This window comes from Sorex araneus, chromosome 7 (assembly GCF_027595985.1).
Source record: "Sorex araneus isolate mSorAra2 chromosome 7, mSorAra2.pri, whole genome shotgun sequence".
Taxonomy (NCBI): domain Eukaryota; kingdom Metazoa; phylum Chordata; class Mammalia; order Eulipotyphla; family Soricidae; genus Sorex; species Sorex araneus.
In genome coordinates this window covers 54671077-54743165 of record NC_073308.1, presented here as the reverse complement: position 1 = coordinate 54743165, position 72089 = coordinate 54671077, and the positions used below count along the sequence as shown (strand labels likewise).

General features: G+C 39.0%; 1 protein-coding gene across 2 annotated transcripts; it reads left to right on the top strand.

Moving 5' to 3' along the window:
- The first annotated feature begins 16011 nt into the window (after positions 1 to 16011).
- Positions 16012 to 63988, top strand: TMEM144 (transmembrane protein 144). Of its 2 annotated transcripts, XM_055144942.1 has the most exons (13): positions 16329 to 16402; positions 16487 to 16634; positions 20783 to 20953; positions 24895 to 25017; positions 27609 to 27708; positions 31244 to 31324; positions 39854 to 39935; positions 42047 to 42129; positions 43783 to 43901; positions 45636 to 45755; positions 46999 to 47096; positions 52009 to 52062; positions 58881 to 63988. In XM_055144942.1, exons 3-13 carry the CDS (start codon positions 20845 to 20847, stop codon positions 58962 to 58964), a joined length of 1053 nt encoding a protein of 350 aa, XP_055000917.1. In that variant the 5' UTR covers positions 16329 to 16402; positions 16487 to 16634; positions 20783 to 20844; the 3' UTR covers positions 58965 to 63988. The 2 variants fall into 2 exon arrangements, with proteins under 2 accessions (XP_055000916.1, XP_055000917.1); XM_055144941.1 differs by lacking the exons at positions 16329 to 16402; positions 16487 to 16634 and adding an exon at positions 16012 to 16148.
- The last annotated feature ends 8101 nt before the right edge of the window (positions 63989 to 72089 follow it).

Genomic DNA, 72089 nt, shown 5'->3' with positions numbered 1-72089 from the left:
AGGCCGAGTCCTCACCACGAAGGGGACACATAAGTCAAGTTTCACAAAAAGTATCCTTCACATATATCTTCATACCATACCATTTCTGATAGAGTTTTTACTTCTTGGCAGTGGATTCCCAAAGAATATTTTACTCAGCTCTGGGTTGGGAATAGACTGCAAATAAACAAGGTTGGAAGCAAATAAAAAGAAAAGTCAAACAAAGTACAGTGAGCTGATGATTTGAGAACAATGATGACTACAACTGTAGGATGAAATTCCAATGCTGCTTTTAGATACATTTTAGTATTGATGCAGACATTTCATGCCTGATAAGATGATATCCTGATAAGAGGATAAATAAGAGGAAATAATGGGTAGATAGGACAATTCCCACATTTCTGAATATGGATAAGAAGAAACAGAAAAATTAGCATATTCCCTCATGTCTTACTAGGATGATTCTTTAAGCAATGTCATTCAGAAAGATATTCAACTTAGGGAAAAAGAGAAGTGATAAAGTATACATTCATCAGGATTCTTGAATACAAAGAAGAGAAAATAACTCAGGTGTCTTAGGCCAAGCAATGATTTATTTTGTTGCTTAGAATTTAAGAAAATCAACTAACAACCGTGCTATGGATTGTGAGCTATGATGTTGATTTTTCAGAATATATTTTATTATCCTTGATAATAAGTTTTTTTTTATTGAGTACAGCTATATTTGACCTGCCAACAGACACAGAAGTGTATGAGTTGAATCCAGCCAGTACCCTACGCTCTTGACCAGAGTAATGAGCTCAGGGCAGATGATGAACCTTATTTATGCCAATCAGGAGACTTCATGAGACTTTTTTCATTAAATTTAGGAAATAATTTCCCCTACATATTTTTCTCTTTGGAATTAATATATAAGAAAGATGAAAGGCAGAAGCAGTTTGCAACTCTTCCCTCAGTTCCCTAGATAAAGTCTAACTGCATGAAATTCAGCTGAGACCAACAAATGCTGAGACAAGCAAAGATAGGAGATGGATTAACTGTGACAGCAGTTTTGAAGTGTCAGCTCCAGACATAAAACAATCTGATTAATGCTGTTATTTCTTTGATCATGTTACCACCTCTAGTATCCTTTCCCAACTGTATAAGAAAATTAATTTTTTTTAACCTTAGGCTAGAGTAAGCACTAAGTCTAGGGACTAAAATATCATTAGAATCTAGGTCTGCACCTTCCAGCTGTGTTGGTCTCTCTTACTATTGGTTTCAGTCTCTCTCAATGGGCCACTTTCTTTAACAGAGTTGGAAATGTAGATGCCAGCAGCTCCCTTAGTTCAGTTCTCACAGGTTCCGTCTCTAATTTGAAACTAGTTGTTATCTCTATTTTTGATCCTGGAAACACAACAAGCACACGGTAGTTTTACTCTCGAGGCTTATCATTGGAAAAGTAGTAAGGAATGATTCTGATCCACCTTGTGTCACAGAATCGATGAATTCACTGCAAGTTTCATTTTGAACTATGCTAGACTGAATTAACTTAAAGTAAGTCAATGTCCTTCAACTTTCGTACAAGAATATGGTAAAGCTTACAAAGTCATGTGGTTAGAGGGAGGTAAGTACTATTTCTAGAAAAATGTGGAGTGGACATCTGTGGAATATAGAATAATAGACTATAAGACGAACACCCAAGAATAGTAGAAATAAGTACCAGGAGGTTGTCACCATGGCTTGGAGGCTGTTCTCTCATTCTGGGCAACTCAGAGAAGGGAACAGCAAGTAAAATGTGGTTGTTGGTCATGTGGGGGAAAGATGATGCGGGCCAAATATAGACTAGAGACTGAACGCAATGGCCACTCAACACCTTTATTGCAAACCACAACACCTAACTAGAGAGAGAGAACAAAAGGGAATTCCCTGCCATAGTGGCAGGGTGGGGTGGGGGGAGACGGGACTGGGAAGGGGGGGGTGGGATGTTGGGTTTACTGGTGGTGGAGAATGGGCACTGGTGAAGGGATGGGTTATCAAACTCTGTAAGGGAGAAACATGAGCACAAAAATGTATAAATCTGTAACTGTACCCTCACGTTGACTCACTAAAAATAAACTATAAAAAAAAAAATAAAAAAAAAATGTGGAGTGGAGAGAGAACTCACTGGACCTAATAAAGCATCTGCTTCGCATCCAGGAAGCCCTGTTTCAAGCCCAATACTGTGTGATCCCTTGAGCACCTCCAGAAGTGACTCCCAAGCACAAAACTGGGTTGTAGCCCCCAAGCACAAGAACTCAGCCCCTTCCCACCCAAATGAAAAAAAGAATGGCAAACAAAGCTAGAGGATTCTGATGCAGAAGGATAGTGCTTACTTACTTTCTAATTTTTGTTATAGTTTAGGACTGGAGTTATAGCACAGCGGGTAGGGCGTCTGCCTTGAATGTGGCCACCCAGGTTCGATTCCTCTGCCCCTCTCGGAGAGCCCGGCAAGCTACCGAGAGTATCCCATTTGCACGGCAGAACCTGGCAAGCTACCCATGGTGAATTCAATATGCCAAAAACAGTAACAACAAGTTTCACAATGGAGACGTTACTGGTGCCCACTCAAGCAAATGGGTGAACAATGGGACAACAATGCTACAGTGCTATTATAGTTTTACTGCACACTCTCAGCTTATAGAGTATAAAACAGTGCTGCACTCCACCACCAAAGTGCTCCTAGCTTGCCACCTCTGTCCTTATTTCAGCCCCAGTACATTTTCAACAGGCAGAATATGACTCTCCATAGCGGCGAACAGGAGATCACTAAAATGAGGTCAATTGAAATTATTTCATGGAGAGTTTTATAGAGCATTTAATTGATTCTGATAAAATGGGTCACCTCAGAATATGAACTGCAAAATTCATATTTAGGTCAACTCCAAGATTACCCAGACCTAGAGTTTTCGAAAATAAGTTTGCAGATTTTTATTTGGATTCTGTTGTGGTATATAGCATACACAATAAAATAAGAGATGTGGTTATTAGACATGATGATAGATTCATCTCGGTTTCATTTTGCTTTGTTTTATTTTTTGGGTAGGGGCTGGGCTACACCTGGCGATTCTCAGGGGTTGTTCCTGGATTGGCACTCAGAAATTACTCCTGGCAGTGCATGAGGGAACCGTATGAGATGCGGAGGATCAAACTGGGTCGTTGCATGCAAAGCAAGCAACCTGCCCACTGTACTATGGCTCCAGCCCCGACAGTGGCAGGTTCTTAAAAGAAAAATATTTCAGTCTGTTTCCTTCCTATCAGGTAAAAGATAAGACAATACCAATAGAGTCTCAGGAGTCTAGGATTTTTGGTCTAAGTAATTGGAATAACAGAATAACAAGTTTGTCATTTTGACTTAACGTGGTTGATTGAAAAGAAAATGATTATGGGTGAGAAAGGATGGAGTTAAGACTCGAGGCATTTTTTTAAATTTTATTTTAATTAATTTATTTATTTTTAATTCGTGAATCACCCTGAGGGCACATTTACAGATTTATACACTTTTGTGCTTATGCTTCCCTCATACAAAGTTCGGGAACCCATCCCTTCACCAGTGCCCATTCTCCACCACCAGTAAACCCAGCATCCCTCCCACCCTCCCCGATCCCATCTCCCCCCACCCTACCCTGCCACTGTGGCAGGGCATTCCCTTCTGTTCTCTCTCTCTAATTAGCTGTTGTGGTTTGCAATAAAGGTGTTGAGTGGCCACTGTGCTCAGTCTCTAGCCCTCATTCAGCCCGCAACTCCCTTCCCCCATATGGCCTTCGAGTACATTATAGTTGGTGATCCCTTCTCTGAGTTGCCCTTTCCCCAGAATGTGAGGCCAGCCTCCAAGCCATGGAGTCAACCTCCTAGTACTTATTTCTACAATTCTTGGGTGTTAGTCTCCCACTCTGTTATTCTATATACCCTAGATGAGTGCAATCTTTCTATGTCTGTCTCTCTCTTTCTGACTCATTTCACTCAGCATGAAACTTTTCATGCCCATCCACTTAAATACAAAATTCGTGACCTCCTTTTTTCTGACAGCTGCATAGTATTCCATTGTATAGATGTACCAAAGTTTCTCGAGGCATTTTTTTTAAGACATTCAAGTGGAGATTCAGGGTAAGCTATTGAAAACATGAGGCTGTGTTTCAGAAAAGCAATCTGAATAGTCCAGCATTAAGAGGCCAGACTTAAGAGGAGGATGCTCCCAAGTTGCATGTTAGCCCAGATATTTCCAAAAGTATTCATCAAGCCTAGACCCAAGTAGATTGATGACGAAGATATAAGAGTCTAAAAGGAAAAGCAGGAGAATGCAGTGCTTGAGAAGCCATTTCAACAAAAGATGGAAAATCAAATGTGACATATGTTTTGAAGAGTCACATAAATAATGGCAGAGAATTAGCCATTAGATTTAGCGATGCTCCTGCCATCGATGATATTGGCAGTGTCCATGGGCTGATGTGAACCAAAGACAAAAGCTTCACTTTAATAATGAATGCTTGCTGTAAAGACGGCTATAAACAAAATGCTCTTCTGGAAACCATAACAGTGTTTTAGGACTCTGAAATGCCTTCAAGAGCATTGAAGAAGTGGTTAAGAGGACGAAAAACCTCCAACTCCAAGCACATCTTTTTGACTCCACCAATCTTCCTGCACTAACATATGCCTCAGAGACCTGGGCCCTACGCAAACAGGATGAGAACACTATTTGGGTATCCCAAAGAGGAATCGAAAGAGCCATGCTAGGAGTATCACGTTTCACTCATGAGAGAAGGAATCCCAAGTTCCGACCTACATCGACGATCGAGAAGGCATCAAAAATCAGATGGGCCAGACATTTAATTCGATTTAGAGATGACCGCTGGTCGAGAGATGTTACCAAGTGGATTCCACGGGACATCAAAAAACCATGTGGCCGCCCACCTACAAGATGGTCAGATTTCTTCTTCAAGGCTCTGAATGAAAGGTTTGAGGCTCTTCGTGTTCCTGGAGCAAGCAGACGCCATTGGGCTACACTAGCACACAACACGGACAAATAGAGACGTTACTGGTGCCCGCTTGAACAAATCCACGACGAACAACAGAATGACAAGTGATACAAGTGATCTTAGAACTCTGACTCACCCATGTTATCATGTCCTAAAAGTCACACTTTTTACCCCACGTACCTGGGAACCACTAAGGGAAAGAACTGAGGAATGGGACATCTATTTAACAGGCTCATCACTGAGTTGTTTTTATTTTCCAAGAGACTGATTATTAGACAAAGCTTCTGTTGAAATTATCGAATCATATTAAGCTTTAAATCAAAGTGAGTGATAGTTAATTTCCCTTTCTTACCAGTAGGTGGAGAGAAAGACCAAATAAGCTATAAACAAAACTGAAGAAGCAAAATGTTATCCTCATTTTATCCTCATTTTAGACTTGTGGCCTGTGTTAATTTTTTTTACCCCTATTGGATCAAATTTTCCTTATACATTCTTCTAGCTTTTTCTGATATGATGAATATTATTTGGCAACTTGAAAATGGTCTGGTTTTGGTATACAAAATTGAATAATATCCTGGTTGGATTCTGAAAAAACAAATGAGTGAAAGTAATTCTGAAAATAAACAGCTACTTGAAAAGTTTAAGAGTTCTGGAAACAGTCAAAATTGGAGGACTCAAAAGTGCAACACAAACTAAGTCAAGATATAGTTGATTGGCAGTGGTTAGGACAGGCTTAGAGCATATTTGAACATGCATGTCTAGACAGAGACACATCATAGTGTTTTGCCTGCTTCAGACACTTTCATATATACTTCAGTTCAATTTAAAGAGGTCAAGATGAAGCACATATCTCAAGATATTTTTGCAAAATATATTAAGAATTCATATACCAAGAACTGAAATCAGCACTATTTTGTCTTCAAAGCTAGCTCTAACTTCTGTGAAATTGAGCAAGCTACTCTTTGAACCTCTGTATACTCACCTCTAGAATGGAGATAAGAATAGCATGTAACTCACAAGCTGTTCTAAGAAATGAACACAATAATGCAGATAAGCCACCTTGTCTAGAGAAAAAGCTAACCGTCATGATTTTCATTCTTACAATACACCATGAAGTGCTTTCTTTTAAGGCTCCATTGGTACCTTTCTTTCCTCTTTTATGTCTCCACCTCCAAACACTCTTCTCATCTGTCCTTCTGTGACAAGCTGCTTTATGTGCCGGCCCATTCAATGCAGTGGCTGGACTAGCACTTGTGTTTTTTATGATGATAGCAAGCTGCCTTTAGCGGTAAGCATCAAGACACTAGCAAAAAAATTAAACGTGATTTCTTACAAGACCTAGAAATTGCACAGGACAGTTAGGGTCCATGTAGAAAAGTCAGGGCATGGGGACAAGAGAGGAGAGCAAGCCTCAGGTCCTTTTACTGGGGTCAAACATGGGGCTCAGATCTTTTTCTATGGGTTCACTCTTTATTGGGAAATTCAAAACATTATTAATGAATTGACATTGATTGTTGAAAAGTTGTGAAAAGTTTGACAAGATAAAAAAAATGGTCTATATTGTCAATCACAGAAATCAGCCAAGATCTCTGAATTGAAGGCACCAGAGTCCAGGGACTGCCTATAATTTTATCTGGTCCCCTTTGAAGGGGATCCTCAGTAACTAATGTGTAAATCAGTCATACTACAAAACACTGGGAAGACAGTAAAACTGTGCGGGCTTACCTCATACATGTATTATGTGAATCCATTGAAATGGGAGGTCAGGACACCCCTGCCCCCTCTGTGACAACAAAGTCCACTGCTTTGCTTATCACCTCAAATGAAAAGGCTTACTCCGTGTCCTTGAGCAACACACACAGGAATGCGGAGGGAGGATGTTTAACTGGAACAAAGAGAACCAAACTAAGCCTACTAGTTCTATCTAACATGGATCCCAGAGGTGACCCATCGCAGGCGTGCCCCTTCGTTTTATTTATTTTTCTTTTTTCTAGATATTATTTATTCAAATGTAATCACCTGGAAATTACAAAGTTATCCGTGATTGGGTTTTAGGCCTACTGCACGTCAACACCAATCCCTTCACCAGTGTCCACTTCCACACTCAGGAATGGAAACTGAACCTGCAGACGAGACATGTGGTGTGTGTGTGGAAGTGTGCTCTGTCCCTTGTGGCTGTGTGATCCACTTCCTTTCGCTCCCCTTGGACATCACTTCTCTCCCGCTGCTGCTTCTTGAAAATATTCCCAGCCTTTGTCCAGGGAGCCAGCCAAGACACCTGGCTTGTGCTAACTCCCGGCGCACACACTTACAAACAATAAACAGCTTGAAATTCTCCTTGGCTTCATGTCTATTCCTATGTCAGCCAACAGTCAAAGAATCTTGGAGACTATCATATATCAACTGAAAAACCTGATGAGGAAAATTCGCACAGCCATGCCAACTAAGTAGAAGGGGATCTCTCTGTTCATTGGGCTCACTCTTTATTTCAATGCCTTTTATGTAATAGTGTATCTGATCAAGATTGGAATCAATATATCTAAACTATTTTTATTTTGCTTTTGTTCGGAGGCAATACCCTACTGTGCTCAGGTCCTACTCCCGGCTCTACATTCAGGAATCACTTTCAGAGGGGTTCAGGGAAGCATTTGGGGTTCCAGAGATCAAAACTGCATTGGCTACATCCAAGGCAAGCACCCTACTTTGAAAGCCCTAAGATATCTACATTTTTTATAGAAAAAATCAAGTAAAACATTTTCATTAAATATGGCACTGACTAAACATGAAAGCTTTAGATGACCTGAACAGACTATTTTCTTGCTAGAAAATTAGCAGATAAGCTCCTTAACTATATTAATTGAATGCAAATCATTGACTTAGGGGAAAAATTGTGAGCCCTGTAAGCTGAAGCGTCATGGTTTTATCAGCCATCACACTAGGTAAAATCAGAAAAATCAGAACTAAATCTCTACTAACATTGACTGCTTTCATTTTTATTATTATACTGTTATTGTTATATTGTAACAATGCTGGGTCTCATTCCCCTGACCCTGAAAGAGCCTCCAATGCGGCATCGCTGGGAAGGATGAGTAAAGAGAGACTTCTAAAATCCCAGGGTAGGACAAATGGAGACGTTACTGAGACCGCTAGAGAAATTTGACGATCAACGTGATGATGATGATCATTATATTTTTATTATGGTTAATCTTATGACTGTGTTCTCATTTATTAGAATTTTGAAGATTGTTTGCAGAAGATGATGTAGTGTAGACAGAGGAGCTTTACTGAAAGACTGAGCATAAAAATGATTTCAAGGACCAAAAGATATCTTAATAAAAGACTGTCTTCCAGGTCAGGACCAAAGTAAGGAAACTAGGGCATTTGCCTTGCATGACTCAGGTTTGATCCTCAGAGGCCCATATGGCCCCAAACCCTGTCAAGAATGACCCCTATCTCAGAATCAACACTGAGTCCTGAGAACTCCCATGTGTAGCCCCAAATAAAAAAAACAAATGAAACAAAGAAAATAACTGACTGCCTCTGTTTTTTTTCAGTTTATCTTCTTCAACTGTCTCTACTTGTGAGCCCATTTACCCCAGATGGGTAAATGGCAACACAAATGAGCATTTCCTGAACCACCTTGAATTCATTAAACATTTGATCAGAACCCACAGCTTTGGAATGGTAGATTCTAGAACACAACAAAATTATGCTCCTTCAGCACAGCAGCCATGGGGCAATGAGTGCCACTACTCGTCAGTCAGAGAAACAGTTCTTCAAGCAATTTTGATGAGTATCAGACAAGGGAAGCTGGAAAAAGAAACAATTTGAGAGTTCCTTTGGACACTGCAAGGACTCCAACAATATTTTGGCAGACTCCAGACTGTGGGATATTTGATTGCTGAGATCTTGTCAACATGGTGCAGGAGGAACTGTAATTCAGGCATGAAGAATGAAGGAAGCTTGGGTCAGGGAGATGGTTCGAAGGACTGGAGCATGCAGAGAGATCCCATTCATTCCCCAGCATGAAATGCCCATCTCAGAACCACCACTAGAGGGCCAACTGCTGACCCAATATATATATTGACTTTTTGGTCACACCGGGTGATGCACAGGGTAAGTTACTCCTAGCTTTGCACTCAGAAATGTCTCCTGGTGATGCTCGGGGGACCATATGGAATGCTGGGAATTGAACCTGGATTGGCTGCATGCAAGGTAAACACCCTACCTGCTGTACTATCGCCCCAGCTTCCCAACAAAAATTTTCTTAAAATTTTTAAAGTATAAATGCTATTTCATTGAATACATTTAAACTTGTGAGGATTCTTTGTCTGATTACAATTTACAAGGTACAAGTGCTTTGTACAAACTCAGTGTGTTTTCACTAAGATGACCAGGGACAGTAACTTATGCATGAATATTTTGAACGATAGTAAATTATAATTTAAAAAAAAGACTACAAGAAGCTGGAGCAATAGCACAGTGGGTAGGGTGTTTGTCTTGCACGCGGCCGACCCGGGTTCGATTCCCAGCATCCCATATGGTCCCCTGAGCACCGCCAGGGTTGAGTCCTGAGTGCAGAGACAGGAGTAATCCCTGTGTATTGTCAGGTGTGACCCAAAAAGAAAAAAGACTACAAACAATTGCTATAACTAAGCAGAAATTTTGACAGCCATTCATCATTCTAGGATCAGAACTCATACCAAGCCAGGTGAAAGTTTATTTTTGATGAAAAAAAATCCAGAATTTCTCCTGAATACTTACAACAACCTAGAAACATATTTAAAATGTGTACTTGGGTCAGGGGGGAACTTGGTGGTAGTAGTGGTCTTTTTTCTGATTTATGGACCATGGCTGCTGTCCTCAGAGCTTACTCATGGAAGTCTTATGGGAATTTAAAAAGCATCAGCAATGCACATAGTCAGTACTTTACTACCTTTCTGGCCCATGTCTAACAGTGTTTTTCTTAACCAATAAATGCTTAAAGAAGTCTACTTTAAAGACAAATGGAAGTGATCACTCTGGATGAGAACTGAGTGCTAGAAGGAGGTAAAGGGATAAACATGATAACCTTTCACTACCTGTGTTGCAAACTGTAATGGCCAAAAGAGGAGGGAGGATGAGAGAGAGGGGGAGAGAGAGAGAAGGAGAGAGAGGGAGAGAGAGAGGGGGAGAGAGAGAAAGGGTGCGAGAGGGAGAGAGGGTGCCTGCCACAGAGGTAGGCTGGAGGGTAGAGGGGTGGTGGGAGAGAAACTGGGGACATTGGTGATGGGAAATGTACACTGGTGAAGGGAAGGCAACTGAAACCCAATCATGAAACCCAATCATGAATAACTTTGTGACTGTGTATCTCACAGCAACTCAATAAAAATAAAAAAATTTTAAAGAGAAATCTTCTTTAAAATGATAGATTGTCAGACACATTTGTTTTGGAATTGTTTCAATAAGAATCAAAACACCCACCCCTGTGCGGAGGAGTTAGGCCATGTGACATAGACAAACAGCCTTGATTTACTGACCCTTAGCTGACTTTCAGCCAGAATTTCAGACAGTGAGTCTCTGAGCAAACCACTGGAACTCTCTCAACTTGGCCTCCGGGAGAATAGAGGCACAGTTTCATTTCACGTCCAGAACTGCCATTGACTCCTTCACACAGTCCTGATTAAGTCTGAGCCCATTGAAATGCTGCTTCATTTACATTGCTCCTGAACTGCTCTCTTCTGCAACATCCTGAGACAGCTCCCATTTCTTTCCCTTGAGCAGCATTGCAGTGCACATTCCCCCACATGTCAGGGTTGCTAAACCTTAGCTGGTTAACACAGTTGTCCTATGGTTGTACGCAAATTGAACTAGTGTTTGGTCTTGAACCTCCAGAATACTTAGTTATCTGTATTTTCATTTATCCCATGAGCCAAATAACAAGGTAATCTAATTATAACTTATATGATGCTTAGGTATAAAAATTCCACACTACAAGCATATATTCTTGAGACCAAAGAGAGAGAAAATGTCATTCTCTTACAATAAAATCATAACACATGAAATTAGTATTTTTTCACTTTAATAAATCACCATCCTTCTTTTTCAAGTGCAGTAACCAAAAAAGTACTTTTTCCCTAATAGCAGAAAATAACAGGACTATGAGCACTGTACACCTGAGAAGACGCTGAAAACCTTAAAAATACTTTTGCCCATTTCAACCCCCCTTATCAGATCTTGACCATTGAACTTGTCTTTTTTTATTTCATTGAGAAACAGAGGAAAAATCAGGAGACAGAGGGCAAAGTTCCATCACCACTTTCCCCATACGGCCATGGCACCTGCTCGTTTCTCTCAATGACCCCACAGTGCTCCTGATGCACCTTCTGGTTTAGAGTTCGACTGTATCTGCTCGCACCCGTGGGAGGCAGCCTTCCAGTAATTCACTCCATTCTTTTCTCTGTCACCCACCTCCAAGACAGCCCCCGATTATCTCCAAATCCAGGGATCCCATTCTGATGCAGTCTCTTCTCACAGAGAGTCAGGGCTGAACTGTGTGACCAACAGAACAAGATGGAAGGGGGGGTCTGTGTGACTTCAGGAACTAGGTCATAATAGCCAATGACACTTACCTGCTTGGCTTTCTTAGAGGTTAAGTTGTGCCATATCATGAGAACGCTCAAGCAGTTGTATGGTGGGACTCTGGGGAGGAGGAATTGACGTTTTTCACCACTCCTGGTGCCTATTTGTCAGTCACGTGAGTAAACTCCTTAGATTTGGAGCCATAGGCCCAAATTCAATTGTTGCTTTTTTGCTTGTTTGTTTGTTTGTTTGTTTTAACTTACAGTGTTTCAGAAATTATCTTAAGATGCTTAAGAGATAATTGAGAATTTGTGGTCAGGGCTTACTGCTCATTCTGTCCTCAGGGGTCATTCCTGGAAGTGCTCAGAGTACCATATGTGGGTTAAATCTTGGTCAGCTGCATACAAAGTTCTACCACTATCTCTCTGGCCCCAAGTGCATTCTTGTAAATGAACAATGTTATGAACTTACAACTATTTTTGTTTTAATATTTTATATTTTAAGAATTACAAATTTCTGTGGAACAAAATTTAAAATTTCTACAAAGTCCCTTATCTCAGATACAACAATATTCCTCATATTTAATTTTGCAAGTCAAGATTATTTGTCTTGCTAGAGAGATTTGTCTTGCTAGAGAGATAGAGATAAAGGAACTTGCTTTGCATGCACCTGACCTGGGTTCAATCCCCGGCATCTCACGTGGGCTCCAAGCACTGCCAGGAGTAATTCCTGTGTGCAAAGCCAGGATTACCCCTGAGCATCACCAGGTGTGGCCCCCTCCCAAATAAACAAAGTCTATTTATCTAATGTTTTATTTAATCTAAAATAGTGGTCTTTGACCACTGGTCTGCAGATAACTGCCAGTCCATAGATATAAAAAGACTGGAAACCAATGAACTACCTCAGTGATTACAATTTTTGGTCCATAAACCAGTACACACAATAGCAATACATAAGTGTTAAAGTTAGAAACATTGAAGGGGCAGGAGAGATAGTAGAGTAGGGAAGATGTTTATCTTGCATATGGCTAAACTGAGTTTGATCCCTGGTATCATATATGGTCCCCCGAGCCCTTGCCAAGTCTAATCCCTGAGCACAGGGCCAAAAGCAAGCCCTGAGCACTTCCAGATGTTGCACAACAAAACAAAAACAAAAATGGTTGAAGAATGCTGGTCTAGAATAACTTCTGGATTTTGGAGGATGCTCCTAAAGTGCTCAGGGGTATGGAAGAGGTTGTTCAGTTCTATAGTCAAAGCTCAAGGGTTTCTATTTGCAATGATCCAGCACCGTTTTTGAAGTAACTTTCTTTCCCTAGTGTAAAACACCTTGCTCCTTTGTCATAAATTAACTTTCCATAAATTTAAGAGTTTACTTCTGGACTCACAAATCAATTATATTAGTCTTTGAGTCTTCCTCTACCACACAGATTTGTCACATTGCGATTGTTTTATTGTATAATTTATGTAAGGAATAAACCTTATTTTTAACATATTGTTCCTCTCTATATATGTATATACATATGTATATGCATACATATGTATGTATATGTATGTATATCATGCTTTGAGTAAGATGGTCATTTCAATCCATGAACATGAAATGTTTTCCATTTCCTAGCGCAGTCTATTTCTTTTTAATAAAGTGACTTGCAATGTTTGATGTATAAATCCTTCATATCCTTTATTAAGTTGATTCCTAGATACTTGATTTTTTGGACATAATTGCAATTAGGGTTGACTTTTTAATCTTTCTTTTCTAGTTCATTGCATAGGATAATGAAATAGGTTTGTGCATGTTGATTTTGTTTTTAGCTGGCTACTTCGGTTTATTTCTAAAACTTTTCTTGGTGGAATCTCTAGGGTTTTCTAAGTATATTATCATTTGATCTACAAGTAGTGATACTTTACTTTGTTCCCAATTCAAATGCCCTTACTAATTTTTTTTTCTTTGTCTTGGCTAATTGCTGTGACTAGTACTTTCAATAGTATTCTGGTTAATACTGGCGTAAGGGAACATATTTGTCTTGGTGAGACTAATATTTATGTGTGTTAGAGGCTAAGAGTAGTGCTCTGTGGGTCACAATCAAGCACACAATTGACCAATTGAGCCAGTAATTCAGTCCAAGGGCCTGAGGATGCAGTGGTGGTGCTCATGCACTTCAGCTCCTCAGTGGTGATGAGACCTCCAAGGGCTTTACTTGGTGATGCTCAAAGGACCATGCAGTACTAAGAATCTGGTCCTACTATCTCCTGGCCTCTGATACTAACCCTGTACTGTCTCTCTGTCTTTCTGCCTAATCATAAAGGGAAGTATTTTGCTTTATCACCACTGACTATGAGGCTAGTTGTGAATTGTTTATACACATATCTGATTGTTATTCTGTTGATATAAACTCTTTTTATTCCTATTTCGTGAGAGCTGAATCTTGCCAAAAATTTTCTCTGCATCTATTGATGCAATCACATGATTTTTATGTTTCTGTTAACATTTATTGACCCAACCATGCACCCCTAAAATGAATGAACTTGAGTATAGTATATTATCATTTTAATATAATGTTGAATTTGGTTTAAGATATTGCTAAGATTATTTGCATCTTTATTATAAAGAATATTAGTCAATGATGTTTTATATTTTAATTATTATCTATCCCTACTTTGGATTTGTTGGCCTAGATAGAAATTTAAATTGTTGAAAAGAATTTCAGTTTCTTTGATTCTCTGGATATAGGTAATAGGTACTTGTTAAGGGTTTCTTAGAATTCAGCAGTAAACCCGTCAAGATTTGGGTTTTTTATTGTCGAGAGACTTTATTACTGTTTCAAGTTCTTAACTAGTAATTAGTCTATTCAGGTGTTCTCATTTCTCCTGATTCAGTCTTGGATTTATGATTCTGAAAAGTTCATCCATCTCTTCTAGGTTCTCCAATTTCATGGCATGGAGTTATTCATCATAACTTCTTAGAAGTTTTTTCTATTCCTTACGTATCTCTTAAAATTCTCCACTTTCATTTCTGATAGTTTATTTTTTTAATGGTTAGCTAAGAGTTCATCAATATTATTTAATCTTTAGAAAACTAGCTTTGGATAGGTATTTGACATTATTGTCTTATTTCTATATATTAATTTCTACTCTTGAATTTTTACTATTTCTGTCCTTCTGCTGATTGAGGGGTTTAATTTGTGGTTATTTTCCTGTTTCTCAAAGATTATGAACTTACATTTTTCACTTCTCCTTATTTATTGAGAGGAAAAGCACTGATAACTTCTATTTGATTGCAAAACAAATATTACATGCTTACTACCTTAAAATTTTGCTACAAAAAAACTTAAGTACACACAAAAATAAAATATAATAAAATATAATAATGAATCCTCATCACCACATCAAAATTCAGCAATCAACTCGTGACTATTCCTACTTCATACCTACCCTTATCTACTTCATGAACTCATGAATTTGAAACAAATTTGAAGATATCGTCTTTCATGTCTAAACATTTGTGTTTATGACCCATTTATACCCAGGGAGATTTTTTTTTAAATCACTATTCCAATAGCTTTAGTGATAATTGGTTTACTCAAATTTCCTACTTTTTCTTGATCAGTCTTGGGGCATTGCATCATTCTAGGCCTGAGTTCACATTAAAAGCACCTGGAAAAAGTTTTAAAATAGCAACATCTCCAAGAACTTTATTTCAAGTGCTCTGGGGTTAAGGTCCAACAGTTCCATTTTTCCAGGTTTCATTTTACCAGGGTCAATCTTCTACGTCACTTATAGTCTGAAACGATTATACAATGATATTTAGAGAGCCCAAATTCATAGTACTTTTATTACAGTATGTTGTTCAAATTTAATTTTATTATTATAGTTAATCTCTTGCGGTGTCTGACTCATAAGCTTTTAATGATTCAAGGCAGAAAAACCAGTATAGCCTGGTACCTTCAATCCAGAGTGTCAGGTATCTTCAAGATTTCTTTCGATTTGCTTCTATTTCTTGGTCCACCCAGGACTGGGGGCCATTCCTGACTCCTTGCTAGGGGCTGTTCATAATGCTCAGCCCTGCCGCTCCCTCTCCAGCCACCTACATTCTTGCGAAGCATACCCTCCACGGATAAACCACAGCTATGGGTGTTTAAAAATAAATAAAATTAAAAAACACCTCCTAGAGCAATTCTGGTGTGTAGTCTGGCCTCAACGATTTAAAATGCACATGACGCTCGGCACATAATAGATAAATAGAATAAATAAATAAACGGAGCGCGTTTCCAAAGTCAGAAGTGCCGTCATGTGGTCTTGAACCTCAGTGACTCCGTTTTGAGTTTTTCATAAACAACATTTCACTTCACCTGGTGGAGCACAGGGCGACTGCTAGGACTTCGTCTTTAGCCAGAAACGGCAAATAATACCTAGGCTTGTGACGTTTGGGGAGGGGTGGCCTTGCTCTGAGTCGTCTGAACCAGCGACTCTGCACACAGCCCAGCCTTGCAAGGCGCCCAAGGGCCGGGTGATGATGACGACGCCTCCTAGGAGCCCCGGGAGTCACGTGACCCCGAACGCGGGCACTGCATCTGGGCGACGGTGCTTCCTGGTCGCAGCTGGAGCGATCATGCGGGTAATTATCACCCCCCGGAGGAAATAAAGGCGGACCCGGGCATTGCAGGGGGCCCCGGGAAAGAGGATTCCGTCACAAGGAAACCAGTCCCTGCGGCCGGCGGGGTGCAGAGGCGTCTGCCCCGGCTGGACGGGAGCAAGCCTGGCCCGGGGCACTGGGCAGCGCTGGGCGTCTGGCCGCCGGCGGGCGCTCGCTGCGGAGGCGAGTGGGGGTGCGCCGAGCCCAGGGGTGTCCAGCCCCCCCAGCCGAGCGCAGTGAGTACAGCCGCTGCCAGGAAACCCGACGGGCCGGAGGAGGAGGCCGTTTCACCTGTTTCCAAAACGTTTCCAATCCCGCAGGACCCGCCCGGGAACTCGAGGAAACGGACGCGAACTAAAACTGAAATCTTAGCTGACAGAGAAGGAACCACGTGGCCGGGATCTATCCATTGCTGACCCCCGAGTGGCACAGAAGTCAGAATTCCTCGGAGAAATTGGGAGGGGGCAGGTGTGCAAAATATTAGTAACGTAGAAGGGCTAGAACAAAAATGAAGGAATATCTTTTTTTAAATAAAGGTTGGGCAGTTAAAGGTAAACGTGTAAAAATAACTTATTTAAAAGTAGTTTGACAAGAGGTTTGTTCTAAAAATGTTGGAAATAGGGTGCAAGATAGCATGATAATGATGCCTTACACACCCCCAACAAAAATGCCATTGATTTAGAGATAGGCTCTTATGGATAATATTTGTATTGCCATTCCACATTAAAATTTGATGTATTTTCTGATATGTATCCGCGCCATGTGCAAAAAATAAATATTGGCCACGGGTAATAACTTTTAAGTAAATTACCAGTATGTTCAGAGTCAAAATATGTTTCATGGGCTTTAAAATAGAACCTCAAATTATTTTTCCGACAGAGTAGAATCTGAGAGATTTGAAGCTATTAATATTCTTTAATAGAGCCATCTCTGGCATTTTTAGAGGCTAAGTGTTCCTTATTAATGTGCTTATAGAAGTTTTGCTTCACTTTGCTTAAACAGAGAAGTATTGATTTCTAGCAAGCAACTAATCATATATCATTGCAGTACCCTGACTGCCTTGGCAGATAGTTCCAGCACCTGATCACTGCAGAGCTGTCTTAGCTGCTTTTCACTTGCTTGACCCTGGAGTTTAGCCCATGAGAGCCAGTGCAGGACTTGTTTGAAATAGGATTACTGTAGCAGTGTTGTTATGCCTCCTCCAGGGTCAAGTGTTATATAGTCTCATCCCCAACTACATCCCCATGAAGGATGTTTTGCTAAAAGCAATCTTTGGTTTGTTTTGTCTTGACTTTGGGGCCATCCCCCTCAATGTTCAGAGACTACTCCTGGGGTGGGGGTCACTGAAGGTGAGGTGCAGGTCCTAACCGTGCTGTGTCAATATCTAACCTAGACCACCTACATTCAGAGCATGTGCCCAGTCCTTGAATAATCTCTCTGGTCCTCTCTTATTAGCAATATTTTTGGTTGTTGTTTTCTTGTCCTGCTCTTTGTTTCATTTTCAAGAAAGCAAGACAGCACACATAATTCCAATTTTTTTTATTGACATCTTTTTTTCTTTTTTTGCTTTTTTGGTCACACCCAGCAATCCTGGCTCTGCACTCAGAAATTACTCCTGGTGGTGTTTGGGGGACCATATGGGATGCTGGGAATCAAATCCCGGTCAGCCGCGTGCAAGGCAAACGCCCTCCCCGCTGTACTATCGCTCCACCCCCCCCTTTTTTTCACTGAAATCTATTGACCAGTTTGAAGTCTTCCTCATTTTCTAGTTATCCACAACAAGCCCAACAAACATCTATTGTAGGAAGCATGGATTTATTCAGTGAGTCTGGTTTATGAGCCATAAACAGCAGCATTGCTACTCCTGGCTCTGTTCTCAAGAGTCCCTTCTGGGGGCTGGAGCCATAGCACAGCGGGTAGGGCGTTTGCCTTGCATGCGGCCGACCTGGGTTCAAATCCCAGCATCCCATATGGTCCCCTGAGCACCACCAGGGGTGATTCCTGAGTGCATGAGCCAGGAGTGACCCCTGTGCATTGCTGGGTGTGACTCAAAAAGCAAAAAAATAAAAAAAAAAGATTTAAAAAGAGTCCCTTCTGGCAGTGGGCCGGGGATTGTGTGTGCCAGGACTGAACCCAGACCTTCTGCATGCAGAGCAGGACCTCCATTCTGCCCTCTACAAAAACACCTAAGAACCTGGGAGAGCCAGGGGCACTTTTAAAGTGTATGTTATCTTTGTAGAGTAAAATAACAGCGAAAGGTGCTTTCAGATTAACTTTGCTCAATACATGTCCCAAGAATCGCTATAACATCAAGTATAAGGGGAAGGGTAATGTTTGGTTTACTCATTTCCATTTCAGTTGGCTTTGATGAAGTTATCCAAAAGGTCAGTGTGCAAACTCTAAATTCAAGTTTAGTTATGGTAGGACGACTCCGGTTGCCTCCTGTGATGAAATAACTCATATTAATTTTTCTCATCTAGTTTGTTGATCTCGAATGGTGATTTTGTTTGATTAATTCTTTCTTTCCTTTTTTTTGGGGGGAAGCGGCAGTCAAACCCGATGATGTACAGGGGTTCCTTCTCTCTCTGCACTCACTGATTACTCCTGGAAGTGCTCCAGAGACTGTAAAATGCCAGGGATTGAACACCTTGCCGGCTTAGCATCTTACCTGCTGTAGATATGTGCCCCAGCCCCTCCAGTATTCTTTCTCAGTGTTTCTTTTGAAAGAGTTCTGCCTCTTGACTACCATGGTTTTGGTCCTTGTCTTCTATAGGGAACTGGAACTTTAAACTTTGCAGCATTGTTCAATAGAACTTTCTGCAATGATGAGAATACTGTATAATTTGCACTGGGATGGCATCACCTAACTTTCTGTAGCACTTAAGCACTCATAATATAGTTGACAGTACTGAGGCAAGAGCAAGACCTTGGGGCAGAAATACAAAAACAAATTACAAATGCTTTATTTGTCAGTGTACTCAGTGAGTTCATTGAAAGGAAAGAAGAAATGATAGAATGAGTGGACAGCTGGAAGGGACTGGCTAACCCAGTAGACAGAGAGTGCTAGTTCTATTCCATTCCTTTAAGAAGGGGCAAAATATTTTATTTAAGGGGTGGACATAAGATAGTCTTTCTGTGGAAAGCTCAATCCTTTTTTTTCACCCCTTTATGGTCAACTTAGAACTATCATAGAGTATTTTGGGGTGGTTAAGAGAGTCTGAAGCTCAGGGGAGCTGGAACTATCAATTTCATTACAGGTTACCAATTTTATTATAGATAAGAGAATTGGGCCTATCAGCTCCACAGAAGTCATGGGAATGTGGAGACGTTCCGTCAGCAGTCCTGTGACTTGGCGTTTTTGCTGAAGATAAGAGAGAGGTTGGGACCTCTCCATACCAAATGCTTCCTATGTGTTTTTGTTGTTGTTGTTTTTTAAAAAAGCATTTTCAAAAAAGGTTCGAAAAAGAACTAACTTTGCTGGAGGACACATTCTCTTCCTGTCAGCCAGGCTGAGGGAATGATTTTTACTTTTAATGTAAACAAATATTTCATCAAGCTGGGGAGGCCCTGCTGAGGGCTGAGCCCAATTCCACATGCAAGAGGCCGAAGTTCAATCCTCAGCAGCACATGGTCCCCCAGGAGCCTCCGAAAGCAACGCCCACGTGGTGTGGCCCTCACCAAGGAATTAGTTATCAACCAGTTAGTTAATCATTCATAGGTGTTGGATACCAAATGGCAAAGCAACTGACGCTTCAGAGCTTCGCTCCGGAGGATGGCATTGCCACATTTTGTTGCTGACAAAGGTGTTATGTCTATTTAGTACTTTTTGAGGGTTTTTTTTTTAAGTCATAAAGATGTATGATTTTATGAAATGTTAAAATTCCTATAGATCTGGGAATACTGCTGTTGAAGAAAAGTACCTTTACCGCTAGGGGCTCCTAAATATGAGGTAGCTAATAGACGCTAATGTGTATCCTTACTTCTTGTCTGAAATACAGTAAAAAATCTTGTTTGTAATACTTCTAAGTCTTTGCACATACTTTCTCATTTGATTGTCACAGCAACCAATGGAGAGTAAGAGTCCTAGTCTAGAAATCTCTTCATTTTACCTCAACAGCTACATAGGAAAATATTTTATAATAAAAATCATATATTGGGGCTAGAGAGAAGAGAGTCTGTTGGGTAGCCTTGCACATGACTCACCTGGGTTTGGTCCCCAATTCTCCATATTGTCCCCCAGCCATACTAGCTAGGACTGATTCCTTATCACTGCCAGGTGTGGCCTCCCAAACAACACACAAAACAACAGAAAGTCTGCAGCTAGTGTGGCCAAAAAAACAAAACAAAATTACGTCTGAATTTTTGGGAAGTTAAGTTCTCAAATCCTGAAAAGAAACTGGGTGTTTTTCGAATGATAGGCTGGCATCAAAAATAATATTAAAATATTATTAGGAAAAATAAAAGGAAAAATTAATAAATATGGAGTATAAACATGATACATAGTGTTATACTGGTTCTATTAAAAAAGCCATTCTCAATAACTACATATTAGGTAGTAATTTCAATGTTAACATAGCTTCACAACATTTTTATTCTTTTCTCTCTTTTTTCCCCAGAAACTCTGAAAAGTACACCAAGTCTAAAGTGATCACGGTCCCCTCCTGGTAGAACTGGAATCATGAACAACAGTGGGATGGGTCTCGCCACTGGTTTCATCTCCTCTTCTATAGCTGTGATTTTGTTTGGTTCAAATTTTGTACCACTAAAAAAATATGATACTGGTGATGGTAATTATTTTTCCTTCACTCCTATCTTCATTTGTCTTTTAAACATGATGTTGGCTTTTTGGTATTTTAAGATAACGGCTACGAAAATAAGTTTTGTTGAACTAACACCAAACGAATAGAGCATAAAATAAATGACTTGCTATTGCCTATGCCAATTGACTTGGGAGTTGATTAGTTTTAGTTAACCTTAAAATTGCATGCTGTTATTGTTTTGGATGGTTTTGAACCACACCCGCCAGTGCTCAGGGTCTATTCCTGACTCTGTGCTCAGATATGACTCCTGGTGGCTCTGAGGGACCATGTGCAGTACTGGGGACTGAACTGGGGTTGACCACATGACCTTAACCCCTGTACAGTTTCTCCAGCACCTAAAGGTTGTATTTTACGGCAAAACTACTAAAACAATCAGAAACTCTTTCCAGATATACCTTTTTCCTCCTACGAATAGTGTTCTTTGAGAGGATAAATTTCCATTATGATTGATAAAATAAAGAAAAATTGAAGCATGACAGCAATTTTTTGTTTGCTTAGTGGATAGTGTTGACTCCAACAAAGCTAGGCAAGCACAGAAACCATCAGAGGCATGAAGAAGCATAACAAAACAAAATGCTGCCCATGTACCCCAGCATCTCCCGGCCCTCTGAGTTCCCTCAGAGAGCTCAGCACCCATTGGCATCAGTGTTAGGACCTTCCATCCACTAACTTCAAAAAGCTCACAAACTGCAACATTTCTATAAGGAAAACTTCTGTTCTTTGTCTAGCTAAGTATCATATTTAATACAGAATTTGTAAATGCTATAACTTAACTTTAACCAGCATAAAACTTTATAACCGAGGAAATGAAGAGACAGTACAGCAGATAGGGTGCTTATCTTGCACACAACTGATCGGAGTTAGCACCTGATCAGGTCCCATCCCCTGAACCCTCCAAGGGTGATCCCTGAGAACAGAACCAGGAATAAGACCTGAACATCACTACCAGGTGTGGTGTAAAAAAAATTTTTTTAAAGAAAAAGGAGGGGCTGGAGCGATAGGATAGCGGATAGGGCGTTTGCCTTGCACGCGGCCAACCCAGGTTTGAACCCCAGCATCACATATGGTCCCCTGAGCACTGCCAGGAGTAATTCCTGAGTGCAAAGCCAGGAGTAACCCCTGTGCATCGCCAGGTGTGACCCCAAAAGCAAAAATAAGTAAAGTAAATAAAGAAAAAGAAGAAAAAGGAAAAGAAAAAAAAAGCCCACTTAAAAAAATAAATATAATAAAAATGTTGAGGTATTTAAGTGTTGTAATTTTAGCCCATTTCCCCAAAATTCTATTATTTTAATAGCACTAATTCAATAAGATATTAATTTTAAGATTTACTATCATCATATTAGAACTCTCGATGATGTGAATTTTAGAAGAGATGAAACAGTTGTTTCTTTTACCCCTGCTTTTATATTAAAGCCAGGATTGGGAGATAGTATCTATTGGGAGCAATTGCAAAACTTCCCCAGTTCTATCTTCTTGATATTACTTAGATATTAGAATTGTAAATATTTATTTTATGGAACCTTTCTATATCCTTTTGGTATGAAGATAAAAATGGGAAACACTAGAGGGTAGAGATAGAGATAGAAGTTAGAGAAAGGAGAAAGAACCTGGCATTTAGGTATTATACCATAATTGTGATCCTGGGTAAATCTTACAAGGACCACATTTATAAAATTAAGTTCCCTTTTCATCTCTCTGATCTTTTTTTTTCTTAGAGTTAATAATTACTTCTTTTTCCCCCGTTATAAAATTGAATAGAAACAGATAAAAGTCTTCCAAAGTTAAATGTCAGAATTGCAGCACTGAGTTATAACTTGCCTTACAATTTCTTCCAATGATGGCCTTTTAAAAATTATCCTCTTAAACTCTAAATTCTGGATAAGATGTAAGAAATGTACATATATACCATATAGCACTATGTGATCTTCAGATAATTTGCAAATGACAACTGAGTATACTTAAAGGTGAGTATCCCTGACTTATGTTAATTTAACTAGTGACATCGTAGCTGTCCTAATCTAGTGTACTAGCACAAATGGATTGAAAATTTGCTACCTTGCCACACAGTAAGTGTTCAGATCTTGGTCGGAAGGCAGATAATAAACAGTGCTTCGCCTCTGCACAGTTGACACATTCAGTCTCTGATTAAGCAAGTTTGATCTCAGCAATCTTTGAGCTACAGGTGTGGTGCCTGGAAAATGATATTTTCCTCACTTACTGCCATTAGGCACTTGATAGCTGATGTCTTGACTTTTTTTTTTTGCATCCAGTATTTTGTTTTCTCCATTTGTAAGGGTAGCAAAATACATGCAACTTAAAATAAGGGTATATATATATATATTCTTCAGTCCATCTAGTTTAGTGACCTCTGGAGTTTGTAATGTATTTAATATATTTATATATTTTCTGTCACTGTATCACTGTCATCCTGTTGCTCATCAATTTGCTCAAGCAGGCACCATTTTATTTCTATATATTTTAATATAGTCATATTTTTATTCTGTCACTGTCACTGTCATCATTGTCAATCCCGTTGTTCATTGATTTGCTCGAGCAGGCGCCAGTAACATCTCCATTTATCCTAGCTCTGAAATTTTAGCTGCCTCTCTTAACTCGTCCTTCCCAGCAGTGCCACATTGGAGTTTCTGTCAGGGTCAGGGGAATGAGACCCATCATTGTTACTGTTTTTGGCATATTGAATATGCCATTGGGAGGTTGCCAGGCTCTGCTGTGCAGGCAGGATACTCTCGGTAGCTTACCAGTTTCTCCAAGAGGGAGAACTAGACAATAAGAGGTCACGCAGTCACGAATGCGGCTGAGCACTTCTGGGAACTTTGTTTCATAGTCTCTGGATCTTGGAAGTTGGTGGGATTACACGGCATTGGGGGTAGTTTATGGGTGTGACTGCCTAGCTACTGGAAAATGGGGGATCTGGGTGGAAGAGGTCCAGTCCTAATCCAAGCAGCCTCAGAGATCTCGGCCCCGGGTCCTGCACATCTGGGTTCCTCTGCCGGTTCTAAGTGCATCTAGTTTAGTGAGCTCTGGGAATTGAAAGTATCCAGCTTGCACAGCAGAGCCTGGCAAGCTCCCTGTGGCATATGTGATATGCCAAAAACAGTAACAATAACATCTCATTCCCCAGACCCTGAAAGAGCCTCCAATCATTGGGAAAGATGAGTAAAGAGAGACTGCTAAAATCCCAGGGCTGGGACAAATGGAAATGTTACTGGTGCCCGCTCAAGTAAATTGATGAACAACGGGGTGACAGTGGTAACAGTGATAACATCACAAGCATTCAGCTTTAACTATATCAGTTGACATGCAGCCATAAAGGCAGCTAATATAGCATAAACTATCCCTAAATGTTTTAAATCACTCTTGTTCTATTAGCCTGATCCTGATGACGTATTTTTGTTAAGTAATGACACTAAATATGGAATCTGAATAAACAATAATGAATTTTTGTCATGTGAACATTTTTGGGTAGAAAATTCTTGATTTGTATAATAGGTAAACAATCATTAAAGCAGAATGTGCCAGGCATAAAGTTCAGTAGAACAGCACTTTCCTTGTATGTATAAAACCCTGCGTTCATTCTTCAGCACTCAAATGCATGCACACACACACACAAACATTAAGCAGAAATGCACAGTGAATATATGATTTTGAAATGAAGCATCCCAGATTTGAAATAAGTTATACAAATGATTAGCTGACAAGTTACTTCATCCTAGACTCAGTTTATCATTGAGCTAGGCTTAATTATGATATAGAATAATTGTAAGAATTATATGTCAAGCAGACATTCAATATTCTGACCTTTTCTGTAATAATCTCATTGATATTTCTAGCATTGATTTACTTAGAAATCTATTGAAGCCACTGACACCAATTTCCTCTATTTCCAGGAATGTTTCTCCAGTGGGTGCTGTGTGCTGCCATATGGCTCGTTGCCTGTGTGGTCAATCTGATACTACATTGTCCTAAGTTTTGGCCTTTTGCAATGGTTGGGGGCTGTATTTGGGCAACAGGTGATGTATGATACAGTTTATTTCTTACACAGTTGAAGGGTTAAAATTTCATTTCAGAAGTGGAAGAAACTACAAATAGTAATTTTGAATCAATTTGAATAATTAAATTAGATGATAGAAGTGAATTATTTCCTACTTTGCATTCAGATGCTCCATAAGTATTGTTGGCGTATTTTCTTTCTCTTTCCTCTTGTTTTTTTTCTAAGTTCCTCCAAGAAAATTAGTATGGAAAATTGCTCTCTGCTTGGACAAGCATAACTCATTGTTTATTTTAAGTACTTTGTCATGTCTCTGGCACGCTTATCAGCAAATAATTACCAAGGAGTAGTCTGTAATAATAACATCTCCAGAGCTAGTTCTTAAAAGTAAGTGATCAGAGGGACTGGGAAAGAGCTCCGTGGATTGGAGCACATGCTTTGCATGCCGAAGACTGTGCTCCATTCCTAATACCCTGAGCATCAAGCTGTGTCCTTCCTCCCTGTAACTAAGCAAACAGACTCATTATCATTTACAAACCACTGGCAGAAAAAGGAAAGAAAACAAAAGTCTTTCTTCCATTGCTTTGTCACTTCCTAAAATTAAATAACTCGAATTTATATGTGCTCGACCAATCAGAAAAGTTTTCTTTATAAAATATTATATCCCAGGGGAGATATATGTAATAATATCTCAGGAGAGCTTTCTTCTCTTTAAAAAGGATAATTCCAAATATAAAGCATCTTTTTAACAAAGAGAAATCCATTGCTCTCTGGAGGAAATTTGATTAGATGCAAATAAATTTTAAAATATGAAGTGTTTATTGAATATCACTTAATTTGAATCTCTGTAGAATTAAATGATTTTTGTAAAGTTATGAGTTGAAAGATAAAAGTTAACTTTTAAATTCCCTCTAGAATTTGTTATCATATCTACTTATACTTTTGTTTAATTATAGCTCCATGTGTAAGAGATTAAAGGAAACAGATGATGCATTCATACATTCTGCTGATTTTTTATATCCACCATAGTATTTAAATTCACCTTGCAAATTCCACTGGAATTCAGTGAGGAAAGGGTCTGATTTTGGAAGTGTTGCAAATATAGTTGATGTAGGTCTTAGTAACTGATTAGATGTTGTGGAATGGATAAATGGAAGACATCAGAGGCCAGAGAGATAATCTAGCAGATTAATTGATCCCCAGCACCACATAGAGTCCTCTGAGCATCACCAGGAGTGATTCCTGAGCACAGAGCTGTAGTGAGCCCTGAGCACAGTTGGGTGTAGCCCAATCACCACCCTCCACTCAAAAATTAAGTCATTCATGATATAGAGTTGGGTTTTATTGTAGGGTTTTGCTGTAGGGCTTGATTTTTATGAAAATAATGGTGTCATTAGTATGTATGGGCAAAACAGTAAAAAGATGAATTTGAAAGAAAAAATAATGAGTGCAACTTGGGAGTTTCTGAGTTTTACTTTCGATATGGTAAAACCAGTAACAACAAGCCTCATAAAGGAGATGTTACCAGTGCCCGCTCGAGCAAATTGATAAGCAATGGGATGACAGTGACAGTGACTGAATATTTACACAGTGAAGGAGATCAGGTCAGAGATCTCTTTGATAGTTTAAATCAGCGTTTCTCAACTGGAGGTGTGTGGTTCCCTCTGTTATATATATTAGGACATTTTCTATATATTTCTATATATAATTTTCTCTATATATAATTTTCTAGATATATTTCTATATATTAGGAAATGTTCCTGTATATTATGAAATTCCTAATATATAGCAGAGCCAAGGATAATAATAATCATATAAATAGGGATAGCTTCACACAAGAGTGCCAGTCAATCAAATGGTGGGACTGGTAGGAGTCACAAAGAGGAAGAAAGGTTGGAAAAGTTCATGGTAGGGAAAAGATTGAAAGGTGCTGGTTTGAAGTATGTATGTAGCACTATAGCTGAAATAAAAAAAACTAAGTCAAGTACCCGAGCAGCAGTATATTAAAGAAAGGAATATGTTCAAGGGAAAATATTGAGGGAACAATCTAACTCTATAAAGTTTGGTGAGAAAGATCAGAGATCAGAGCTCAAAGAACAATGAAGAAACAAATGGAGATAAGGGAAGCCAGGAGAGGAAACCTTTCAAGAGGAATTTGCAAGGTACAGATGAAGATTGCTCAGGAGCTGAGAGCCCCTTCAGAGCACAAAGCAATGAAGGCTTGATTCCAAATGGCAAGCCAGTAAGCATGGGAAAGCAGTCTAGACTTGGATCAAGCCTAAGAGTATTTTATCATTGACAGTTACTGGCTAAAATTATAGAACAGAGACATTAAGGATGAGGGACATTGGTGCAGTTAGGCTAGGTGCTAATTCAATATACTTTGTAGGATTTCCCTCCTAAACTCAGTTTATTTAGCAACCATAATCATGATTTTTAAGTGTCCAAAGTGTGATGATTTCTTTTTTTCTTTAAAAAAATGGCAGGACTGTGTTTTACTTGATTTTCAAAACCTTTTAATTTTAGCTGAAATTATAATAGAAATTCCATTTTCTAAATGTATCTTCTGTTTTGAAAATAACACATTATTTTCCCTGTATGTTAAATCTATAGGAAACATTGCTGTTGTCCCAATCATTAAAACCATTGGTTTAGGCCTTGGAATCTTAATCTGGGGATCATTCAACACCTTAACTGGCTGGGCAAGTTCAAGGTAACCCAAAAAAAAAAACTATTTTAACCTAGATATTATGCACTTATATTCTGTGTAAGACCTATACTAGGAATTGGGCTAGCTCAGAGGATAAACATAACCTCCCTGGTGGTCTAGTAGTTAGGATTCAGCACTCTCAGAGGATAAACATATAGCTCTTGCCTCACAGAGGTTCCAACTGATAAAATATACACTAACTGTGCCTTTAATTGCATTTGTCTTACATTTCAAAGCTGTGATCTAAATCGGTGTTTTTTAACCACTGGCCCATGAATTATTGTTGGTCCACAGATATAAAAAGGATGAAAACCAATGATCTAGGGGCCAGAGAGCTAGTATGGGAGTTAAGGTATTTGTTGTATGCTACCAACCCTTTTTCCATCATTAGCACCTCATATTTTCCCCCAAGTACTGCTTCAGAACTGAGGAGTCAGTTCTGAGCACAAAACCAGGATTTAGCCCCTGAGCACGCCATGTGTGACCCAAATCAACCTCCTCAAAGAAAACACCACTGGTCTAGATATTTGATCAAGATATAGAGGAGAGGTAGTGTAGGGTTTAGAGAAATGCCTTGTGTGCACCAAATATGTTTGATCCTGGGCACCACATGATATGGCTTCTTAAACATCATAGGGTGTAGCCCTGGGAACCCTCAAGTATTACAAAATGTGGTCCCAGAGGCCTGTGAGCACTTTTGGGTGGCCTTGTTGGTCCCTAGCACTCAGGGCCGGAGGAGCATTGCATCTTCAGACCCTAGAGCTGTTTGGCTGTGTATTGCCTAGAGCAACTCTGACTCCCCTCATCACTATTTGGGAACTCTCCCTACCCCCCCCCCCAAATTAAGGATACAGCAAAGAATTCTGTAAGAAATAGAAGTTGGAAGGAGAAAGGACTGAACTTTATCTCCACTTTCTTTTTGAGACAATTTGCTGTATGTGTAATTAGGCATAATTCTCACTTTTACAAACATGAAGTTAGCACAGTTTATGAGTGCGGGTTCACACAGAGATTGAACAACTTGCTCAAGTTTATTGAGTAAATTAGCTCAATTACGGTTGATTAATCAAAATTCAAACCCAAGTTGTCAACTTTTTAAAAATCACTGTGAATTACAACGTTGAAATGTTATTCAACATTGAGTTCCCGGCATGCAATGTTCCAACCCCAATCTCTTCTCTCATGTCCACTTCTCTCCACCAATGTGCCGGTATTACTGAGACAGTGGCATGATGGATTAGAAAATTAAATCCAATCTTTTGCTACCTACAAATTGTCTACTTCTGAAGCACAGATTCTTTCCTATCAAGGCTAGTTTCAGAGCCAGACAACTATGACCCAATCTCCCAGACATCTTTAGTCAAGATAGTGTTATTCGAACACAACCAGACTCATCCATTCAAATATTGCATATGGCTGCTTTTACATGGCAATAGCTGTCTTGAGTAGTTGCAAAAGATCTTGGGATTCATGAAACTTCAAATAATTACTGCCTAGTCCTTTAAGGGAAAGTTTGCCAAGCCAAAACTAGAGTTGGACTGGCAGTGGGAAGATCGTAGTCAGAAGATAACGAAAGTGCAACCCTGAAGGGGCAGGGTGCTTGCCTTGCACATGGCCTGCCCATCTGGCTCTGATTCCCAGCATCCCATATGGTCACTGGAGCACCACCGGTGTCATTCCTGAGTGCAGATGCAGAAGTAACCCCGATTACCAGGCGGTGTGGCCCTAAACCAACAATAAAGAGAAGTGCATGAAAGTGAATATACTGGATCTCAGTGACATTAGCTACTCTGCAAGATTTAATGCTCATAATATGATCAGAAGTTTGTGGACTATGCATTGTAGATATAGAATATTCTGACATGACTTTTTACTGGAATGCTCCTGGTCAGCATTCAGATTAGCATTCAAGTTGAACCTGGGAGAGTGAATAGAAGGGAGAATGTTACCTTCTTTGGGGGCTTCTCTTTCTGTTTAGAGTATTATAACAGTTCCAGTAAAACCAAATTCCCTGCCAAAACATTCATTACCTGTTTCCTCCCCCTTCTCCATCCTGCAGCTTAGAACTGCTCTTTTCATCTGCCTGTTGCCTTTCTCTTGCCCCTATAGTTTACAATGACTTGAAAAGAACAGTCAAGATGTGAAAAAAGAATCAAAGGGGATACAAAAAAGTAGACATTTCTAACCAAGCTGTCCTTTTAAAAAAATTAATCTTGTTAAGGAACCATGATTTACAAAGTCATTAACCATTGAGTTTCAGACACAGGATGCTCTAGCAGACTCTCTACCAGGGTCAACTTCCCTCCACCAGTTCCCTTCCACCGTCCCTACCTACCACATTGATAAGCACATTTTAAATTTGTGTTTTTGTTTGTGTCTCATGTTTAAAATGTGGTTGGCTCTGTGGTTTAGAATATATCTAACCTGGGACTGGAGAGATAGCACAGGGGGTAGGGTGTATGTATGCCTTGCACGCGGCCAACCTGAGTTCAAATCCCAGCATCCCATATGGTCCCCTGAGCACCGCCAGGAGTAATTCCTGAGTGCAGAGCCAGGAGTAACCCCTGTGCATCGCCCGGTGTGACCCAAAAAGCAAAAAAAAAAAAAAAGAAAAGAAAAAAGAAAAAGCAAAAAAGAGAAAAGAATGTATCTATCCCACTCCCCCATACTACTGATGAGGCCCTTGACCACTGCTCCACCACACTGCCCTTCGTTTTTTTACTTCCCCCTTGATTTCTTTCCTTCTTTGTCCTCCTCCCTATACTATGGGATCAGGAGTGACCTATGCATCCCTTCATCACTACATGGTATTCCCTCAAGCTTCCTTTTAAAAATTTATTTTCATACAATACAGAACTATGGCCAGCTTATTGTCCTGTATATAGTCACTTCATTCAGAAGTACTTATATATCAATTGGGGCTGGAGTGATAGCACAGCGGGTAGGGCGTTTGCCTTGCACTCGGCCGACCCGGGTTCTAATCCCAGCATCCCATATGGTCCCCTGAGCACCGCCAGGGGTAATTCCTGAGTGAAGAGCCAGGACTAACCCCTGTGCATTGCCGAGTGTGACCCAAAAAACAAAACAAAAAAAAAGAAGTACTTATATCAATTAATTTCAGCTTCAAAAGGAACTTATAAGGCAGTTCAATTATTTTCATCTTTTTTGACATAGGACAATAAGGCCAGTGAAGATAAGTAGCCTATTCAAGTACCAGTTATGAGCTAAGAAATTTTGAATTGGAACCTAGGAATCGGAACACACATCCCATCCTGTCCTTAATCACCATGCTGAATGAATACGTTTCTAACAAATCTACTTTACTGTTTTTCTTGTTAACTTTTGAGGGCTTGGGGGGTGGGGGAACTGGAACATTTGGTAGTGCTCATGGGTTATTCCTGGCTCTGTGCTCAGGAGTCACCCAAGTTCTGCTTGGTGGGACCACAGTATTGGGGATACAGAGCGAGCCCCTCAGACCCCTGTGTACTATCTCTCTAGACTACAACATATACCTCAATGGGGTTTTCTTATTTTCTAGGTTTGGCTGGTTTGGAATGGATGCAGAAGAAGTAGCAAACCCCGTGCTTAATTACATTGGAGCTGCACTATCAGTCGTAAGGTACCTAAGCTCTATCTCAAGATTTACCAATGCTTCTGAATATTTAGAATCCTTATAAGGGATCTTCATGTGCTTGCCTTTTTTTGAATGAATTTTCATAATTTCATTTCATAAAATTCAGACGACTTTTCCTTCTATTTGCTAATGTTTCACCATCCCTAGGGTGAGGAGTCCCATCTCTAGCTCTCAAAATTTCTGAGCCCTTGGGGAAATTGATGGACTGTCTCAGTGCTCACTTTGACTCTCTCCATTAGGTAGAAAATCATAATGCATAGCTCATAAATCAGATGAATTGGAACGGTAAGGTATTTTTCAAACTAAGACATGTTTTGTTAGTAAATGCTAAGTAAAATAAATATCGCAGCTGCCTGGTGGAAAGTATCAAAGCAAAACCTTGATTTCTGTGGAGTTGAAGTTGAGGGAAGGGCAAAAGCAAACAGAGGTCTGACTGGCTGGTTCCCCACCCGAATTTTAGGGCAGGTTCCACCTATATGCAGTTGGGAAAGGGGAGCTTTCCTTAATTTTAAAAAGTGTACATGGGGGCTGGATCGATAGCACAGCGGGTAGGGCGTTTGCCTTGCACTCGGCCGACCCGGGTTCTAATCCCAGCATCCCATATGGTCCCCTGAGCACCGCCAGGGGTAATTCCTGAGAGAAGAGCCAGGAGTAACCCCTGTGCATCGCCGGGTGTGACCCAAAAACCAAAAAAAAAAAAAAAAATTAAAAAAAAGTGTACATGAAAATCATCTTAAGGAAACAAAGCATGTGTTTTTGACGGACATGTGGTCATTCCTAACATTCTGAATGAACAAGAAAATGCGTAATTTCCGCTCATGATCCTTATCTCATTATCTTGCAAATTAAGAGACAGAATTTCCTAAGATTTTCCGTAATGGACCTTGAACTCTGGCCTTTACAGCTATTGGGATCGATCTGTATTCATAAGGTCACAGTTGGAGGTGGAAGGCCAGTGGAAGGATTTAATTATGGCCCCAATACAGAGCTCTTTCTCCAGGCACAGTTACAAATACCTCATCCTGGCTTGGCTTTATTTCCCCATGTTATGCTGTCTTCCTAATGTGACTAGGAATGTCCTTGATTCTCTCTTGCTCACTCAGCTTTGCCATTCAAGGTTCACTTGCCTGGCAACTCACTCACTCTTTTTGGTGCTCACCAGGGGTCATGCTCCTGTGTTGTTCTCACACACACCTGGCTGTGGAGCACCCACAAATCTGTTGCATGACTGGGGATCACACTGTGCAGAGTTGCCAAGTGCAAAAGGCAGAGAGGGGAAGCTTCATATTCAGCACATGTAGTGGCACTGGAACTTGTACCCAAGTATTTGTGCTTGCAAGGCAGCATTCCCAGCCAGTGAACTATCCCGAAAACCCTGCTTTTTTTTTCTATTGAATCACCACGTGAAGTTACAAAGCTTTCAGGCCTAAGTCTCAGTCATACAATGATCAAACACTCATCCCTTCACCAGTGCACATGTTCCACCACCAAGAACCCCAGTATACCTCCCACCCCGCCCACTCCCACCCCCTGCCTGTGTGGCTGATAATTTTTGCTTTACTTTATCTTTACTTGATTACATTCAATATTTCAACAGAAGACTCACTTATTATTTGGAATTTTCACCCAACAATTAGACCTGCCAAAAAGGCATCATTTGATAATCAGCAGTCAGCTACTCTCCCATTGTCTTTTGCATGTATCTCACTAATTTTATGAGCTATATGAATGAGGCTAAGCATGACTCAATCTGTATAACAGTATTCGATGACCAGTAAAATTTGTACAAGAGGATCGGAGCATTGTAAAGTGGGCAGGGCGCTTGGTTTGCATGTAACTGAGCTGGGTTCTATCCCCAGTAATTTTTGTGGTCTCGAGCCCCCAGAATTAAGCCCTGAACACAGCTGGATGTGTCCCCCAACCATAAAGGAAATAAATAAAACTTGAACATGAGTTAGTTCTCCTAAAACTTAAACTCCCTTTCCTCTCTATTCTATATACATCCCCTGTCAGTGCCACGCTTAATGGAAAGATCTGAGTACTCTTGTTCTTCAGGGAAAGAATACAGTAGACTTTTCTTATGGCTTTCCCCTCAACCATATTCAGGAACCATCTCATTGTCATTGGAATATTGTCTTTAGAAAGTTGTTCCAGGTCCATTGGGAAAAAAAAAACCAACTGAGATTCCTGTAAAATAGCATATTCTTGACCTTTCTGTTAGAGGCAATTTTATGTATTTGTACAGTTCATACAGCAGCCTAGCTTTGAAGAATTCTTTCAAAACTTTCTTTACAACCCCCTGAGTGATAATGTGACATGATTTAATTTTTTTCTTAATGCTAATTGAAGGCAAATTTGCACAATTTTCAGACAGTTTTTTTTTCTGTAGAAAGAGTATGTTCTCTTAGAATTACAATCATTCACACTCTGTTCCTTCTACCTATATGGCCTGAGCAAATCACTGCATTTCCCGAAGCATTCTGTGTCTTCATCTGCAAAGTGAGGATAATAGCATCAACCTCTTAAGACATTTTGAGACTCAAATGAAATAAAATTTGTTTTATTTTGGATATTATATGGATCATATAAAATAAGTATGTGATCCAGTTATGCTCTTTATGTTGAATATTTTCACTAATCATTTTTATTAATAGCTACTTTATGGTCAATCGCTGCTTCCCCTTTATGCATTTCTAGGCCAATCTATGTGAAGCTTAGCTGCAGCACTCAGCGAATCCCGTGGCAAGGAAACGTAATGCTCTCTTCTGGCGCAGAGAGGGTATTTCAGAACCTTTCGTTTCATCACTTTCAGTCAGTGAGAGCAGTGTTTTCTGAAGGGGATTCACCAAATAAGTACAGCTTCCCAATCAGGATGAAGACATAGTTAGATTATAATCCCATTCATTTAAGATGTTGCTTTTGGGCCAGAGAGATAGTGTATGGGTTAGGTGGTCCCCAGGCACTGCAAATGGCACCCTGAGCACCTCCAGGAGTGATCCCTGAGCACAGAGCCGGGAATAAGCCCCGAGCACCACTTGGTGTGCCCCCTCCCAAACAGAAGATGATGTTTGTTTTTCTTTAAATTGACATGTTTGTATCCATTTTGTGTATAGTCCTATTTTAGTGGCTTACCTAAATAAAGTCTAGTCTAGTTTCCTTAGATGAAGTCAAAGATACAAGTCAGGGTCTAAAACCAAAACCAACCTAGGTATTTTTAAAAAGCAGGGGATTTCTCACAGGGAATTATTTGCAAACGTTCTAAGAACCCAATGGAGCAAAAGGGTGAAGGTTTCTTCACCCAGAGACCCAAGTTTACACTGCTGTTGGCACTGCCTGGCTTCTGGCCTCACTTATCATTGCTGGAGCCACCTCCCCGCCCCCACCCCCCCCAAAAAAAAAACAGCTGCCTGCTTCTTTTTCTCTAATGCATATGCCTCCAGTGGCAGAATCTATAAGGTTTGTTAAATATAACTTTCAGTCTTCAAGGCAAGATGGTTTAGAAGTATATGTATGAAGGTGTATGTGCGAGTATGTGTGTGTGTGTGTGTGTGTGTGTGTGTGTTTACTGTTCTTTTTTTCCTTTTACTTTATATAATGCAACATTGGTGTACAAGAATGTAAATGTTGATAGATTGGTTTTTGAGATAAAGTATTTATCATACCACACCTACCATCACAGCACAATAGCATCCAGTCATGTTCACACCCTCTTAATTACCTTAGTTCTATAGCCAGAGATTAGGGATCCTTTGCTTTTTGGTTTTGTTTCTTTTGGAACATTATATGCTCCTTTTCTGCCCCCTAGTTTTGGGGTCATGCCCTGCAATGCTCCTATTTTCCTGGCTTTTCACATAGTAATTACTCCGGTGGTTCTTGGGGGGGATTATATGGGATATCAGGGACCAGCTGGGTCCAGCATATGAGAGTGCCTTACCCACTGTTGTATCTCTCCAGCCTGTATACCTGTTATTTAAAAAAATATATCACCTATGAACGAGATTGTCCTGTATTTGTCTATTTCCTTCTGTTTTATTTCATTTAGCATGACTCCCTCCAGTTCTATCCATATTGTAGCAAAAAGACATATTTTGTTTCAGTAGTTAAGAGTATTCTTTTATGTATATATGTTCCAATATCTGCATCTGTTCATCTGTCCTTGGGAACTTGGGGAGCTTCCAAACCTTAGCTATAGATAGTGTTGAAAGGAACACATCGTTTTGAATTAGTGTTTCTGTGTCCTTTGGTTAGATATCTGGGAGTGAATTGCTATATCATATGGTAGTCCTATTTAAATATATATGTATATATATAGATATATATATGGATATGGGAAAACTCTCCATACTGATTCCCAGAGAGGTTAGACCAACTTACATTCTCACCACAAATCTCACAATTGTCCTGGCCTGTTGATAAAGAACATTTTTTTTAAAAAAGTCATCTCATACCTCACTGTGGCTTTATATTGTGCCTTTCTCCCTGTATTATTAACTCACTATAAATTGTCAATCACACTGTACCCCAGACTCTTCCCTCAGACCAAAAGATCCTTTATCAGGCTTCTTTAAAATATCAGTTGAAAATTTTCATCCTATGAATTTTATGTTGATTTTCTTCTTCTTAATTAGAATTAATCACTCCTAAATGTCTGTTGCATTTGTACTCCCTCTATTATCCAAAGTCCAGGGTCTCTCTGATTGTATTGCAGTCCCTTTGGTCTGATTCGTTTTTCAACATTTTTAATTTAAGCACAGTGATTTTTAAAGTACTGTTCTAATGATGTTTCGGGCTTATAAATACACCTCCACACCCACCACCCAAGCCAGCATCCCTGTCTCTTGGTCCTGACTCACTCCACCACTGCACTGCCCTCCCCACAATGCAACAATCTCAGTTCTATAGGCCAACTCTCAGTCTGTGATCATAGAACCACTAATTACTCACTATGTTTCTTTATACCCCATACACACGAGAGCCCATTGGCAATAGGTCCTTCTCCCTTTGACTAACTTCTCTCAGCATGATAAGATCTGTTTTGTATTATTTATACAGTGTTTATTACCCTCAAACTAACCTGATGAATAGCACTGTAGCACTGTCTTCCCATTCATCAATTTGCTTGAGTGGGCGCCAGTAGCTTCTCTATTGTGAGACTTGTTACTGTTTTTGGCATATCCAATACGCCACGCGTAGCTTGCCAGGCTCTGCCATGCAGGCAGGATACTCTCGGTAGCTTGCAGGCTTTCTGAGGGGGACAGAGGAATCAAACCCAGGTCAGTTGCATGCAAGGCAAATGCCCTACCCACTGTGCTATCGCTCCGCCCAACCTGATGAATATAATTATTTTCTTTGCATGTCCTTCCTCCTACTATTCCATCATGTAAATACAAAGTATTTGACACATTACAAAATGCAGTTGGAACTTGGTTTGCCAACTTTAACTCCTTAGCCCCAAAGATCTTATTATCTATTTGATTTCATTTTCAGGTACATAAGATAAGTCTCATTTCCTTGTTCTAACTTGTCCTATGTCACCCATCTTGACATAATTGATATGGAACTCCTCTGACCTATCTATTTTGTGACTAGAATTAGTCTATATTAGCCACAGACTAGAATTAGTCACAGATTAAAAGACTATCCCTAAAACCTTAAGATATCTCGATTTTTTTTCTCTTGCTCAGTGACCCTTCCTTTCCTATTGAATTTATAAAGGCTTTATGTCAACCTACATCTTATGTGATTTTATGATGACAAAAGTACATAATGAAGTTTGTGCACATGCAGAGGTATCCAGGGCTTATTCCTGGCTCTGTGCTTGGGCATCCCTGACAGTAGACAGGGATCAAACCAGGTTGGCTATGGCGAGGCAAGTACCTCAACCTCTGCTCATTCTCTAGCCCAGCTCATTTTTTTAATGGAAAAGCTTAAACCCAAAGAGGTTAACTGATTTGTTTGAGGGTCATAGACTTGTTAGAAAAAAACTGGATGACCTTCCCTTGTCTCTAGTCTTCAAGTATATATAACAAAACACTCTGAATCGAGTTTTATTAGAAAAACACGCGTCTACATAAAATGGGAGTTATCACTGTATAATTTTGAAAGTAAAATTCTATTTAGATGTCTGATGTTATCTTTGAAATTATATATGCACGTATATGCATGATATATTAGCAACATACATATTTAATGAAAGGTTCTATAGAATTAGGTTTTACGCATTCAAGTACTGAGTGATAAACATTTTGTTCACCTTAATGGGATTAAAAGATGCATTCCTAAATTTATAGAATTAGAAAAATTTAGAGATCAATGATTATGTGGAATTCCATAGTAACTGTCCTCATTATGGAAATTCAGATAAAATTCAGTGAGAACTAGACTGGGGGATATTCTCTTCTCATTTTGACTCTTCTTAAGTTCAGATTGAAAGAGAGCATGAGGGGGATGGAGCTATAGTATAGTGGGGAAGGTGTTTGCCTTACATGAGGCTGACTCAGGTTTGATCCCTGGCATCCCATATGGTCCCCCGAACTCCACCAGGAATAACCCCTGAGCCTTGCAAGGTGTGACCCAAAATGCCAAACAAAACAAAACAAGACAAACATCATGAATATATACAATTAGTAATAAAAAAAGAAAGAAAGAAACACAAGAGCAAGTAGTTTTGAGATATTAGAAATGTGGAGAGTTTGATGCAGAGAATTGTTTTTTTAAAAAGTCCATATAAGAAATTGTATTGAGAAAGATGGATGAAGCATAATGGAGAGAGAAATAAAAACTGAAAAGATACATTGTTTCATGTTGAAAGAATATGGAACCACTTAATTTCCTGAAGCAAGTAAGAGGTTGAAGTAAGGAAGTGAACTAGAAATGTCAAAATTATTATATAAATGATAGCATAGAAAGTATATTACTCTACATTTAGTCATCTATATTTCAGTCCCATATGGACTTTCAAATTCTCCCATATTTATTTAACCTTTAAACTATGCAAACTTTTTTCAAAAGGCATGTTTAAAATGTATCAGACAATAATTTCCATAAATTAATTTGTCATTTAAATTTATTTGCATGGCAAAAAAAAGTCAGATGTGAGGCCTTTGTTACAAAGATAATTGACAAAAAATACATGAACAGACAATGCAATAAGAGATTTTGAAAGGGGAAAATGTCATTAAGCCTATTTCTGTGTTCTTTGTCTCTTTGCAGTGGAACTCTGTCTATATCAGCTAATAGAGTGGCCTCAGTCTGTGTTATGGCTGCAATAGCATTCTGTTGCGTAACCATGCTTTCCAGTTCTCCAGAGTATGGAGTATATGTGTTATAGAACTTAGAGCGGGATTGGTAGGGCCTGGAGTTCTGGAGTTGACACAATTGTAGAGAACCTAGAGTCGGCTGAAGGGCTGGGGTTGACAGGTATGATAAATGCCTGGAGATATAGTACATAGGGTAAGACACTTGCCTTGCACAATGGCCCTGATCACTGCTGGATATACCCTCCCCCTTCAAAAATAAAGTACCTGCACTTTTACTAAGGATGTTATTAAACTTTTGTCAGTATAATCAGTGAGAAATACTACTTAAATGTAGTATATATGTGTGTAATATATATACATGTGTGTATTATAAACACATATACAGAGAGATATATTATCAGGTGATTTATTTAGCATAAAATTTTAAGGGTATGCAGCAGTAAGAAGAAAAGAAGAGATATTGATTAAAATTGGATGGCAAAATAAGAATATGACTTTGGAGGGATGGTGATTTAACTTTTAACTTGTTGCAATTAAACAAAAAAGAAGAACGGAGAGATTTTACAGGGATTAAGGTCTTTGCCTTGCATGCAGCTGATTCTGACTCAATCCCTGGCATAGCTTAGTGTCCCCTGAGGCCCACCAGAAATGATCCCTGTTGGGCCTCTGGATCCCATCAGAACCAGGAGTAAGCTCTGAGAACTGCTAGGAATGGCCCAAAAAACTAATTGACTAACTAGTCAACTTAGGTTATTTATTATACTATTCAACTTAGATATTTATGTATCTTAGTTACATAAATCATGTACTTGTATAAATAGATATATATTTATTTATCTAAATAAATACATATTTGTATAAGATACAATGTATCCTCCATCCCTCTCGGAGAGCCCGGCAAGCTACCGAGAGTGTCCAGCCCACACGGCAGAGCCTGGCAAGCTACCTGTGGCATATTCGATATGCCAAAAGCAGTAACAACAAGTCTCACAATGGAGACATTACTGGTGCCCGCTTGAGCAAATCAATGAACAATGGGAGGACAGTGCTTTTTTAAGATATAATGTATATATATTTATATATGTATATATATATATATATATATATGAGATGTCAAAAAGAATGGTGGTTCTGACCGGCAGGCAGTTTTGAAGTAAACCATTGTATCATTTGGACTTTATTTAAACTGTTTTAAAATGTAGGCAGCTTGGTATGAACCAGAATTATGTACATATCAACATTTTTTTCTTTACAGTGCCTTTGTATTTTTGTTCATCAAAAGTGAAATATCAGATAACACATCTTCCACAGATACCACGCCATTAATAACAGAGCCTGTGAGTATTGTATGATAAATGATTTAAGCCATAACATTAAGGTAAAGGAAAAATGCATAGGTTCTTAGATTTGAAGCAGCCGAAAACGTATTTTTTAAATTAGGACTATATAACAGATCTTAACCTACTTAATACGTCTAAATCTACATAGAAATCATTATTTCCACAGGCACACTTTTTAGCAGGCATAAACATCTATTTTTATTAATGATAGATTCCTACTAATAGATATATATACAGTTTTACATTTTGAAATGACATAGATTTCTACAATAAAGGAATCCTAAATACTGTAGAAGAGCTATAGAAAGGAGAAGGAAGGAAGTTGTGAAATAGACCAAGGAGGCCAGAATAAACTAGACCAGAGTAAGCCCAGGACAAGTCATCAAAAATAGAAACTCGACTTGATATCCCTTTTTCACTCTTTTTTGCTATATCCTGTTCCATTTAATGCTAAAGATGACATATGGGAGAAGCTGCCATTTTGATTTTGTATCATATCAGCATGGGATAACATCTCTGTAGTAAATAGGGACAAATATTAAAAGATCCCACATAGCACAGGTTCATGTAGCTACATCACTGTCACTGTCACTGTCATCCAGGTGCTCATAGATTTGTTCAAGCGGGCACCAGAACATCTCTCATTGAGAGATTCATTGTTACAGTTTTTGGCATATCCAATACGCACGGGTAGCTTGCCAGGCTCTGCCATGCGGGCTCGATACTCTTGGTAGCTTGCAGGGCTCTCCGAGAGGGGCCAAGGAATCGAACTTGGGTCTACATATACAAAAGTAACTTGAAGGCAATGACCATTGCTATAAGTTCAGTCTCAAATCTTTCCACTTTCAAGTGTCCCTTCTAGCTGCCCTGGTCACTCTACTGTCAAGTTTCTGCCTGAACCCAGCATTCCAAATCCCCACTGCAACTCCCCTGAAAGGTGCCTTTTTTGCTCCTTCAAAATTAATCATTTTTCTCTTGTTTTTCTTCCTCCATAATTATTTTGGTGAGTGAAATTTAAACTGAATCCAAAGCTAAATAAAGAAAATAAAAAAGAACAAAGAGGATTATAAGCATAAACATAAGCACCTCTAATCTGGGAAAATGAAAAAATTGGGACTGAGTCAAGGTTCTAGAAATCCTTTCCTCCTTTATAGATGTAGAGACATCCTAGACAGCCAGTATTCATTATTACAAGGGGCAAAAAATAGAATAAAATGCAACTTATTAAAGTATACAGCAGGCTGGATTTTTTTAGGCAATATGGAAGAATAGAAACAAAGTAAGCAGCATTTATAAGCATGAATATATTATTTCTAGTGTAAACAATGATTGCACAGAAAAAATAGTGGCTGGGAAAAAATCCACAAACAGTACGGTCAGTAGCCTACAATCAAATAGCATGTGTTCCTCATTGTGAAAGAAGAGTGATTAACAAAGAAGTTAGACATAGCACAGGACAAATAATTCAGATCTAGTGCCTTATCTGTTACAAAAACATGAAGAAATTTCAGTCAAAAAGCAAAGATTTGGCAAAAGCTATTCAGTTAAAAATCCAGTAGTTAGAAATATTATGTGACTTGCTCTTCAAGCCCATGTTCTTCCTTGAAAACATGCTTCCTTTTTTCTTTCCCCTCACATCTTTCTAAAGAGGGTTCCATAAAAGTGATCTTGCTTCACCAGTAAACACACATTATGAAAATTTCTTATTTATTTCCAACTTAAATGCTATCTTAATTCTGAAAAAATATCCGGATAAGGAAGAATGATGATAGGCATTTCAAAGCAGAAGAGTCTTAAATCACCCATGGTTCTAATTTTTTAACATCTTGTTAAAATATGTAAGCATAGCACAGAAGTTAAAATTTAGTGATTTTTATAGATATATAGGCTAGTGATATATTAAGCTATTATAAAAAATTAAACAGAACTTTCTCGGCCAACCCATTCTGATCAAAAGGGAGTAAGCTATCTTTGGACCTAGAAATATATACAGAAAAATCAGCATATCTAAAATATTCATATTTTAATTATATTTTGGAGACAAAAAAGTGGGGGTGAAATTGGCACCAGTGTGATTTTCTTTTGCTTTGGAAAAATATTTTCAATAGGCTATTAATGCAAATCAAGATGCATGTACATGCCCTCCGTACTCCTGGGTGGATAAACTTTCTCAGACACAACACCGCATTGTGTAAGTAAATATTTCTTTTGTCAGTTCCATATTTGGTTCCATCAGGGATTAAGAGTGGAATAATATTCTGCATTAAAAGAAAAAACAAGCAAGAGACATTTTAACTTCCTTAGCTTTATGGTAAGACATTTATTATCTTCTACTGAATTTTCTTTCACCAAACATCTTCACTAAGGAAATATTTGTGAAAAAAAATTTTACAAAATCACTTGTCTCGAGGACTGGAGTGATGGCACAGTGGGTAGGGTGTTTGCCTTGCATGCAACAGACCCGTATTCAATTCCCAGCATCCTATATTGTCCCCCGAGCACCACCAGGAGTAATTCCTGAGTGCATGAGCCAGGAGTAACCCCTGTGCTGGATGTGAAAGCAAAAAAAAAAAAAAAAAAACCCAAAAAGCCAGTTGTCTGGATTCACTGAATCTGGTATGCATTTGGGATCTACTCTAGAACAGCGTTCTTCTACCTTTTTACACCTGTCAACCCATACCTTTTCTGAATACAATTCCATGGGCTAGTAGTTATAACCAATAGGGTAGACCAGAATTTTTCTACCTTTCTGAACCTGTAAATTAATACTGATTAATCAACCAGACTGGCGGTTGATGAAGGATGCTCTAGTACTTTACCATGATACAGGAATTTCCAGTTCCTGCTCCAGCTTATTGCAAGGTCAACTCAGAGATATCATAGTCCCATATTTCTTAGGGTACTATTAAAATGGGCTTTAAAATTTTTAGGCTCCAAAAGTAATTATTTTCACACAAATTTTTTATATCATAATATTCTTTGTTTTAAGCCAAGAAACTTTCAAAATATTAGCTGCCTCCACCTGAAATTATTGGAAATGCTTGCTTCCTGTAGAGATGGTACAATTCTGAAGCATCAATTTGACTAGTTCTCAAAATGATAGATTTCTTAACAAGAAAATATAGCATCCTGCTTGAAATAGCCAGATTGTTTATTTCAGTGCCTCCTCCACGCTGCAATAGTCAATTAAGTTAGAGGAAAGTCCATGGATCCCAATTATTGCTTTGAACAAACATGAGTTTAATAATATTTAGCCTATCCTAGCCCTGTGGCAGATATTTAGTACTTAAAAATAAAAGTTTAGAGGAGTCAGAGAAATAGTAGTGCAGAAGTTGAGGTGCTCGTCTTGCCTATGTCAGAGTCTGGTTCTGTCCCATATACGGTCCCCAAGCACCACTAGGTGTGATATTTAATTTCTGAGCCAGGTGTAAATCTTCAGGACTGCTGGGTGTGACCCCTAAACCAAAAGAAAAATAATAAGCATAGAGTGTCCTGTGCACAAAACTTCAGTATCTTGAGTCAATTTTATCTACGTGTACTATATTATGATAGAAATATTTTCATTTGTGTAATGGCTTTTTATAAAGACAATCCACCTGTAAATCTTATATTTCCAAAATTAGACAATGAGAGGACAAAAGCTACACTCAGTGCTGACACCACTTGGGTGGAGCAGGAGTTTTCTTTGAATTCTCACAGTCCGTGCTTTGAGATACATGGTGATTCCTGAAAAAGTGGCTTGTGATTTGTGTTTTAAAGCAAGTTTTATTATGATCCCATTGGTATGCTTGTCATAAATACTCCGTTGGTCCAAGATTAATAGTGATTTATATGTTTTTTTAAGGGGCTGCAGTCTTGCAGTGATATCTGGAATTCTCTATGGATGTACGTTTGTGCCAGTCATTTATATCAAGGATCACAGCAAAAGAAACGATAGTATATATGCAGGGGCAAGCCAGAACGGTGAGAACCAATGGTTTTACATAAAATTAAAGCCATGGCCATTTTTCTACTTAGCAACATAAAGAGAATGTGTTCACAGTAAATATTAACAGAGTTTTACTTTGGTATTTTCATTGTAACTGGTGAATTGGAAAGGTAATTACTGAAGACTAAAAGTAGTAAAAGACTGGTTATTCCTGTGTGATTTTTAATGTAACAAAGGCATATACCATTAGTTTTAATTCATTTTAACTCCTTTTATCTTGGCACATGGCTTCTGGATTTACAATAAGATTTAGTGACCATTTTCTACAGAGGTGGTTGTTTCAGAGATATATATTACTTTCCTCTTTATAAACAAAACTAGCAGCCATGAGTGTTTCAGCGGGTTAATGAGCTTTGTGTGTCAGTTCCTGGTGACATAGTCCTCTAAGAATCAGTGGGTAAGGCCCCCAACCAAAATAAAAATGAAAATAAAGCAAAGCTAAAATATAGTCCATAATATTTCAAAATCAAATAAAGGTCAAAGTATACCCTTTTAAAGGATTAAAGTAAATCCTGTTTAATTGGAAGGTGCTATTTTTTCAAGCACATGGAAAGACCCAACATACTATCCTTTAATTGTCAGTCTGTAATGGTAGAATTAATATCTTAGGTATAGACTCACTACTATTTTTAGTAGCCTTGTACAGACTCAACAGACAAAAGAGTATCTTGAAAAAGATCTTATAATGATGCTGAAATGAAATTTAGACTCATGGAATTATGAGAATGAGATGATGGATAATATAGTCCTAAATCTGATCTTATGAGAAGTAAACATGCCATATGTTCAGAGAAGGATGAAGTTGGCAGTGTTGGTTGGGTCCTGTAGTGTGGGGGCCACCAGGTCTACACCTGTTTGGGGGAGCATCCTCCAGTACTATGCCTTACAGTGTTTGGGGCTACACAATGCCATGAACTACATGGGGGTCCCTGTGCATGCATGGTTGACCCTGGGCTTTCTTCTTTATGATTTCTTCTAACTGCATGGGAAATAATATCTGCCCTACCATTTTGTGAGCATAAGACAAAAATTGCTGATCGTTAATGAAGACAGTTGTTCTTGGTCAGAGTAAACAATCTCAATAGAACAACCAGTTCTAAGTACACATTCTGTTTTATCTGCTTATCTGTTTAGCAGTATTATCTGCTGAAACCATTAGAGGCTCTGGGATTTTTCAGTTATTGGGTCATCATCATGTGTTATTTACTCCCCAGGCACTTAAGTTTATGGCAAAAAGCAAATAAAACTCTCTTCAGAGTAAGTTCCCGAATATCCTTCAGGGCAGTAGTTCTCTGCCAGAGTAACCTCTCTCGAGAGTGGTCAGGAGACCATATATAGTTGGTACCCCCAAAATATTCTCGGATCTTCCCTAATTACAGTTCTACTTAGAGGCCTGTTACCAATGTTATAGCCATTAAAAGGGAGATATTTACATATTCATTAAATGTTTATTGTGCTTATTTAGCTTCCCAGAATAATTATAAAAATTGGTCTTTTAGATGTGGGACTCGTAATCATTTGCTACTTAGTTACTTCTAGATTTTTAATATATTAAAATTTTATATAAGCAGGATGTGGAAAAGTAAGATGATTGGAATATAAATAATACTTTTCTTATTTTTAAGATTGATTTAGCTATTTGTTTTAACTTTAGGAAAATAGTATATTTGGAACAATATACTTGATATTTTTACAATCTATCTTTTCAGATGTAGATTATGTTTTTGCACACTTCAGTGGCATCTTTCTTACAAGTACAATCTACTTTCTGGTCTACTGTATAGCCATGAAAAATCAGCCTAGACTATATCCTGAAGCAGTTTTGCCAGGTAAGGATATTTCTTCAGAAAATTATCTTTATATATAAAATTATTGGGACTGGAGCAATAGCACAGCAGGTAAAGCATTTGCCTCTCATGTGGCCGACCCGGGTTCAATTCCTCCATCCTTCTTGGAGAGCCTGGCAAGCTACAGAGAGTATCTCACCCACACAACAGAGCCTGGCAAGCTACCCATGGCGTATTCGATATGCCAAAAACAGTAACAAGTCTCACAATGGAGATGTTACTGGTGCCCGCTCGAGCAAAGTTGATGAACGGGATGACAGTGCTATGAAAGTGCAGTGCTAGAATTCCTCAAATCATATTTATGATATCTCTTATATACTTGGTAACATTGAGTCATAAGTATAAATTGATAAATAATTATGTGCAAAGATAAATTTTCCTTCATTCAATAATTCTTTATAATTGAATTTGTAATATGTACACAAGTAAAATGAGTATAAAAACAAAATAAAGCATGAGACAGACATTCATTTTGAATGCCCTGGATCATGTAAATCACCTTGTTGAACAGTTAGTTATTTACTCATAGCAAATACTCATAGCAAATGCTCCAAGCATCCTAAAACTTAAATATGCTATTTTCATTCAGGTTCTAGGTGAATAATTTTATTTGTCCTGTTGTAGTGGTTGTTTTGGTTTTGTTTCATTTTGGTTTGGGTTTTTTGTTTTTGTTTGGGGAGGCCTCTTTTTTACTATAGCATCCTTCCAAATTTCTCCTATTTTGAATTAATGACTTGGAGTGGGCAGCACGGCAGGCAGGGCGTTTGCCTTGCATATGGCAGACCTGGGTTTGATTCCTCTGTCCCTCTCAAAGAGCTTGGCAAGCTACCGAGAGTATTCCGCCCACATGGCAGAGCCTGGCAAGCTCCCCGTGGCATATTCAATATGCCAAACACAGTAACAAGTCTCACAATGGAGACATTACTGGTGCCTGCAAGTCGACGAGCAATGGGATGACAGTGACAGTGACAGTGACTTAGAGTACGTGGCGTTTGCTGAGCACAGTCAGACTGTCTTTTCTTAGCCACTCTGTATTCCGCAGTCTTTACCTTTGAACAGTCCAGAACAAAGAAGTCTTTTTTTTTCCCCTTAATCGCAGTTAGGACCACTGCGGCCCACAGCCAGTAGGGATGTGTTCAGTTGGTGCTTTGCTCTTCCTGCAGCGGCATGAGTGGGACATTTCCACAGGGGCGGCTGGCTTGTCACTGCTGTGTCTGTGTTTCAGGGTTCCTCTCTGGGCTCCTTTGGGGGATCGCGACCTGCTGTTGCTTCATAGCCAACCACTCTCTCAGCGCTGTGGTCAGTTTCCCCATCATCACTGCTGTAAGTAGCTCCTGGCTTTTCCGAAGGGTTTTGAATTTCAAAGGGAAATTTAATTTTTCTGCAGCAATCTTAGTGAATCGCTGCAGGCCATCATCGAGGTGCCTTTTTAGGAGTATGGAGAGTGTCATAGATTTCTAGATCTCCGACACCCTCTGGTCTTCATCGCCTTCACAAGGCGCTTTCGGACCCCATTTTTGGCAGTTTTATTCGTCTTTTAATCTAGTTGCAATTTTTGTTTGATCATTTTATCTGATGTAATTTTGATTTATAATAATCGTCATGGTGTTTCTATAGCTATTTGCATATATCAGAGTCTATAAGTGCAGGTAATGTCTTTGTTCATGTCATCAAGAATCTTGTGACAGCCCAAAAGGATAACTTTCAGGTAAGACTGAAAGTGTAATTTAAGACTCTTCTTTAAATGCTATTTCAATATTATTTAATAAGCATATTCAGAATGTGCTAAAGCACAGTCCTTTCTTGGAATACTGTCAATTCTCATGCCATAAAATGGTGCAATTTGCTTGGGGCCCCAGATGTGCCTCTGATAGAGAGCACATGACTTGCATGTATGACTGATCCTGGGTTGGATTCCTGGTACTAAAGAAAAAGGGAAAAAAATGAAAAGGTACAGTTTTAAAGGTGTATCAATCACATGACACAAAGGTAACAGAAATGCAAAGGAAGTGTGTTGAATGAGGCCAATATTGGTCAGATTTGCCCCATTTTGAAGATGATAAAATTGAGGCAATTGTTGTACACATTGTCTGATGGTGCAGTTTCCAGTGCCTGATGCAATTTTCTGTCATTAATGGTGAATCCAATTAGTTTGCTGTCCTAATACACAAGAATTAGCTGTTTTAATTTGAAATTTTATGTATGTTTCAGATATCTTAGATTTCTTACCAATTGTTCATTTTAAATCCCCTGCTTCTCAAAATGTCAGCATTGAAATAAAAAGATGGGGTCAGAGAGAAAGTACAGCTGGTAAAGCTCTTGCCTTGTATGCCGCTGACCCTGGCTCGATCCCCGCACCCCATCTGATCCTCCAAGCTGGGCCAGGAGTTTTCTCTCAATACCGAGCAAGAAGTAACCTCCTGAGTACTGCCAGGTGTGGCCCAAGCAATAAAAAGTTAGCAGTATACTTATGTAAACTAAGAATACTGATTTTTAAAGACATTATTTAGTCTAAACATACTTCATAAAAGTTTAAAACACTCTTAAATTTTAATACAAATTCTGTATCTCAAATAATTATTTCTTTCAGTTCATGGTGTGATACAAGTAATTTCAAATAGTGAAGGATTTAAAAAATATACATATAAAGAACCTGTATTTTTACTTTGATACTTGAATAACTTCTAAGGAATTTTTTTATGCCTAAGTCCTCATAATTAGAACAAAAGCTGAATCAAATTTCTTTGAAAGGGGTTTTCTTCTCACATTTCAGGGATATTTAATGATAAGAATAAACATATAAGACAGGAAAATACAGTGGATAGCATTTATAAAGTTTACCAGGTAAAAGTACATTTGTGAAAAATATATGAAGTATGATCAGCTCTTCAGTCAGGGATGCAAATATTACTTGACAATAATATATCATTCCATAAGGAGAAATAATATTATACCCAAGATATAGTACATCAGGGAAGGTACTTGCCTTGCCTGTGGCTGACCTTAGTTTGGTCCCTGATACTAATCCCTGAGCACGCAGGAGCAAATCAGGAGCACTGAGCTAGGAGTAAACCCTGAGCACAGCAGGTGTGGTCCCAAACCCAAAAAGGAAACAAAATGGACTGGTATTAGTTATATGAAATATAAATTTTATTATATGTAGCAATTTTTCTTTTAATCAAATAATGATATTGAGCAAGAGTACATTCTCCAACAGTTTTAATGCTCTTGTGAAATGCACAGCCACAGTTTAATCACACAAGACAAACAGGAATCAAAATGAATGACAGAACAAGCAAGTAGCACCAAAAGTAAATGCTTGCTTTGATTAAAGGTTATGTTTTATTTCCTTAGAAAGGGCAATTATTTTAGTTCAATTTTCCCTTAGGATTATTTATAAGAAACATTGCATATTCATTGATAACTAATATTTACAAAATATTATTTTATTTGGTTTTGGGGCCACTCCTGGTGGTTCCCAGGGCTTACTTCTGACTCTGTGCTCAGGGACCACTCATGGTGCGGCTCAGGGGACCAGTGAGGGGCTGGAAATCGAACTCGAATGGGCCCCTTTGCAAGGCATGTACCCTAGCCACCATATTATCACTTCAGCCCCACAAAATCTTATAATAGACAAAAAAATATTAGACACTTTTCCTGGACTGGAGCGATAGCACAGTAGGTAGGGCATTAGCCTTGCACACAGCCGACCTGGGTTTGATTCCTCCGTCCCTCTAGGAGAGCCCGGCAAGCTACTGAGAGTATCCCGCCCGCACGGCAGAGCCTGACAACCTACCCAAGGCGTATTCAATATGCCAAAAACAGTAACAAGTCTCACAATGGAGACGTTACTGGTGCCCGCTCAAGCAAATCGATGAACAGTGGGATGACAGTGCTACAGTGCTACAGACACTTTTCCACATCTCCATTTTGTGTTGGATTAAGATAAAAACTGAGAACAAAGGCCAGAGAGATAGTATATGGGGCACTTGACTCAAATGTAGCCAACCCAGATTTGATCCCTCGAACCCTGTATGGTCCCTGGCCTGCCAGGAGGGATTCCTTAGAGCAAAGACAAAAGTTAGCTCTGAGCAGTGCTAGGTGTGCTCTGAAAAATAAAGCAAAATAAACAAACAAACAAACAAACAAAACCCCTACAGGACTAAGCACTAAAGCTTAATTAAGAAAATAGTTTCTAGTCAGGTTGTGGACAAAAGGTTGGTAGAGGAGTCAATGTGGGTTTTAGAGTCTTGCCCATTAGAATGTTGATGCAGGAACACTATTATGTTAGTTGTCATGCCCGCCTCTGGAGCTTTCTCCAGTTCCAGGGGCTACTTGCTAACTGGGATAATAAAGGAACAGTCTTACTGCTGTGAGACAATTGCTAACTTCATTCCTCTTTCTCTGTGAATAGGTCTATGAATAAGTCAAACTTATTCATATTCAAACACGATTCAGTCCCTACTCTTGAGGATTTTACATTTTTAATATCTTGGTAAATCTGCATTTTGTTTTTAAGTGAACAAATTTAAACATTGCTATCACCAGCTTCAATAACGACAAATGTAGGCAATGTTATTTGATCAAAAAGAGACTATATTTTTTTACTCCCAGTATTGTTGTTTTTCCAAAATGCATCTTTTTCTGTTCTCTTATTCATTGGGAAATATTATTCAATCAAAAACTTAAAGAGGATAAAGAAAGAAAATACCCACTGAGTAGGAAAAAGGGCTCATGATCTCTGCTCCAAATCTTTCCTCCCTATTAAGACTCAAAGCCAGCTGAACTTTACCCAGAGGTTCAGCTTGCCAAAATAGGCTGGAGAAATAGCACAGGGGCCAAGACCCTTGTCTTACATGTGATCAATCTCAGTTCAACCCCCAGTACCGAATATGGTCCCTGAGCACTATTAGGGGTGATCTCTGAGCACAGAGCCAGGAATCCTGAGTGTAGCTGACATGCCCCATGCCCCCCCCACCCCCAAAAACTGGTTCAAATATACCTTATTTTCAAAGCCTGGCTTAAGGTGAATTTTTCTTAATTTACAAAGGGAAAATGTACAACCCCATTTGCTAAACCAGCTCTATCTCTTATCCAAACGATCCTTCCTGTTTGGCGTTTGTCTGTTTCAGTCAAATTCTTGACACACTTTGACCTATGCTCGCTTTCTTTTTAACAAAGCCCCACTTCCTGTAATCACATTATCCTCACAAGAACCCTTTGGCCCCGTCCAAACTAATATTTATAAAACCATCAGCCAGAAAGCCTTAAAAGGTCAATGATATCTTTGGGTATTGTCTTCTATCATGTACTCTGAAGGGAAATGAATTTTTCAAATCAAAGAAGATAAAACTTCTTGAGGACTTGGTATAAAATTAGTAGTAAATCCTATATTATATCATTTCTCCCCATCCTGTCCGGCATCAGCACAAAGTTGCTGCAAGAACCCAGCTGCTTCCTGTTTGATTTTGATTTTGAGGATTAGGATCCTTTATTATTGATAAAAGCTGATTCCCTTGACCTACTTCTCTGACTGTTCCGGTGCTAAGTTTTTCTACATGCTGATAGTCAAATTTTTATTCCTTTGCTGACAATCTGGGAATGGAGCCAAACTTTGATGCCCCAGTCGTTTAGAGAGCTGGAGAGGCCAGGGGAAAACCATTCAGGGGTTGTTTATTTGAGACTCTTACAGGATGCAAGAGTCCAGGAGGAACCATAAAAACGTTGACGCAATACACCTTCTCCACAAAGACCACAGTTAAACCAGATCCCAAATATTTTCTATTAGCTTAAGCATTAAGACTATAACATTAAATTTTTCAAATTGTAAGGCAAGTGCCCTGCCTGCTGTTCTTTCATTTCTGCCCCAGGCACTTACTAATCTCATGCCTAATATCCTAAAAAACTAGCTGACTAAAACTTTAAATCATTTTCTAATTAGCATATTTCATTATGAATGTATTAAAGAAAATTATTCTATGGCATAAAATATTATATCTTCAAAACTAAAGATTAAAAAGCAAGGAAAAAACAAAAGGGCGCATTTTTTTACTTAATGATATGTCATGTTACTTTAGAGTTGATTTATAGATAATATTCCCTGATAATATTATACTTTTTTTTCACAATAAGAAATAATTTAAGTATAAGGTCAGCATTCCAATACACTTTATTTTTATAATGTACAGTAATGGAAAATACTCAAATGAATTAAAGTTTCTCACTTTTATTTAAGGGCCCAGGATTTATAGCTGCATTGTGGGGTGTCTTCATGTTCAAGGAAATAAAGGTATGTATATTAAATGGAATGTTTTAGCAAATAGGAGTATATCCAGGTAAGAAAGAGTTTTACTCTTATGTTTGTGTTATTTTCTGGATCCTGTATGTAACAGTAAACACACAATCTAGTTGATTGGTGAGATAGTCAAATGGCTATCATCCTTAAGTTAAGAAATAAAATGCTCAACATATGATAATTATTATGAAACATGTTTATTTTTTCATCTCAGTGGAAAGATGTTTTCATTGGCTTTAAATTTTGTCCTGAGGTGTGTGTGTGTGTGTGTGTGTGTGTGTGTGTGTGTGTGTGTGTGTATTTACAGATATTGAACTCCGAGACTCATACATTCAAAATGTTGATTCAGTCACTAAGCTACATCCCCAGCCCAGCTTTAATTTTCCTTAAGAGATTTTTGTTTGGGGTCAGAGGGACAGTACAAAGGTGTAAGGGCATTTTGTCCTGCATGAAGCTGACCTGGAGTTGATCTTCAGCACCAGGAATAAGCCCTAAATTTTTCCAGGTGTGACTCACCAAAAAACAAATAACAGCAGAATTTTTTTTTAATTTAGTAGACTATATGAAGGGTAATTTGTTTAATCTACATTATAAAATCATCAGAGATTGTTTATTCCAGAGGTTAAAGTGTCCCTGAAGCTAATGAAATTTGAAAATAGACTTTTTTCTTGGTTCTCATGTCTCCCAAAGGCCTCCATAATCTTTAGCAGCTTTAAGAAAATTGTATGGTGGCAGTTTTCTTTTCAAATGCAATTTGTGGTGCATTAAACTGTTTGCATTCAACAAATAATTTAAGATGTATGTGTATGTGTAAGTTCTCAATAAATTGTTCAGAGTTTTTTCATTTATCTGAAGAAAAAGATCTTCAGTCAAGGAAGATATATATTTACATGCATTTTTTAATTTTTATTAAAGACGATATAATTCTGGAGATACTCTATGAAGAGATCTCAGTGTTTTCTGTTTTAATACACAACTGTAGTAACAAATAACTTCTGGTTGTAAAAGAAAATATAATGCCAATATAGTTCAACATACAGTGAACTATAAAAACTGGTGTTCAGTTTAAGGCAGCATTTCAATCATTGTTCATTAAATGCTGTTTGTTTTCTTTTTTCTTTTTTAAAAATTTTGCCAGCCACCTCCTTACTCACAAAATGCTTTCATTTTTGAGTTGGGGGGGGCGGGAGAGGTCACACCAGAAGCTTCTCCCAGAGGTGCTATGTTGAACCAGAAATCAAATCCAAGTAGTCTGCATGCAAAGTATGTGTTCCAGACCGCTGAACCATCTCCCTAACTCCTGTTTTGACTTTGAAAAGGCCATTATTTTATAAGTATAATAAACTTGTAGGCTTTGGACCATCATGTAATACTTTCCAGGGTTTTGGGTTGTTTTTGTTTGTTTGTTTGTTTTGGGTTAAATTTTTGGTTTGGGGGCTGGGGGACATGTTGTTTTGATTTTTGATTTTTAGACCACATCTGGACTGGAGAGATAGCACAGCAGGGTAGGGTGTTTACCTTGCATGTGGCCATCCCGGGTTCCATTCCTCCATACCTCTCAGAGAGCCCGGCAAGCTACCGAGAATATCCTGCCTACACAGCAGAGCCTGGCAAGCTACCCATGGCATATTCGATATGCCAAAAACAGTAATAATAAGTCTCACAATGGAGACATTACTGGTGCCCGCTCGAGCAAATTGACAAACAATGGGAGGACAGTAATACAGTGCTACCGACCACACCTGGCTCAGTTCTCTGGGATCACTCCTAGCCATATATCAGGCAGGGACCTTGTGGTGCCTGGAATTGAATACTTTGAACCATCTCTTTGGTCCCAAGTTTCTAATTTTAATCTGGGTTTTTCACAAAAGGCCATAATTACATACCAAAAAAAAAACTATAAAGATAAATCTCTGCAGAAATTTTATCTTTTTCACAAAGAATAATGATTTCCACTTAAGAATTGGGTTTTACCAGAGCCTTGACTATTGCAGGTGAATGACCAGAAAAAATAACTGGGAGCTGAAAATGTAGCTAGAGAGATAGAGCACAGGACTTAGGCGATCTGAGATTGTGCATCTCCCCACCCCAGCACCAAAGTGGCCCTGGTAGCCACTAAGCATCTTCTGAAGTAGCCCAGGACTCCAGATTGTATAAGATATGACCCTTGAAGAACTGAAAAGTAAGTGAAAATGTTCTAAGAAAGCATAAATAAGCAGCATAGTTTATTAGAAATGTTATCTCTAAAGAAGCATAAATCTAAGAAAGGTAGTTATCTGTTTATTACCACAGTAGTAAAGATAGAACATTGAAAATTCTCTTTCCAGTAAGAATCCCCTCATGAGAATCACTAATCACTCAGTCTAATGCTAATTCCTGAGTGTTCTAAAAGGACAGATCAGATTAAATAGACAGGATGTCAAGAATACATAATCAGGGGCTGGAGCAATAGCACAGCGGGTAGGGCCTTTGTCTTGCACGCAGCTGATCCGGGTTCGATTCCCAGCATCCCATATGGTCCCCCAAGCACCGCCAGCAGTAATTCCTGAGTGTATGAGCCAAGAGTAACCCCTATGCATCGCCAGGTGTGACCCAAAACACACATACACACACACACACACACACACACATACAAAGACATATTTGTCTTCAAGCCAAATGAAAGGGGTGTGTAGTAAACCTTACTTTTCAATGTAGGTACTCCCTTGCTGCCAAACAATTGATTTAAGGGAAATTTTAAATACTTTACATGCCAAACTAGCTTAAGAGTTACCAAGAGAATGCAAAACAGAATTTGTAAGAACTTTTTAAAAAATTCTGGAGAGATAGTATAGCAGGTAGAGTGCTGGCTTTTGGCTGACTTGGCTTCAGTCCCTGAACACTGTATGGTCCCTCTGGCCCTACCAGGAGTCATCTCAGTGCCGAGCCAGGAGTAAGCCTTGAGCACTGCCAGGAGTGAGTCCCTTTCACAACATCCTCCTGCCACCCAAATAGGACCCTGCATTACCTCGGATGCAAATATTGCCGTAAGAATATTTTTAAGTGTTCAGCAAGAATTTTAAAATGTTCTTATGGACAACAGTATGCCAAAAGGCTGTTTTAGATAATGAGAGTTTTAAATTTTTTTTAATGAGATTCAACTCCTACAGGAAAGCAAAAATAAAATGTTTGTGCGTATGACAGAAATTATCATGTATGTCTTGTGGCAGTCCTTGAAGGCACATATTTAAAGACTATAACCTATATTAGTGAAAATTTCATCTAAGATTCTGGGCTTTTTGTAAGAAATTTAATGATTTTATTTCATTGCTTTGATATCAAGCGCACCAGTTGGATGCTTTCCACTGCTGATATCTGTTCTTCTTTGGGAAATTTGTTTTAGAACTTTATACATCACTATTTTAAGCTAGGGATACTTTATATTTTTAGCTACACGTTTAGATATGAGCCCACTGAAATGCCAGCACAGGGAGCCATTACTATACGCCAGAAGCTCTCGCAGATAAAGAACAAGGTTCTCGGGGTCATCTTTGGAGCTGCCTCCAAAAGTCAAATTAAATCTTTTTGGCTTGGGAACAATGTATGATCTTCCTATAAGTAACACTCACCTTTGACACAGGAAATCTGTTACTAATCTCTTTTGGTAAGGAACTAGGCAATTTGAGCAGATTCTAAACTTTAATGGGGAAAATAATTTCATCCCAAAGAACATTATTCTTATTATTTACAAAGACCAAAAAAAAAAGAGCTTAGCCAAATAATTCAGATAGTGATTAAGTGTTCCCAATCAACTCTAGATATTTTCTTGCTTAAGTGATTTCATCAGTTTTCTAATTCACGAAGTACATTGGGAATCCACCTGCATGCATCTTTCTTTGAAGAAACATTTATTGAGCACCTACTCTGCACTGCTTTTCAGGGAAAGGCGGAAAAAGACTTTAGCTTTAAAACCAAAAAATGCAGGGCCAGAGCAGTACTAGAGAAGGCAGGATGCTTGCATGCAGCGGACCTGGGTTCTTTCCCCAGCACCCTGTGGTCCTCTGAGCCCCACCAGGGGTTGATCCCTGAGTGCAGAGCCAGGTGTAATCCCTGGGCACTTCCAGATATGGTCCCTCAAAGCAAAAATCAGTAAAAAAGTCTATAAATAAAACTGAGAAGAGCAAGTTAAGGAATTTTAAAGTCTTCATTCAAGATCTGAGAGCAGGGCAGGGCTGGGCTTCGTGTCTTTCACTTACAGAAGGGTGCTGGAGTGACGTCAGACTCTCAGGCTACGACTCTGTGAATCAGACAATTCAGGAGGTCCCAGTGGAATTTACAAAGACTTTTCTTTGGTCATCAACACAAGAGATAACAGTCTGCTCTAATGTACTTCTTTATTCAATTGTAAGAGTATGTGCTTTGGGATGTTTGATGTGAATGAATTGGCATTACTCTTAATGAGATCTAATTTTAGTATTAAACGATTTGATAACCAGGAACTCGTGATGTAACTTTTTAAATAAAATACTTTATTTAAACCCCGTGGTTTACAAAATTGTCCATAATAGTTGTTATAGGCTTTTGATGTTCCAGCACTAATTCCACTACCGAAGTGACCTTCTCCCCATTTTCCCAACCACCCCCAAGCCTGGCCCCTTAGCAGGCACACTTTGTCTTATACTGCTTGTTACAACTAAGTGGCTAACAAAATTATCAAAAATACTTCTCTGAAAGGAAATTTGTGAGAATTGTTATATCTTATGATGGGGAGACAGTTCTCAATGTGATTTTAAACCATGTGACTATAATTAGAGTGCCTCTAGTCCTTTTTGCTGTGTGATATTCTAGACTTGCCTTAGAATCTCAGGTCTATATTTGTGCTTTTGTTTTCTTTTGCTTGGGGGTTTGGGTTTTGGTTTTAATGGTTTTTTTGTGTGTATGTGTGTTTTTGCCTTATGGGTTGGGATTTGTTTTTGTTCATTGGATTTGAACCTGCTGATTCAGTTTAATGGAGAACAGTAGAGGGAAGGTTATTTTGTGGTAGGATTGGTGCTGGAACATCAAAAACCTATAACAACTGTACCTGCTGATTCCAGAACCGCTCCCCTTGGGGTTGCAGCTGAGAGTGGTCAGGGTGACCATGCAGTGCTGGGGATCAGACTCAGGCTCCAGTGCTCTAGCTTCATGATCTTCCTTTGAGGCCCTGTGTTCATATTTGAAGAAGGGTAGATGCATCCCTTCGAACCTTCAAAATAGTGAAAGAATTTGAAGAAAAGGGTAGTGAAGAAATTTGAAACCATTCCATCAAAAAAAAATGGTCAAAGACATGAAAATACTGACCTGGAAAAAAGATGCTTCCCGAATATAAACAGTAGTTTTTAGTACTTGAGAGTTATCTGTGGTGAAATTGTTAGAATCAATCCCACCTGTACCCTAGAGACAGAATCTGCAGGAAATAAGATATTTCTACATAGCATAGGAAGATACTTCTGTATAACTCTGGAGACATTCTGCATTGGGAAGTGGTTCTGAGCATTTTCCACTTTTAAACTAGTGCACTCAAACATAAATAACATCCGGAGGTTTCTGGTTCTTCATTTTTCTTCAGATCAGTCTTTAGCTCTCCATTTACCCTTCAGCATATCTATAAATGCCTTCCTTTTGGTCTCTTTTTATCTCTTCTATTCCCTTCTGTATTTTCAGCATCTTCCAAAAACATAATGTGGACTTTATAAATGCAAATCTGATTGGTTCACCACTCATTCCTTTAAGTCTTCCCTTTGCTTGAAATAAATAAAACCCCAAATTGATTTCTTCTGTAAGATTCCCCCTTTGTGCTAGCCCACAGCCCTACAGTGTCATTTGCCCCACCCACCTCTCAGGACCCCTACTCACACTGACCCCTCCAGTCCCCAACAAGTATCATGCTTTCTCTCACAACAGAGAGACATTTTTACTAGAATTCCTTTTACCTGGAGCCCTGTATCTGACCCTGTTCATTGACCTTCCTGGTTAGAAATTCCACGCTATATCCACCTTTAAGATTCCTTTGTCTCACACATTCTCAAACAGCCATTTTCCTATGAACACCCCTCTCACTTTTCTAACATTGCTTTCTGGGATTATTTATTAATTCCTGTTTCCCTTATATAGTTAAATAAATAATGGCACAATTTTGCTTATCTTTTTCTGTTGCTGATGTCTTACATAAGTATTTTCTTACAGTGATAATTAATATCGCCTTCACATATTTATTGTTCCTTAGGTAGCAGTCACTGTTGTAAACACCAAACTGTGTGTTATATCATTTAGTTATAAGAACTCTGTTTACCATTTAACCCCAGAACATATTGCTGTTTAGTGGGTACCCATAAGGATTTACTGAAAAACTTATTAGTAAGTATCTTGTGTATTTTCAAGAAAATTTGGATGAGGATATGGAAGCCTAGCACTGTAGCACTATCATCTCATTGTGCATCAATTTGCTCGAGCGGGCACCAGTAACGTCTCCATTGTGAGATTTGTTGTTATTATTTTTGGCATTTCAAATATGCCACAGATAGCTTGCCAGACTCTGCCGTGCAGGCAGGATACTCTCGGTAGCTTGCCGGGCTCTCCGAGAGGAATGGAGGAACCTGGGTTGGCCGCGTGCAAGGCAAACGCCCTACCCGCTGTGCTATCGCTCAGAAGGCTAGCAAAAACAAAAATTAACGATGGATGGCTTTAAGTGACTTTTGGTAATAATCTTAGGAGTCTATGCTTTCTTTCACTTTTCTGTATATTTCATTTAACTTTTCTCAATTGCCAGTGATTCTTTTTTTCTTATGATTCAGGGTCTTCAGAACTACCTGTTGATGTCATTTGCATTTTGCATCATCTTGGCTGGAATATTGTGCACTTCGTTTTCTAAACTCTGACAATCGTAATACCAGCAGATGGCAGCAGTAGCTAAGAGATTGCTTCTTCGGATGCCAGAGAGAATGCTGAGAACAGTTCATTTTCTCCCAGCAAAGAGATTTCAGCCTACCCTAATCTGGGTAAATGCCTTTCACCTGAAAGATCTGAAAATGAGCAAGAACTGGGTTTCAGTATGGTATGAAAAATGAAAAATTTTTCTAATGAACAATTCATGAAGGTACAACTTCACTCGTTGACTAAAATGCTTTTTATATCATTGATCTGAGGGTGCTCCTTTTACTGTGATAAGCACTGAAGGCTACGTGATCAAGAACACAGTCTGCTGTTTATATATAAAGAGTTGATAGTTCAGCCAGTACTCTTATTAAGCAAGGTGTAGAAAAGTGTGGGGAGAGGAGAAAGGAGAGAGAAGATTTACATTATAATGAAATTATATCTCAAATATGCTGGATCCTTTGCTAGGAAATAAAAAGCAAACATCAGGTTTAGTAACTAAAAAGCCAATTGATTATTTTTCACCCCATTTTTTTCTTTTTTTTTTCTTTTTTTTTTTTTTGTGGGTATGACCACATCCATGGTGCTCAGGACTTCCTGGCTCTGTGCTTAGGAATCCCCCCTAGTGAGGATCAGAGAACAAGTGATACTAGGGATTGAACCTGGGTCATTTAGACAAGGCAACCACTTTACCTGCTGTGCTATCTCTCCTTCCCCATGACATATGTTTATGTTTCCAGTTATCTCCTGACCCTATGTCATACTTCCTCATTGAAAATGTTTTTCAGGGACCAGAGTGATAGTATAGCAGGTAAGGTACTTGCCTTGCACACAGCAAACCCCAAGTTCTATCCCCAGCATCCCATATGTCCCTAGGCTATCAGGAGTGATTCCTGAGTGCAGAGCCAGGAGTAACCCCTGAGCACCACTGGGAGTGGCCCCAAAGCAAAAAGAAAAGTGCTTTTGATTGCCTCTAGATAAAAATTCATCCTCAGAGAACAAAATTTCCCAGATTAATAATATATACATGCACATTCAGATTTATAAAATTATTTGAAAATCGGGGTTGGGGAAGGATTTTCAGAGACTGAACTGAGGTTCTCGCTTATCACAGTGAGAATACAAACAGAACAACACTCCTTCGGATATATAATTTACTACTGTATTTTTTCTGAAGTATTTCAGAAAAATAAAGATAGGAGTTTTTTTTCCTGATTTAACTGGTACTTTGCACTGTCATAAGAAAATGGCATTCAACACTGGTTTTGTTTCTTTAAGAAAAATGAAATGGGGCATTTAGTACAAAGAGTATTACAGTGATTCCCCAAACTCTCAAAATAATAAAATACCTAGTTAACTGTAAATTTCCTCTATTCCTAACTGAAGGTATATCAGTTTGTTATTCAGGAGATACAAAAGAAGAGAATTCTACTTATGTTGTATACTCTGGAGCTTAATTTTGTAGTAGGTTTAAATCTCATCTCTACTGTGTAACTTTGGGTAAATTCCTGAGCCCTATATATCAAGTTTCTCACTTGTAAACTGGGGATAATTATATTGTTAATCTAATATGCTTATTGTGAAATTCAAATGAGTTCTGATTTGTCAAACATGTTCATGAGTTTAGTGTTTGGCAAGCATTACATAAATTTTAACTATTATTAGAAGATGTTTGAAGAAGAAAACAGGTATCTGTTGATTACATTATACCTTGTAGTAACTACCTCTTTTACCAGTATAATTATTCCTCTATAGGACTACAATTTAAAATTGATACTAGAGTCCCTGTTTATTGTTGAATTGCAATGTAAATAAGTATTTAATTATAATGTCTTACAAAACTCACTTCAATTCTAACCTGAAATTGTATTAATTATTCTGATATGCTTTGGCATTATTTATGTTACATCATTTGAATAAATTGACATGACATAAGTGATTTTTTTTCATTTAAATATGTTTTAATTTTGATATTGGATAGCACAGGGTTATTCACTGAGGTTTATATGCAAAATTTTTAATAAAAGGGAAAACAGCTGCAGAAGAAAAGTGAGAAAAATAAACCTCTTACTGGGGCCAGAAATATCATACATATTATAAGATATTTACTTTGAGTGCAGCTGCACCTCATTCCATCCGTGAAACCACATGTTGTCCCCTCACTTCCCAAGAACACTAAGGGTTACTCCCAAGCACAGACCAGGGAACTGCTGCTATGACCCCCCAAAAGAAGGGAAGATAAATATATTATTACCATTATGAAGTTATTGTTGTTAGACACATCAATAATGTAAGAATTTTAAAGGAAAAACTTCTTCAAAATAGTTATCAAGCAATTTTGAAGAGCAAACAACTCTGGGTAATAGTCAAATCTCTACTTCCTTCACTCATGTTTGGAGGTTAAAGCCTGTCTTGAGATTTGAAGTTTCATTTTGCTTTGTCTAGCATAGCCAACTTCCTGTGTTCACTTTGACTTTTCCTGGCATGGCTTTCCTTTCTCACTCTATCCTGATGTCTTTTCTCTCCTATGAAGGCCCCACCTTTGAGTATAGATACAGTTGAACATGAAGAAGACAAGTGTCAGCCCATAGCAGCTGGTACTCAGATTATGGGAATTTTTGACTATGTGAACAAAAAGTCCTGCTTAGTGGTTTTTTGGGAGTTTTTTTGCCATTTTTTTTTGCGGGGGCGGGGGGGTGCACACCTGGCTATGCACAGGGTTTACTCCTGGCTCACGCACTCAGGAATTACTCTTGGCGGTGCCCAGGGACCAATATGAGATGCTGTGAATTGAACCCGGGTTGGCAGAGTGCAAGGCAAACACCCTACCCGCTGTGCTCTCACTCCAGCGCCCCCTGCTTAGTTTTAAAGAATGAAATGCCCAGTATTTTCCAAATACAAAGCGACCAAATCTCCTTTTACTCTTGCTTCATTTTCTGTTGTGGTGGTGGTGGTTGTGTAAATCTGCAGCCCACCATCCGGAGAGGCAGGTGACCTGCAAAAGAGGCTCCAGCGAGGTCCCATGGCAACTGGACTTGAGAAAAATAGCAGTATTACTCTTATGGGCCAAGCTGTCAATGAATCAAAGAACAGATATTCACAAGTAGTTCCCCAGCCCAGAAGCTTCAGATGCTATCAGATGGAATATCTTCGGTGTTTACGTAAAGTTATCACATGGGCAAGAGGTAGGTAAAGATAGGAAAAGAAAGGCTAAAGCCGATACAATACAGCCAACACAAGCACACCACAGGATCAGAACTTGGCAAAGGAATGGAGTGTTTCCAACCCAGCCGTGGGCTCCTGGGGCATCTGAACGGAGATGAATACATGGTCTGCTGCCCCTTTTATCTGTACCTGGAACTACTAACAACCAGACATGTAGATGTCAAATTGATGGAGTTGTAAAGCACGCAGTGGGAAAGGCATATTGTAGACCCACATGCAGCGCCAGTTAGGCACACTAAAAAAGATCAAAGCAGTGCTATTTTTCTATAAATTTGTATCATTGCAGAATGTCAGAAAATACATGTATGCCCCTCCAGGTGTGATCCCTGAGCTCAGGGCCAGGAGCAACCCCTGAGAGCCATCAAGAAACAAAAAATAGGAACAAGCAATAAAGTGTGTCAAAGAATCAATAATGAAACTAAAATCTCAGAAGTGTGTGTTTAAATGTTAAAGTGATTAAATCAGTAAAGAGAATATGGATGAATAAAAAAAAATCTCTTCAACAAGTATACGTACATAAAGTTTGAAAAGAAAAAGGTAGAGATGGAAAATTTTCCATCTCAAGAGTTACATCCAGGGGCCAGAGCAGTATTACAACGGGTAGAGCGTTTGCCTTGCACGTGACCAACCTTGGTTCAAACCCCACCATCTCATATGGTTCCTAAAGCACTGCCAGGAGTAATTAATTCCTGAATGCAGAGCCAAGACTAACCCCTGAGCATCACCAGGTGTGACCCAAAAAGAAAAAGAAAAAAATTAAAATTAAAAAAAAATTACACCAACCTCCTGGGCCAGGCACAAACTAAATTGGTAGAGTAACCTGGCAGCATGCGCTAGGCCAAGTTCCCCCCTGACTCCCACGTGGCCCCCTCGCTCTACTAAGTACAATTCTGGCAGCCCCTGAGCACCACCAGGCCCAAGCACTGCATTGCATGCTCAGAACCAAACCATCAGGTCTAGTATCGTTCATCTGAGCATCCTTAGGTCCACCAGAAGCCCTAGGTGTGACCTACAAAATAGAGTCCACCACAAAGGGGAGAAGCAGAACTCACTTTCAGCCTCTCTGCAGCAGTCGGGTCTAAATATTGACCCTCCGAGCTGGATTCTGTGGTCCCTAAAGATCCCTGAAACTCCCTAACAAAGTTGTTGCAGAAACTGGGTTTAAAAAATATCCCAAATATCTTGTGCCCCAACCTTGCTGGTTATGTGTCTGCATTCTGCCAGTTTAGACCACCCTTGCTTCTCCTAAGATGTTAATGAAATGAAGTCATAACAATATGGACCCTCTTGCGTTTGATTTCTTTTATTCTAAAACTATCGTAATTCCTCATACTGATATTAAGCAATCATATTTTCCCTAGAATTAAGCATAACAACTAAAGAGAAACTGATTAGCATTTGGAGTTGTTATACTTAAGTGTGTCATGCTTCAGAATTCAGTTGCTTTTAGGAGCCTGGGATGGCTTGCCTTGCACGTGTGAGGCCCTGGGTTTGCTCTTCAGCAGTGCCCCTCAAAATCCAGAAGTTCATTACTTTAAATCAATATCATACTTAAGAATTCTTTGAGTCTACCATGAGGACTATTAAGCAGGCACGAACTTGGTGGCATGGGAAGGAGAAAAAAAAGTTTATGTATTTGGAACAGCGGGGCTTCATATATTCATTCTCAGCAATGGAAAACTAATTATCAAATGCTTCCTTGGCAATAGGGCTGTCTTTTTTGGGGGGAAACTCCAACAACAATAGTGAGTTTTGTGTTGAAATATGGAATGTAATCAAGGTAAAGAGAAAATGAAGTGAAATTTATCAGTTACACAGGCGGGGGTCGGGGGTGGGAGGTATACTGGGGTTTTTGGTGGTGGAATATGGGCACTGGTGAAGGGACGGGTGTTTGAGTATTGTATAACTGAGACATAAGTCTGAGAACTTTGTAACTTTCCACATGGTGATTCAATAAAATAAAAAACTTTACAAAAAAGAATTCTTTGAGTCTATCTATATTATTGTCTATTGAGGGATTTAAAATATTAAACTGCCTAAGGGGGAAAAACACATTTCATTTTCTAAGCTTTGAGAATAATGCATATTCTTGGGTTCCCCCCCAACAGTGACATATAATGGGTTATAATTTCTAGAGCTGGAAAGTATCTATTTACATTTTCCACACATTCTCCTGGTGGTGCTAATCACACCTCCTTACCGGAACTTCTTTTGTGTTCTGATGCGAATGCATTCCATTGATATTTAAAATAACCTGTTATTTAAAAAGTATTCTGCTTCTACTTGGAGAAAGAACATTTAAACATTTTTTTAAACCAGGTACTTTCATTTTGTGAGAATTTTCTAGGAGGAAAAAATAAAATCCCTAAAATGTGATCCACAGGGGATCACAGACCATTCTGTGGTAGAACTTCTGCTTTTCAGGCGTTAAATGCCAAGTTCAGTCCCCAGCACACCCCACCCACCCTCCAATCCCATCCACCCTCCAACCCCACCCCCCTGGACACAAGCACCATCCAGGCAGCACTGCCCTTCAAGATCACTGGCACCACAAGAGTGTATCCTCTGCAGGCACCCCAACTAACTGTGTGCCACCCACAAAAGCAAAGGGTCTGTTATCACAATAGCAAAGGGAGAGGAAGGACGTTATTCAGTAGCCATTTCCCCTGCAAAATAATAAAAACGAGGCATCCTTTTGGCTCCTTTTTATGCAAAGCTGAACTTACACATGCTGAATCATCTCCAAGAAACTTAAGGTCAAGTGGTTTTAGTTCATATTCTACAGAATATTTTTTTCCTCCAGTCATAAAATTTGTAAACTAATTCATGTAGACAAGATCCCATGCAAACAAAAATTCCAGCTTCCAAATAGAGGTTTCCCAATTAGACCTAATGAAATAAATCCTGGTAATGCTTGGAACTGTAGGTGAGAATAGTTACTCCCATAGAGATAGTAGGCTATAAAAAGCTGGAGTTAAGATGGCCTCATGGTTTTTGGAAAAACCATACATCCTACTGTGACACCATTTTTCCTTTTTTATGTTGACAAAGAAGTTTTGGGAGCAAGCTTCTACAGCTCTTACAGAAATTTTAAATTCATCCTTTTGCATAGCTAGTTTTCATATGTAAAACACCTGAAATGATTTTTTCTGAAAGTTCCTTGCCATCCTCTTTTTCTTCAATACTGTTTGTGAATTATACTGGCTTATGAATGTGATAGTCAAAATTATTGTGAATTTCTTTCTTTACTAACTTCTACATCTCAAGAACCTAAAATAGAAGAGAGTGCACATGTTTAAATCCAGTTTGGGGGTTGTAGGAAAGCGGGTAGGCACTTGACATGCATGCCGACAACCTGAATTTGATCTGCAGCACCCTGTAAGGTCCCCTGCGTACGACCAGGAGTGATCTCTGGGCAAAGAGTCAGTAGAAAGCCCTGAGCGCCACCAGATATGGCCCAACAAAACAAAAAATCAGTTTGGTCTTCAGTTAGAAAAATCTTAAATGTGCATTTAGAGCTTAATAGGTTATGATTTTTGGAAAATGCATTCTCAGTAATTAATCATGCACTAAATACACATTGATTTCTATGCACCTGCAATGCAGGCAAGGTATTGGAATACATGCATAAAGTAACCATGTGATGTAATCAGAATATCCCCTAGAAAACAAAAATTATGAATTTTGGAAAATGCCCAGGGAAATTACATCACGACGTGAGAAAATATTGTAAGTGATGGTATCATAAAAAGGTAATCCATGAAATAAGACTTGACCAAATTAGTTGCTCATAGGGAAACCAAAAGATGAACGAGAAGGGTTTCTGTTCTGATGGTGTTTCAAACATACAAAGGGGCCAAGAGAGAACTCAGTGGTCAAGGGTCCATACTTTCATGCGCCGGGACCCCAGTTCAATGCACCACTGGGAGGAGCCCTGGAGGCCCCTTAACATGTGCACAGTATCCCTCATTGTGGATACTGCAGAGCTCACCCTAGTCTTGGACTACTCTTGAGCTCTCCAGCCACTGACCTGTCTGGCTTGCTTGGCTCGGTATCACTAGGAGTGTCCCTGGATCCCTTTAGCACTGTCAAAGAGGACCCCCACCAAAATTTGTTTTTTAAATGGGTCCAGGAAATAGTACAGTGCCCTCGCTTGCACACAATCCAGCTCAATACCCACCACTACATGGTGGTCCCAAAGCATCCTCAAGTATCAGCCTGGAAGGTCCTAAGTACTGCAGGGTTTGGGCAGACCATACACACTGCAAGGGGACAGCGGTGGTCTCCAGCATCACAGGTTCAAGCAGTTCCACCTCCCTGGGCCCTGGCATTGAACCAGCTGTCCGGTTGGCTGAGTGTAGTGAGTGGTGGCCCCAGGGACCTCCTGAGAACTGCTTGTGGGGGGTTCTCTATCTCCAGCCACCAAGCAAATGGTGAGACAAAAAAACGAACAAACAGATTATATCTTGTCGCTTTGATAAGCTCAGCTGTTAGCTCCCAAAGCTTTCTCTCCTCGTGGTTCTTTACCCAGTAGAGTAATTTTCTCCCATTAGTTTCTGTTCAGTCAACACATTGGGGCTGACAGGGAGGCTGAAAAGCTCTCTTCAAATCTCTGGATCTCAGGATCAGCAATCTGTTATTTTTTTTTATTCCTTTCATTTTTGCCCTCCTTTGAACATGACTTTTATCACACTCATGATGGTTTACCGGACTGTTTTACAACTATAACTTCACATTCCTCAAAATGTATGTCATCGTGCCATATTCCTCCAAAGCACCAATGTCCCTCCATAACCGTTCACGAAACCGGGCCCTTCCCCTCTGCTGTCCTCAGCTGTGTTCTGTGCTCAGAGTGCAAGACTGATGTCATTTGACTTTGTTCCCTTTTGTTGTGTATTTGCCTCACACATGTAAATGGGACGATCTGATGTTTGTCTTTTTTCTGTTTTATTTAGCTTAGCATGATCCCTTCTGATATTCCATATTGTCAAAAAAGGCATATTTTCTTATTGAGTACTACTTCATTAAGAATATATATCACATCTGTCATTTGAATATTGGAATTATTTCCAGAATTATTTCCAGACTTGCCTCTTGTGCATGCATAGCACTACTGTGACCGTGGGTTTGCAAACATCTTTTTGAATTAGTATTTTGTGTTCTTTAGATAGGAATCCATGAGAAAAATTAGTGGATCATATTGTCATAGTGCAGTGGGAAACAGGTAGTTTAGTGAAAACAATCGTTTTTTTCTAACACCTTCGAGCTACCAGTATTCACATAGTAGGGACTATGTTATAGGAAAAGAGATTGTTTAAAGGGCACCACAGGTACCAATCCACCAAATGTCAAGTTTGTAAGTCTACAGGACAAATGACAAGTTGGTTCCATCAACAAATATGTTCCTATGCTTGTGATTGTGTAGACATATATATATATATGTTGTGTGTGTATATATATACATATATATATTCCTGTACACAAATAGATATTTAATTGTGTGTCACACATTTATGTGTGAGACACAGGAAGAAAATGGTCTATCAATTTAAGACAAATTTTGAGATATATAGACTAAAACAAAAAACAACTGGATTTAATTTCAGTTTTGATTTCAACAAGAAAGTTAATGGAAGATGAGAAACTCACTGGAAAATATGTTCTTGTTACATGTGTTTAACAAAGATTCTGGTGCTTCCCTTGCATTCCTGGTACCACCTATGTCCCTGAACATTACCAGAAGTAAGCCCTGAGCATAAAGCCAGGAGTAAGCCCTGAGCACCATAAGGTATGAGCCTGAAACAATATGTTTAAATTAGATATGGAATGAGTTATTTTCCAGGAGTATTGTTCCAACCACAAGTCTTTTAACTTTTTAGGCATTTCTTTTCTGAGATATCTAGGGATATATCAGAAATGGAATTAAATGACATTTGAAATATGTTATAAAATAATACCTGGGTGGCGCTTAAAGAAGTTGAACATTTTGTTTGTTGGTAACTGTGGAAGGGCCCTGAGAAGTATTTGAGTATTCCTTATGCTATAATCTGCACATTTATGTTTATTTGAACTTTCTCTCAAAAAGTTTGAATCTATTTTCAGAATCAATATACAGTGGGCTTTAAAAAAAGCATTTTATCAACATGGAAAGTATCATGTTAAGTGAAATGAGTCAGAAAGAGAGGGACAGACATAGAAAGATTGCACTCACTTGTGGAATATAAAGTAACAGAATGGGAGACTAACACCCAAGAATAGAAGAGATAAGTACCAAGAGGAGTACTCCACAGCTTGGAATCTGGCCTCACATGCTAGGTGAAGAAGCAGCTTTGATAAAGAAGGGATCACCAAGCAAAGGGTACTAGGCTGGCCCACTAAGGATGGGAGATACGGGCTGAAAATAGACTATAGACCAAACAAAATGCCTACTTAATACCTCCGTAGAAAACCACCCAAAAAGAGAGTGTGAACAAATGGGAATGCCCTGCCACAGAGGCAGGGTGGGGTGAAGGGGACAGGGTGGGGGTGGTGGGAGGAATGCTGGGATCATTGGTGGTGGAAAATGGGCACTGGTGGAGGGATGGGCACCTGTAAGTCTATAACTTTGTCTCAAGGTGACTCACTAATTAAAAATAAAATAAAACAGAATTTTTAAAAAGATGTAAAAATTTTTTTTAATTTTAAAAAAATTTTTAAAGAAAAAAAATAAAGCATTTTATGGGGCTGGAGTAATAGCACAGCGGGTACGGCATTTGCCTTGCATACAGCTGACCCAAGTTTGATTCCCAGCATCCCATGTGTTCTCTCGGGCACCGCCAGGATTTTTGAGTGCATGAGCCAGTAATAACCCCTGTGCATCACCAGTTGTGACCCAAAAGGCAAAAAAAATGTAAAAAAAGCATTTTATTCATTTAATCTGCCTTTTATTTTATATCACTACCTATTAATTTATTAAACTGTTAATTTTTCTTTTGAGTAATGGATATAAACCACTCCTCTCACACATCGGTATATTGTACATAAATATAAGTACTTTGAACATTATTTGTAACCCTATTATCTAAATTTATTAAAAAATTAATTTAAAACCATAAAAGGAGAACACACTTTTAGTGTGTTATCTGAAAAACTTCAAAAGGTTCATATACTTCAGCTTATGTATCACTGTATCACTGTCATCCCGTTGTTAGTCAATTTAGTCGACCATACAGCAGTGTTCCTCCCATCCCTGAGATTTTAGCAGCCTCTCCTCATTCACCTTTCCCAACGATTGGGTCAAGGGAATGAGACCTATTGTTACTGTTTTTGGCATATGGAATATGCCACGGGTAGTTTGCCAGGCTCTGCTGTGTGGGCGGGATACTCTCAGTAGCTTGCCAGGCTCTCCGAGAGGAATGGAGGAATCGAACCCGGGTCACCCGCGTGCATGGCAAACGCCCTAATTCACAATATAATTTCTTAAGATTAATCAAAAAAATACATACATGTTATTTATTTCTGAATAACTTGCAACATACATGAGTCTCCAAGTTACAAGTATCTAAATAGCATCCAATACAACTACTTGCAGCTCTGAATAAATTGAAATATATAGAAGTGGGACCTCTCCAAGCTGTAGTCATTAAGTTTAAATATGTAGTCCTGTAAGTTTATTAAAATGGAGTATTCACATAAAGTGAGGCATCTGATTGCCTTATCTTTAGCTATTCATGTGTTTTTAAAAAATAATCTTTAATTCTTTAATCCTTAATCTGGACTGGAGCAATAGCACAGTGGGTAGGGCATTTGCCTTGCACGTGGCTGACCCAGGTTCGATTCCTCCATCACTCTCGGAGAGCCCAGCAAGCTACCGAGAATATCCCACCGGCACGGCAGAGTCTGGCAAGCTACCCGTGGCGTATTCGATATGCCAAAAACAGTAATAACAAGTTTCACAATGGAGACGTTACTTGTGCATGTTAGAGGAAATCGATGAACAGTGGGATGACAGTGCTACAGTGCTAATCTTTAATCCTTGTGTATGAAAACATTTTCAAATTTGACCACCAGAGGTCAGTATGGGTTTATTGGTAATCTATGTTAAAGAAAGTAATATTTTTAGTTTGAGCTTTTTCTCTCCTTCGCCCAATTCCCCTTGCCTCTCTGAAATGACTATACTTTGCCACCTACAGATTTTCAAGATCTGAACTAGAAATGAAAACTGTGATCAGTTTAGTTCTCAAGGTGCCCTCTGTTATTAGATTTTTCATTACTTGTTTACATTACATTTGGATTCTATAACTTAATTTCCTAGAAGATGAATGCTTAATCCAACACAAATTTGTTGTCAGTTATTTAAATCGATGAGCACTGCTTTTGAATATCCAAGACAGAAAAGTCATTTTACACAGCCAGCGCTGCGAACACAAGTGAAGGGTACTAAAGAAAAACAATGCTTGAAGCCATAGTATTCTTTATTCCAGTGAGAGAGACATCTGTACTAAATCATTAGGATAAATGGCCTTAGGTTTCTCTGTATCACTGTATCACTGTTTTCTTTTTTTAAAATTTATTTATTTTATTGAATCACCATGTGGAAAGTTACAAAGTTCTCAGACTTATGTCTCAGTTATACAATATTCAAACACCCATCCCTTCACCAGTGCCCATAGTCCACCACCAAAAACCCCAGTATACCTCCCAACCCCTGCCCCCCATCCCCCATCCCTGCCTGCGTAACTGATAAATTTCACTTCATTTTCTCTTTACCTTGATTACATTCCATATTTCAACACAAAACTCACTATTTTTTGGAGTTTCCCCCCAGGAAAGACAGCCCTACTGCCAAGGAAGCATTGGATAATTAGTTTTCCATTGCTGAGAATGGAGAGATATGAAGTCCCACTGTTTCAAGTACATAAATTTTTTTTCATCCTGTTGCTCATTGATTTGCTCAAATGGGCAATAGTAATGTAACGTCTCCACTGTGAGATTTGTTGTTACTGTATTTGGCATATCAAATATGCCATGGGTAGTTTGCAAGGCTCTGCTGCGTGGGCGGGATACTCTCAGTATCTTGCCAGTCTCTCCGAGAGGGATGGAGGCATCAAACCCCGGTCAGCCACATGTGAGGCAAACACCCTATCCACTGTGCTATCGCTCCAGCCTAAGTTCCTCTAATAATTCTTCAGCTTCATGGAACATTTTATGCCACAGAGACCTGACACTGTTTCCCCTGATGTGTTCAAAGACCTTCTCAATCATGACACAGAAATGTTGAAATGTTTCTTAGTGAACTATTAAGTCAATCATTTGGACTCTGGATTTGTCTGGATTTCCCTATCGCTAGTAGACTGGATTAAGGAAGATGTGACCTCAGTTACTTTATCAAGACACAGAATAATGATCTCTTACTAAGGTGAATGTCACCAAATGAAGGGCGAACAAGTCAAGTGTTTATTTAAGATCTGAAGTGACTAGTGGAAAATTACCATGAAACTAATTCCACGGAAACTGGAAAGTTGGACTGTCTAAAATCTTCAAAAAAAATCATAAAGAGATATTCTCCCAAATCTTTCTTTCTCCACGTTAAGAAAAAGAACCCAGTGAAAGTCATTTAGCATCCTCTTTCTTTATGGATATTGTCTACATTCATATATCTGTACCATCTGGGTAATAAAATTATCAACTTTGATATGCTAATGTGGCATATTTCTTTAATCAAATAAGCAAATAAGCCACATCTCACAATGAATCCCATGCCAGCAGAGAGGTGGGTAGGACACAACTTGGTATCAGATGCTCCCCTACAGAAAGGGATTTCCCAGATACCAGGCTCCCTCGACATCTGCTCTATTTCATGTAAATGTGGGTGTCTTTTTTATGGCTATTGCAAAATCATAAATACCTAATCACTGCTAAAATTC

Coding starts and splice junctions, on each gene's coding strand:
- TMEM144 (XM_055144941.1), top strand. CDS start 20,845: ATGAACAACAGTGGGATGGGTCTCGCCACTGGTTTCATCTCCTCTTCT. Junction 31,325..39,853: donor GCTGCACTATCAGTCGTAAG/GTACCTAAGCTC, acceptor TTTTCTTTACAG/TGCCTTTGTATTTTTGTTCA. Junction 43,902..45,635: donor TGCAGGGGCAAGCCAGAACG/GTGAGAACCAAT, acceptor CTATCTTTTCAG/ATGTAGATTATGTTTTTGCA.